At 34.6% G+C, this 72,089-nt stretch overlaps 2 protein-coding genes across 2 annotated transcripts in view; both read right to left on the bottom strand.

The window, feature by feature from the left end:
* Positions 1-13,318: 13,318 nt before the first annotated feature.
* LOC129228723 (4-hydroxybutyrate coenzyme A transferase-like) lies at positions 13,319-47,149 on the bottom strand. Its single transcript, XM_054863408.1, has 8 exons — positions 46,870-47,149; positions 21,686-21,838; positions 20,747-20,986; positions 19,479-19,667; positions 17,394-17,609; positions 16,524-16,661; positions 15,561-15,689; positions 13,319-13,988 (listed from the first exon to the last, which is right to left on the bottom strand). Exons 1-8 carry the CDS (start codon positions 47,045-47,047, stop codon positions 13,804-13,806), a joined length of 1,428 nt encoding a protein of 475 aa, XP_054719383.1. The 5' UTR covers positions 47,048-47,149; the 3' UTR covers positions 13,319-13,803.
* A 22,604-nt stretch (positions 47,150-69,753) lies between these two features.
* Positions 69,754-72,089, bottom strand: part of LOC129228401 (acetylcholinesterase-1-like) — an 11,389-nt gene continuing 9,053 nt past the window's right edge. The window contains exon 5 of the mRNA XM_054863079.1: positions 69,754-72,089. This exon is cut by the window's right edge and continues 2,360 nt beyond it. The gene's annotated coding sequence lies outside the window, so the exon portion shown is untranslated.

The raw sequence follows: 72,089 nt of genomic DNA, 5'->3' as shown, positions 1-72,089 counted from the left end.
ATAATTGATCTAGATTTCAATGTTGCTCTTATGTAGCCATCTCTTGATTTAAATCCACACACTTTGAGTGAAGCCTCCGTCACTAGCTTCACACATCTTTCGACAGCTTGCGTATGGCAGGGGAATAGTTTTATATCCCAGTCGGGTATAGTGCCTGTTGCAATAAGATTTTCAAAGTCTTTGTTAGGAACTTTTCGAAGAAAAGGTGAAAAAGATAGCTTTGTTGTGTTCCAATTAATAATCTCCGTGTAATCTTCTGCTTCCAAATTTAGAGAAGGAATGATAGTTTCTAATGCTTTTGCCTTTAGAAACAGACTCCCTCGCTTTTAAGACGTTTTTAAACGCTAGTTCTCTTATGTGCCTCCTTTCCATGGGCGGATTTATGGGGGGGGGGGCAGAGGGGGGAAATGCCCCCCAGTTTTGGGATTACTTTATGTAGTAACAACACATCTTCAAAAAAAAATTTTAAAAATCATTATTTTTTTCTTTTTTGACTAGTTTAGAAGGTCATGGGTGGATTTATAGGAGGGGGCAATGCCCCCCAGTTTTGGGAGGACTTAAAATAGTAACAACACATCTTCTAAAATCTTAAAACAAAAAAAATCATTACTTTTTTCTTTTTTGAATAGTTCAATGAAAATGAAGAATAGCGAATGTCCTTTTCTAATGGGAGAAAAGAAAAAAAAAACGAACATTAAATACAAATAGTACAGCTGTCACTGGGGTGCTGAATATACGCCTATATTCACTATTTTGGATTGAAAACCATTTGGGCAAGTATATAAATAAAAATATAGGCTAAACGAGCTATGAATTCAGCTGCAACACTTATAATAATTGACCATTATTTTTAAATTAGAACCTAATACAATGGAACCCTCCACCTCCCCCATAACCGTAAAAACTGACGAATTTTGGTAAAAATTACAAAAATCTGTAGGTAAGAGTGAATTACATATATGACCTGATTTGCCTATAAGATAAACAAGCTATAGCTTCGGGCTACTGCTTTGAAGTGAGTCTGTAACATGCAAAAAAATTGCATGATTTGTTCCTTAAGAAATGGAAAGTGCTTGAAAAAACTAATTTCATTTTCAAGTGCTTGAAAACCTTGAATATTTGGAAACTTGTGGCTACAAACCTTAAATTTTAAAATTTCTAACAAATGTTAGGGGGAGGAATGCCAAAATATGTCAAATTCAGCTCCTTGCTACATCCTGCATCAAAAGTAAAAATCATGGTTCTTACGTTTAACATACGACTTGAAATAAATTTTTATGACTCACATGTTTCATATCTTGCTATTTATTTAATCCCGAATGCAGTATTTTGGAAATTCTTTTGTATTGATTGCATTTATCTTGCTCCTACTGCATATTGTTAATCTCTTTAGCCCAGAAAAAAATGATACACTACCTCTATTCCTTTTCCTTTTTTACACTGCTTATTATAAAAAAAAAAGGTAGCTGTAATGAGAGAATTCTATAGTTTATTTTTTCTTTTAAACTTAAAATTAGCTGTTTTATTTATTATTATTATTACAAAGTTTGAATAACACTGTACACCTATATAATCTAGTACTCAATTTCAGAGACTGGAAAGTGCAAATGAGGTGCATTAAATTATTAAAGGTTCTAAAATCCTTGAAAAGAATTGGCACAGTATAGCCTATAAGGGCTCTTGTGCCAAAACACCCAATCTAACCAACCAAACCTTGAAAATAATAAGACAAGTCTTTGAAACTCCTAAGCAAAGTGTGCTTCTATTTTTTTTCTTATCAAGTGTATAAATTATGACTTGTTCTAATAAGTAGTATCTCGTGTTACATATTTTTTAAATCTGTACAGCATTTCTTTTAAAGTATTAACTTATATTACAAAGCAAATTTAAATCATAAAACTTTTTTTAAAATTTGTCTATTTTTTTTCCCGTGATTTTTGTCTATCCAATTAACTTTTATAAGGCTTCAAAATTCAGAATTTTATATACATTTTACAAAATTTCCTCCAGGAGAGAAACCCCAGACCCCTAAAATTGGAGATATTCTATATCCCACTTAAAAGGGAGCCCTGTATCACTCTCTTGATATCAGTCACCTCTCTTCAAAAAGGACAGCATGAAAACACACATTAATAAAAACAACACACACAAAAAAAGTAAAGCATGGTCTTATGCATCACAGGAAAACAGACCAAAACATGGGGAGGGGGGGGGCAATTTAAAATTTTGCTCAAAAACCTGCCCCCCCCCCTAGAAACTCAGTCCTAAATCCACCTTATGCCTTTCATCAAACACCATTGCCATTAATAAGTTTTCGGGATGCGCAAAGAAAGAGTTTCTTTCAATGACAGGGTAAGCAACTTGTTTTAGATTGTCAGGTAAGTATCGACAGGTTTGAATTGTTCTCTTGTAAACATGAATAGCACCGTCTGTGAAATTTTTGCGGTTTTTTATTTCAAACCAGACCGGCATGTAACATCTCAAAATAAAAGTCACTATGTCTTTTAACTCACCTGATGGGATCGATACCCTTACGTACAGTCTAAGGACTCTATTTGGACAAGTCAGCCATCTGGAATGTGAGAGTGAGCTGGGGTCATGATTTGACAAATCATTTGAGCAATTACTATCCTTTACTGCCTGTAAAAGATATCTTTGATCCTTGCTCAAGCACTTTCTGTTTACATCTGGAATTGTACAGTCAATCGCTTGAAAATCTATTACTGGCAGTTTTTCGCAACCTTTGAGTTGTTCACCTATTGGTCCAGAAAATGAATTTGAGCCAGTTGTTCCACCATCCAAACACCGAAAAAGATGGCGAAAAGGCAACTCAATGAAATGTAATAAACAAATAGCCCATTGCAATGGTCGTCCAATATATTTTTCAAATTGACGAATCGCGCCACTTTTCCACCCAGTATTGATTTTAGTACCTACGATGGCTAAATCATCCAGTGAAATTCTTTGTTCATTTAGATGTGAAACAATGCTATTCACTATGTCTTTGGCTGATCCAGAGTTTGGAGACACGTGTCCAATATAAACGGATTCAGGTTCTTTGATAATAGATTAATGCTCTTCTTTCACTGTTCGCCGAAATTGCTTTGATTCAATCTTATCTACATATAAAGTATCTTTTCTTCCGTCAAAATAAATACCCCGAACGGAGTCTTGTTTAATGCCACTTTGTAGATCTTTTCTATTTTGGCTCTTTTCTCTCCTAATTTTTTGTCTATCAACAACTTTGGAAGTATCTGTTTCAGTCACTAAGCCAATGTCTTGAAGCACACTGGATGCTATGGCAGCAGTTGCAGGATCAGCATAGGCGGATTTAGGACTGAGTTCCTGGGGGGGGGGGGGGCAGGATTTTTTTTTTTTTAGCAACATTTTTATTGCCCCCCACTCTCATGTTTTTGTCTGTTTTACTTTTTTGTGTGTCGTTTTCATTAATGCGTGTTTTCATGCTGTCCTTTTTGAATTGACCTAAAGAGAGGGAGCTGGTATCAAGAGAGTGTCGCAGGGCTCCAATTTTAGGGGGCCGGGGGTTTCTCCCCCGGAGGAAATTTTGTAAAATGGATATAAAATTCTGCATTTTGAAGCCTTATAAAGGTTAATTGTATAGACATAGAAATTGATAACCAGATTATAGTTAGACAGTATTGTTCAAATTTTGTAAGAAACAGCCATTTTAAGTTTGAAAGAAAAAATAAACTATAGATTTCTCATTACAGCAACTTTTTTTTAATTATAAGTAGTGCAGAAAACGAAAAGGAATAGAGGTAGTTTATATATTTTTTCCTGGCTAAAAAGATTAACAATATGCAGTAGAAGTAATTGGAGCCCACTTTGCTTAGGATTTTCAAAGTCTTATCTAATTATTTTCAAGGACTCTAGAATAAATAAAATTATTTAACGTACTTCATTTGTACTTTCCAGTCTCTGATATTTTAATACTTGAGTGTAAAGTTTTACAGTCCTGTTCTAACTTTGTGAGAAATAGCTATTTTAAATTTAAAAGAAAAAAAAACTATAGATTTCTCATTACAACAACTTCTATTCAGTTGCAAGTGGGACAGAAAACAAAGAGGAATAGAAGTAGAGTGTAATTTTATTTTTGGGCTAAACAGATTGACAATATGCATAAGTAAGATAAAAGCAAGCAACACCAAAAGAATTTCCAAAATTTTGCATTTGGGATTGAATAAATAGCAAGATATGAAACATGTGAGTCACAAAATTTCTTTTCAAATAATATGTTACAAACGTGAGAACCATGATTTTTACATTTTTGATACAGGATGTGGCAAGGAGCTGAATTTGACATATTTTGGCATTCCTCCCCCTCTACCATTTGTTTGAAATTTTAAAATTTAAGGTTTGTAGCTGCACTTTTCCAAATATTCAAAGTTTTCAAGCACTTAAAACTAAAATTAGTTTTTTCAAGCAATTTCCATTTTTTTAAGGAACAAATCATGAATTTTTTGGGGGGGAATTAGGGACCCACTTCAAAGCAGGGGCCCTAAGCAATAGCTTGCTTACTTTATAGGCAAATTCGGCCCTGCTTGTAATTCACTCTTACCTACAAATTTTTGCTTGAGTTGTTTATAATTTTTACGAAAATTCATCAGTTTTTACGGTTAAAGGATTTTTACGATTTTACCAATCTTTTTTAGGTTTTTATAGACTTTTATAAAATTTCAGTAAATTTTTCCAAAACTTTTGATGACTCAATTATTTAGATTCCAATAATGACAAGGTCTGACTCAATTAGACTTAGATGATTATGACTTACCTTACTTTTTAAACAGTATTTATAAAGTAAGTAAAATTGTACTTAGTAAAATTGTACTCTCCCTCTAAGTAAAAGATTCATTTAATCAGAACACTCAGATAACTGAAATTTATTCAGTTTGCGGTAGTATTTATTTTCTCTCTCTCTCTCTGTAAGAGAGAAGGAAAAAAACTTTTTTGTTTTTTAGAATTTCTCAAAAGGGAAAATTAATCTTCTAAGAAAATAAATATTATGCATAAATGTACTTGAAATGTGGACACAAATCATAACGAGTAGATTGTTCTGTTAGCGCTAATGGGGGGGGGGAGTTTTTTCCCCTTTGCTTTAGGTTCTAATTTGTTAAAATAATCGTCAATTATTATAAGTGTTGCAGCTTAATGTATAGCTTGTTTGGCCTATATTTTCATTCATATACTTGCCCAAAAGCTTTTTCAGTCCAAAATAGTGAATTTTGACACATTTTCAACACCCCAGTGACAGCTGTACTATTTTTATTTAATGTTCGTCCCCCCCCCCCCCCTTTTCTTTTCTCTCATCAGAAAAGGACATTCGCTTTTCTCTTCCTTTTCATTGAACTATTCAAAAAAGAAAAAGTCATGATTTTTTGTTTCAAGATTTTGGAAGATGTGTTGTTACTATATAAAGTCCTCCCAAAACTGGGGGGCATTGTCCCTATGCCACCCTCTAAATCCACCCATTCCCTTCTGAACTATTCAAAAAAAGAAAAAAAAAATATTTCTTTTTTTAATATTAGGAAGATGTGTTGTTACTACATAAAGTCCTCCCAAAACTGGGGGGGGGGGGCATTGCCCCCCATAAATCCGCCCATGAGGATCAGATACGTTGTAACGATCGCTACTTAGTGCCGTAGTTTTCAGCTTAATCCTCATCTGCCACCAGGTTTTCTTCTCGGGGTCGGTTGACTTGTAATCATTATCAGTTTCTCTCTTGACTGAACAACTTGGTTGTTCTTCATTTGAAAGATCAGATTCATCTTTCATGACTGAAACGCACTCAGTAACTTTTCATTTTAAGGCATAGGCTTTTCTTTGAAGTCTTTTTTTCAACCTTTTTGTTTCCTTTTGGTCCAAAGTTCCAATTTTTCCTATGCCATGTTTCCTCTGAAGATAGAGAAAGATTTGTTCAGAGATCGGTATCTTTTTAGATTTTTCACACGTACATTTCATGTAAATTGGACATTCACAGATGTCTGGGGTCTTTTTACAAGTGCAAATAACATTCATTACACACTTACACGCAGAGACGTCAAAGAGTTTCCTTGCTTCACTTTTAAATTTATCAATCCTTTCTTTAAACTTTGGTTTATCCTTGTCTCGGTTGTAAGATCTCATGAAATTGAGATATTTTTTGTAGAAGATATCAATGAGCTGAGCAATTCTTTTCAGGGAAACTGTAGGAATCGAGGCCTTATCAAAGATACATTTAACTTTTTGCGCCACTATGTCCTTAATAACAATGGAAAATCTCACTTTTGTGTTATTGACTTTTCTAGCTAACTCAAATCTCTCTTGAAAGCAACTTTGAAGTACATTTTCATAAGTAGGGAGCTTATTTGTTGGCAAATCTCTCGGTGGCCAAATATAGCGCACTCAAAGGGCTTTCTCGTAATTCTTTTCTGCAAAGATGGATTCATGTTTGAAATACGTTTAGCAGAGCAAATCGACTTCACACGCACATTAGAAACATTGAGAAATACTGATGCCAGCACGACTGCTTTATTCATTTAAGTAAGATACCTATAGCCAACTAAAGAGCTACACAAGCCAACTAAAAAGCTCATAAATTCAAGATCGTGAGGTGCTAATGGGGCATATTAGATGCATACACTGTACTGAGCGGCATAAACAAATATGTCTCCCCGGATTAAAGGGCCATGTGAACAACTTCACAGGCAGGCTAATACTAAAATGTCACTTTTGTTTTATAAACAAACGTTCTTCTATTAGTATTTCATACCGAACTTATGAGGATCGTTCAACTAAAAAATAAAAGAAAAAAAAACTGAAAAAGGGCTTAAAGTTTACATTTTTTTCAAACATGTAGGTTCGTTGCGCGATCAGAAGATATTGTTTATTTCAAAAAGAAATATTTTTTTTTGTTTTGAAGTTTTTACTAAATGTAACTTCTCCGTTCTGTAGCCTAAAAAAGTACATTGAACCAAAAATGTTAAACATTCGGAAAAAAAACCTGAAATTCTCAACTTTTTCGATTTTTTAGGCTTGTTTCTGGATCAGAAGGCATTATTCAATTTCGATTTTTTTTTTTTTTATTCCTGAAGGCTTTACCAATCGTAACTTTTCCGTCTTAGAGCCTTAAAGAAACATTAAAACAAAATTTTTGTAAAATCACTAAGAAAACACGAAATATTCCATTTTTTCAAATATTCCGGCTCATTTCGGGATTGGAAGATATTATCAGATTTTTAAAATTTTTGTTTTGTAAGTCTTCACCAATCACAACTTTTCCGCACTATTACGATTTGAAATTAAAAACTTTGTTCTTTTTGTGCCACCCTACTGTACACTGCTCGACATTGAAAATTCAACACCAAGGAGTGTTCAGAAATTAATACAAATTTTAGAGTAGACGTACATCACTGAGTAATGTAAATGATGTGAAATGCGCAGCTCTCCGACGTAAGATATAAGGGAAGGAACTTGCAGAATAGCAATATTCGTGCCGTTATTTCTGACTTGAGAATCATTGAAGAAATTTTGTTTTTGTCTTGGAGGATACGGGTAACACGAGAGAATGCCAGGCCGATGTCAACGAAGCCACTTCCAGCAAATAGACAATTTTACAAGGGGTATGGTGATTAGACCGATAAGGGGAGGTTGGTCCGTACGTCAAATCGCAGCTGATATCCACATGGATGCGAGCACGGACAGCCAGAGTGACGTCAGAACACGTAGATGGACGCATCCACCAGCCAGCTGCAGCAGACCCACAAGTCACTTGCTCCTCGATTCTGCAGCAGGTGCAAAATACCCTGAATGTTCCCGTGTCAACCAAAACCATTTCCCGTCGCTTGGTCGCACGTGGTCTGCAATCACGTCGTCACTAAGAAGACTGCCATTGACCCCACAACATAGACAGCAACATTTAGTATGGTACTGGACTAGAGCGACGTGGATCACAGAATGGAGAAATGTCGTGTTCTCAGATGAATCCCACTCCCGTTTATCCAGTGATAGTCGCTGCATATGTATGTGGCGTCGACGTGGAGACAAATCTAATCCGGCAGTAACGGTGGAACTTCCCACCGCACGACAATGTGGCATAATGGTTTGGGGCACATTTGTGTACAATTCCATATCACCTCTAGTTCATATTCAGGGCACTATGACGGCCCAACGATACTTGGATAATGTGCTGCAGCCGGTGGCAATCCCTTACCTTCTAGGGCTACCTAAATCAATTTTTCAGCAGGATAAGGCCCGACCACACAGTGCTTTCATCTGCCAACATGTTCTCCAAGGCACACAGATGCTTCCTTGGCCACGATACTCTCCTGGGGGCTTATTACCAGCTCTTCGGAAGGGAGTGAGATCGGGAAAAACAGGCGATTTCCCGACGCGTGCACTGTTGGCTAATTACGAGGTATACGGAATCGGGAAAAAAGAACTCGTTTTCGGGTTTTTTACTCATTCGCTTCAGGTGGTGAGATCGTGGTGAGATACAGTGAGATGGAACTTTTTCAATATGGCGCACATGTTAGTGTTAGCACGATTTTGTATTTTGCCATTGTAATCAATTAAAAATGTTTTGCATCAAACTGGAGAGTTTTACGTGTTGAACCCTTTAAAAAAGCTACTTTTTTATACACATAAAATGAAACACAGCGCTCTGAAATAGTTTATAGAACTAACATTATTAACGTAACTAAATCGATGGATTCCCCAGGTCGAACTACATACATTTTTGCTTTTTATGTTACCCTACCGTAAAAGTAACTTAAAGATAAAAAAAAGAAAGAAAGAAAAAGATTTGAAACATTTAAAACCCTTGAACTAAAACAACTAATTCCTGTAGCCAAAAATCAACAACGTTATTCGAATATATATGCTCTCAGTTTTAAGCTTCAAGAAGACATAAAAACATAGCAATAAAAATGGAAATAACTTTCTACATTTACATAATATCAATTGACGTGCAAATTGAATGATTTAGTAAACTTAAACAGCTCATTTAATGTGTACACAGCCTGGATAGCTGGAGCAGCATCGGATCAAAGGGTTTAGACTGTATTTGGGCGACAAGCTTGTACTCCCGTGTGGCGCAGTTGTATACGCACGCGCATTGCACTAGCGAGATCGTCGGTTCAAATCCCACCATCAGCATGTTTTTTAAAAACTCGAGCATTTTTTTTTAAATTCTTTTATATTAATGCTTTTACAGTTTTTTTTTTCTTTTTCTTTTTATCAACAATCAGATCATAAAATGTTTTCTTCTGAATTGAGAATTTGTTTTTTTAATGCGATTTGTTCTCAAATAGATAATCTTTGAAAATAATTATAAGTTTTGCACTAAATTTATTTTTTAACGTAATGATTTTTAACTAGATGAGGAAAGATGTTGGTGCAATCCGGTTCTGTGATTTTTCTTCTTCATACGATATTAAAAACAAATGTGCTTGAATTATATAACGCCTAACAGAGAGCACAAACATGATATCGACCAAAACATGTTTCTTTTTCCATCTTCTTTTCGTTTCTTTCCTTCTTTTTCCTCTCTTTTTTTCTTTTTTGTTTTTGAAAAATTGATTTTGTTTTAAGAAAACTACTTTAACTTGAAGGATGCTTCTCTCCTTACCGAATGGAAAACAAAGGAATAAATAAATAACTTGAATTAGTCTTGATTTAGAGACAGTCAAATTGTATTTTTCGTAATCAAATGTGAAATAGGATAGGAATACAAAAATAAAAATAAAATAAAAACCTTTCGAAGCATAATAAAAATACGAACAAATGTTTTGGTCTATAAAATAAAAGTAATTAATAACGCATAACATTTCTAAAGTAAATAAAATAACTTTCATTAGAATAAGGACAAAAACCATCGAAAAACAAATAAGAAAATAACGTTTGCAAAAGACAAAAATAACAATAAAATAAGTCTATTTACATGAGAAATACTCACAAATGATTTCATTTAAACTCTTTAAACTGTGTACATCAACAAAATGCTCGAAATAATGTTGACAGAAAAAAAAATCAAAACAAAAATATGCGAAAAAAAATTATCGTGTCAAAAAATTAAATAAATAAAACGAATAAAAGAATTTATAAGCTACGAAAAGATTTATCGCCTGTAAAAAAAGGTTAAATTAATGAATGGGGTCCCAAAATTTGCTATTACGTTCAGCAACACGACGGACCGATAGTTGATTTTCGCAATGACATTAAATCACCGTGACTAGCTATCTGCCAGTCACAAGGACAATAATTTGAATATATTAAGCCCTAGCAAAGGAAAATCAGCAAGCAATCTTGATTTTTCAAAAAAAAAAAAAAAAATCAGTGTATGCAAGAGGGGAGGGAAAATTCATCAAAATTACTGGCTATTCCATCAAGCAGAAACAGAATACTGCAAAAGATATTACATTTTAGTCTAGATATCAATGTGCTTTTGACATTTTTTTAAAACTATTGTGCGCTAAACTTAAAATGAAATGAATTTAAAGTCATAAATGAATTTAAAGTTTCGTAATCATTGAATTACGAAACAAAGCCGTAACTTTCACATGAAGTAAATTAAATCATGATAGATATTTTACTAAGTAAATCCCCATACATTAATGCTACTTCATAAACATGTATCCTAAGTTCATTTTTAATCATACTTATATCTGGGAATGCAAGTTGAATAATACAGGAAGGTTATTTACTGAAGATCTGTGATGCGACTCTGAAAAAAATGCGATACTTCATTTTTTTTTTCTTTTTGTTTAATTTGTTGGCTTTGTAAAAAAAATTTCGGACATGGAGCTCACAAGATTAAGCTCTACACTCTAGTTTTAGGTCGCAAAATAAGTGAAAAAATTGTAAAACAAACCCCCTAGACAAAAAAATATGGGTTTTGATGATTTTTGAAATATTTTAGGGGAAATACCACTGTGAGTCCCTTGACTTAGTCTAAATGTTCATACTTTGGAACCTTGCATCTCTCTAGACCTTCAGAAGAGTATCAATGGCTAATTTTATGCTTCCTTTCCCTCCAAATAAAAATAATGGCTATTAAACTGTCGAAACGGAAAAAATGGGAGGGGGGAGCACTATTCTAAAAAAATGGGACACGTAGGGAGAAAACGGTGGTCATATTTTAATTCCGGGGCTCATTTTACATTAGAATCAGCAAGAATTATGTCAGAAGCATTTTCATTTTCTTTCTTTTTTTTTTTTTTTTGCTACACCATGTAATTTGTCTAATTTGGATAATCTCTGACAGTTAGAACAAAGAAAGCTAGTAGCGAATTTAATTTAATAGCAAAAGTTTTATGTTTATATCTGTTTGAAAGAAAAAAGTACCATGGATTGCATACACCTTCAAATATTGAAAATTTTAAACGCTTTCTGATAAAATATATCAATTGATACATTTAAAATTTTAAAAAATCAATTTCTCCATTTTAATTAAAAAATTTGTTTTTTCTCCCACCGCCGCAAAATTTCCGGAAATTTTGCATCTCTAATTATTTGTGAAATTTCATTAGTTATAAAAAAAAATGTTTAACGTATGGTGAAAAAAAAACAAAAAACAAAGTCACTATTAAAATTCACAAAATCCACATGAAACAAGAACGCATAGAAACAACACCATTTCAAATTTTCACGCTGCAACCTCTTATTGGTTCATCTTACACCACGCCTACAAAACGACGTCATGTTTTTTTCCCGAACGGTAAGTCTTTCCCACTGTGAGTATGCTTCTCACTTGCAGTTCGTAATACGCCTAACGACTTCGTTCGGAATGAGAAAGGTGAGATTTCTAGCTTCCCGAAGTCGAAGCCGAAGAGCTCGTAATAAGCCCCCTGACCTGTCACCAATCTAACATGTGTGGGATGTGATTGGACGCCATTTGCAGACTATGTCCATGCCTCGTTCAGAAGACGAACTGTGGCAAATGGTTGAAAGGAAATGAAGAGCCATCCCTTTGGATACCATCCGCACCCTTATTGACACTATGCCTAGAAGTGTTTCTTCGTGTATCGCTGTCTGCGGTGGTCCTACATCCTACTGAGCCGACGCAGTTTTCGCTCTGTATTTTGCCTATCATTTTGAAATTAAGATAATTTATTATTCATTACTGTCTGTCTTTTTTTTTCCAAATTTCATGACTTTCTGACCACTCCTTCTTGGTGTTGCATTTTCAATGTTGAGCAGTATATTTGGGCTGCATGAAACTTTTCCCTCCAATAATTCTTAATGGGTCACTTAAGCATTTGTAAATTAATTACAATATCATTTAAGTCAAGTCATGGATTTATGTTTAATGTTTAGAGTCGATATAGAAATAATTTATGTGCAGGAAAGAGAAATGGCGCTTCTTTTCTTCCCAAAACGGTTATAGAAAAACAGGGAAACTATGTTAAGGTGAGAAATATCGAAATACAGTTGTTTAATTACAACATTTGCTACTTTAAGAATAAAAGCAGCAATTCCAATTAGTAAAAAACAAGAAACATAGTAAAAATGATGCAATTTTTATTACCATTTTTTTCCTAAACATGTCTGTACTCCACATGGCACAAACTCATACAAAATATATAGAGCAGTCATTTATACACGGGCCCAGCCCAGGTTCGACTAGAGCAACACATTCGGCGACTCTAAAAATTCATTTTTCTAGAAGACAACTTTGATGTTTATTTTTTAAAAGTCTATGGTGCTGGATTTCATTCTGACAGTATTGAAGAACAGGCATATTTTAGCGCGTGTGGTTTCTAAATAGAAAATTTGTTTCAGACAACACATGGAAGAACAACTTTACATATTAAAGTTACGAACAACAGGAGGTCACTACAAATATTTAAAAGCGAATAATTCATGCCTCAGTCTGATGCAATTACCTTTTTAATAAAATGTGGGCATCTCTTGAAAAGTTACTGTAAAAATTTCATCATGCTATTTTATTTTCCAACAATTTGAGTATGTCAATGCTTTTTTTTTTTTTTTTTTTTCATTTAAGAGTGTGAATTCATTTATTACAATATCACTGCATAGTTCAATTTCTCAAAGTAATCAATTTTTGTTTTCCTCAAATAATTCATAATTACAATTTTTTGGTTTTGCTATGTAAAAAAGCAACCAGTTCCTTTGATATTAATACAGCATATTTTTTAAATATCACTGAAGTTACTTTTGTGTTTATAGTCTTATCTACACAAACAGGAACTGAAATCTTTCTCTAAATCAAGCAACATTTAACATTAAATTTGCTCGGAGCGATTATATTTTAATCCTTTTACATGATATTCATGATAGGATGATAATTTTCCACAATGCCTTTCTTTTTTTGAACTTAAGGTATACATTTATCAATATGGTAAGACATTAACTACTATCTTTTTTTCTTAGCATTAAGTACATAACATATTTGTAAAATGTTCACAAATATTACCAACTTTAGTTTTAAATATTTTTTTCTAGAATACTTATAAAATTGGATATCCTTCAATTCTCTTGCAAAACATGAGACATTAACATAACTTCATAAATACAACAAAAAAATAAATACTTTCAACAAACAAACTCCTACCACAGATCAGCTTAACATTAGGACAACATTTAGATCGATTGCATAAAACAGCATATTAGCCTCCAAAGTTACAAATTGTTTGCAGTTAAAAAATGTAGGTAAAACATCAAAGGAATTAAAATAAATCCCTCTTTTGAACTGGATAAAATGGTTATAATGCCTGTTGATCAATACTACAGCAGAGGATATGATTTGTGTTACCTAGGGGAGAAACAAATAATCACTCAACTGCCTCAAGGTGAGGGCATGCACTTGAGGCGTTCATAGGCAGCTTTTTCCAATGCTTCTCTGTGTTTGGGGTGTGCTATCTGAATCAGGTGGTAGGCCCTCTGGCGGATGTTCTTTCCAAAAAGATCTGCAATGCCGTATTCAGTCACTAAATAGTGAATGTGGTTACGGGATGTCACAACACCGCCACCTGTAGAACAGAAAAATGAAACTCATAATGAAAGTGCAACATTTATGCTTCATGAAATAGTCTTAACTTTATGGAAGTGTAATGCAAGCAGGGTTCGCTGATATATATCGGTCAATATATATCATGATATATATCAAGATATATATCACAATATATATCATGATATATATCACAATATATATCTGATATTTATTTTGAAAACATCATGATATTTTCGATATTTATTTTTAAACTATGGTATTTTCAAAAAAAAGTATGTTAATCATAGTAATATTGTTCATTTATTATTAAAAATAACCAAAAAGTTATTTACTGTATTTTTATAATCTATAATACATCGCTAATACAACAAAGTAATACAATATTCCTTTTTTACTTGTGTTTTATATGGATAAAATTATTAGTAATTTAACAATTTTAATTCATATTAAAATTGCTTGATTAAATTTTAAACATTGCTCAGAAAAAAGGAAATGTCCTGTGATTGTCACCGACTAATGCATATTATTTATTTCTGAATCATATAAATGTGTAAACATTAGCTAACAGAAGAAAAATGAGTAAAACAGCTACTGCTAAATTAACTCTGTTAAAATTGATAGAACTGAAAACTTGTAAACTGAAATATTAGATATAAATAATAAAAGAAAAAATTTTAAGTCTACATATTGTAATTATAATATAAGAAAATAAAAGAGTGATTTTAGGATGCATTTACCATTTTGAAGACTTTAGTTTGTGCTAATTGAAAATATCGGACAGATATCGAAATATCATGATATTTTTGAACCCTGAATGCAAGTATAGCAGATTCTTTTCAAACAATTAGTTAATGGCAAAACTCCTCGATTTTTTTCTTTTCTCACTATTACTTAAATTAAATAATCCCCACATTTTCTTATTCTTTTTGCTGGGTTTTTTTTATATGTTTAATTCATAATCAACTATAATTGTTCTAAGACATATGTTTAGAGAGAATTGCCCACTATTGAGGAGGGAAATATCATTTCTTGGCTGAATATTCTAGTGAAAATTAAAATCAACTGCAAGTAATCTTCCTAAAAATAACATTTCTCTTTAGTGTTGGTCTTCTTCTGCTCCCCCCCCCCCCCCCAGTTTGAAACTTCCTCTCTCGAAAGTTTTCTAAAGACTTTTCTGTGTGCATGGATATTGAAAATAGATTTACTTGAACAACAATCTTAACTTCTCTTTCAGTTCTAAATATACTTATTATTTACAATGAAAATTAAAAATGTTCTCACAGTTAAACAAGAAAACTGTCAAGTTTTCACAATGTCTAAGGAAAATGCTGTACAGGAACACCATCCCGAAATGAGATCACAATATTTTGAATAATAGAAGAATACTCCAGCTCCAGCTGTTAATTTGAAACACGCAATTGTGTATTTTATTGATGAAATATAGAAAGAGAATAAGACAGGCATTTGAATAAAGACAAGAATTTATAGTATCTCTTGCTGCTAGAATTTGCAAGATATAAATGTATAATATTCATGAAAGTAACATGTCAACAACACAGTAAAGAACTTCTGAAGAAATGCAAAATAATACCTTGTTTGATGAATGGCACAATTTTTGATTCTCCTTTGCCAGTACAGGACGGCATAGCCAGGATTGGTTTACCTTTGCCATCTTTTCCCATAGCTGCTCCACGTAAAAAGTCAATTTGACCACCAACACCTGAAAAAAAGTGAAAATAGAATCAAAAACGGTGTAGGAAGAGTTGATTAAAGAAACGCTCAAAATATTTGGTACGACTTAAAGTATAGAGGTAATTCTCAAAAATTCTTAGTATCATATTGATGGCTAAAGTGTTATATTTTGTAACTCAATATTAAAGAGTATAAGTTACGAGGTATCATACCTTAGCCATCGATATCCTCATATATACATTAGCGAATGATCAAGTAACACTCCTAAAGTTATCAACAATGAAACTCGCTCCACAGCATGTGAATTTGATAATATTTTTTCGCAATGCTTGACATGCAGGGAAATGCTTTATTTTGACAAGGCTGAACTGGATCCGGGTAACTTGGCGCTATTTACTGGAGTTTAGGGTTAATCCATTGGAATGAGGGTTAAAATTTCAACTATCAAAATATCACCAAACAGTCAATTGCTTCGTTTAAATGCAGAAGCAATTTTTACCCATTGTACCTTGATGGGCAATTTTCTAATGTAAAGATAATAATTCAATTACAACATTAAAAAATATATTGAAGTTATTTTAGAAATTGTTCTTTTTTTGAACCAATTTTGTTTTTCATAACTATTTCTTCAACAGCAGTGGGAAAATAGACAGTATTAATGAGAAGCTGTGTCAGCCTAGTCTGAAACTAGGAGCATGGCTTGGAATTGGAGCAGTATAAGTTTTATGAGCGGAAGAGGGGCCTAGCTTGGCTCTTGCTAGCCTTGGAAAGAAAATTAGATGTAGACCATATACAAGATGGATGGACAACTTCAAGTTGAACTAATTTTTGATCTAAAATATGGAAATACGCGGGAGTTTACCGGAATAAATTCGTGTCCCAATAGAATCTGAACAGACTTGACCGGTGAGGTCCACTTCAATGCAGGAGTTTATTGCAGTCATCTTGGGATTCACAGCAATGTAATCAGAGTGGTTGACATAATCCACATTCAGCATAACTAGAAAATTAAAAATACAAATAAAAAGTGTCTTAAAAATAGCAGTTTAGCCAAGGCTGTCATAAATAACGATTGAAGTAACATTTAAGTAACTAATATTTGCATCTACGATGAATATAGTTTATTCTTAAATTAAGGTAAATTTGTGAACCAAAGGATCAAAAGAAAATTATTTTACCTATTGTCTTTTGTTAATAGTATTGATACAATTTAATACTTTTCAATGTTTTTTCTGGTAAAATAAGAAATTAAACAATTATAATTGAAAATGCAATGGATCCAGAAGAATAAATACATCCCTATTCCATTTATTGGTTAAAAAGGGAAGGTAAAGAATTTTTCAAAGAATAACAAGGTTTTTATTATTTTAGTGATCTCAAGTTTAGAATTACGTTTTATTTCCTTTATTTTTTTTTCAGGGGGCAAAGGAAAAGAGTGATATAATGAGGTGTGACATAACAAGGGACTACTGTATTTTTCTTGAAGTAAAATAAAATAGAGCTGCTGAAGAAATCCTCAAACAATAGATGTTTGAAGATATCCATTCTTTAAAAGATATGTTTTAACATTCCGAGTAATCAATATAGCAAAAGTGAAAATGAATTTGAAAGTAACAGATACAATTTAAAAGTAAAGTGACTAAAAATGAAAGTGAACATAACATTTCCCATGAATCAATGAGTAAAATACATGAGAATTTTGCCTTCCTTATAGATAAAACTGCAAACTCACCGACAAAAGGATTGTTATCCATGAAGTCGAACAACTTGCGAGTTCCAATTGTAAAACTGCCAACAATTTTCCCTTGATAGACAGCCTTGTATTTATTGTTGATGCAACCGGTGTTCACCAAATCAACAACGCCATCACTGAACATTTCTGAGTGGATTCCCAAATCTTTGTGGTTTTTCAAACTCGCCAACACAGCATCGGGGATCGAGCCAATTCCTGCAGAAAGATACATATTTCAAATACTAAAAAAACAAAGCAATATTCATTAAAACATTTTCTAACATTCACACTAATTTGATGTGGTTTTTCTAAAGATCTTTTGAAGGTTATTTCTAAATTGTGCTAGAATGAAAGCAAAGCTGAGAATATATGCTTTTGTTATCAAGCTTTTTATGTTTATGTAGAAACAACAACATAAATTCAAAATTGACCTACAGTCAAATCTCACATTTGCCGACCTAAAATCTGTAATTGTTTTAAATACGCACAGAATTTGAGATGTAAAAAAATTTACAATTAAATGATAAACAGCACTAAAAGTGAAAATAAGACTTAAAAATAAGAAATCAATTTTATTTTTGGCTTTTCAAATATTTTCAATAGGCTTTACAATATCTTTTGTTCTTTAAGTGTTAAGTAATATTTTTTAAACTAGATTATTATTTTGTAATGTACCATTGACAAAATGGCTGAACAAATCAATGACCTGAAATCTGCAAAATTTGAAAATCCACCAACTGCTTGGTCCTAAGTTGCATGGATTTGAGAGAGTTGACTTTACATCACACTGCATTTTCTATCTTTCACAGAAGTCAAGTTAAAGATTTTAAAAAAATAAAAAGCAAAAGATAAACTAATTTGGTTACAAATTTAATGATTCGCCTCTCCTTGACATTTTTAAAATAAAAATGATGATTGTCAGTGATCAGAATATTCCACATAGAATCAGCTACAATCTATGAAAAAAAAAATCTAACTTTTATCGTTTGCATGTCCGATGCTAACTTTTCTCCAAGTACTGTTGGCCCCGCTTAATCGGATATCGTGGATTCTAAGAAATATTACTCGATTAAGTGGGGTATTTGATAAATGGAGAAATTTTCTTTACCTTTCTAAATTGACAACATTTGTCTTGAAATGTAATAATTATAAATCAATGGCTATACAAAGGAAATAACTAACGTTATTCGTAAAAAGTTTCTGATAGAAGCTAAGTAAACAACAAAATAGTTTACTAATTTATTCATATATTATAGTGTGTATGAAAATTATAAAAAAGTAACTTTCAACTTGAGTTATGAAATGTTTGTCTTGGCACCTTATTTCCTCAGTACTATATTTTTTGAAAAAAATTCTGGAATTGTGTATTGCTTGCTCTAAGGTCTTTGGGAACACTTTTCCGAGTACTTTTCTCCCTTCTTGTCTGCCTATTTTACATTTAATATTTTTCAATTTTTTGCCTTCTGAAGTGTGTATATTTCTTTGTGTTATTTAATTATCGACTGCGCTGTTTATTGTTTTTTGTAATGGCAACAACAAAAGATTAGAAAATCAGATAGAATGGAGGAAATGTTTTGATGAAAAATAGAATTTTTTACAAGCCAGTTGAAGGCAAAAAATATTGTTTTCTATTTTTACGTCGACAATTGTGCTTACTTAACTTATTTGTAATTTATTCAAAAAATTTTGAACAAAAATATTTGCGAAAGCTAAAAATATTATTCGATTATCCGGGGAAATTATTCGACTAAGCGGGGATCTTTAACATTGTATCTATGGGGAAATATTCAGTTAAGAGAGGTTTTATTCGTATAAGCGAGATATACGTTTATCCGTCATCCAATTAAGTGAGGCTGACAGTATCAGGCTTCAAAAATACAGAATAGGCTAAAAAAGGGCAACCTCACCTATCACAGATCTCAAAGAATAAACTTGCATTTATGTCAACATGCAAAAACAAAGTAAAAATCTTTTTAAACCATGCAACAATAGCTGGTTGAGTTTTATGAAGTCACCAATAGATTTCTTTTTACAGCAATGTTAATTTGCAATTATTCAAATCTAATAGAAAGTTAATATCCTCACCCATTTGTAAGGTAGCCCCATTTTCAACCAGGTTGTCTGCAATGAGTCGGCCGATGTTGAGTTCAACCTCAGTGAGGACATCTGGTTTGTGTTCAGGCAGCTCCATTTTTCCATCAACCAGAACATCAAAGTGAGACATATGGATCGTAGCGTCTCCAAATGTCCTCGGCAGTCTCGGATTTACCTGCCCTACAAAAAAATAGGACAAAAAAATTTCTAACTTATAGAATTACACAAAAAAAAAAAAAATATTAATAATACAGAATATATAAATAATATTTTATGAAAAAATGAGCTCTAAAATATTGTACAATAATGACAGTAAAATTTCAAACACTCGCATTTTTAGCTTAACTAACGAACTAATAAGTTGAAATGCTATTATTTACCATCCAAGAGACGAAAAAAGCATATCTTTAAGCTCAGTACTGGAACAATGACACTAAACCATCACATATTCTGGAGAAAGTTACAGACTACATCTTAATTCAGAAAAAAGAAAAATATGTATGATTTTAAATTGAGAAAATATCTGACATTTCAATGAATGCAGATTAGTTTCATATTTTTCAGATGCTAATATGTTAGTAGAATACTAAGGAAGGTTTAAAACTAAAAGTATTCTGAATAAAGTATAACTACTAATACATTGTCATCAATGGTGCTGAACCTTTTTTTACCCAAGGGCCGCATCTCATATAAAGATGAATCTCGAGGGCCAGAACACATAACATTTAAATGTATTTGATCTTTTTTCCTAGATAACATGGGAAAAAATGGGTAAATTAAGAACCAAAAATTGCTGTTGTCATTTCTACATGCTTATATTATCACTACAAAGGTTTCACCTGTCTTTTAGACAACAACATTTACAAAAATACATCAATCTTTCTTAATACCAAAATAAGATGATCAGTCACTTTGAAAGTTTCCAGAACTAGTTTTTGATTTGTATTATTAGAACAGAACAACAGGCCACATGGATCAGCTTTGTGGGCCGCATGTGTTCTGTAAACCATAGGTTGGGCACAACTGTTGTACATTGTAAGATATTGACTGAGTTATAGAATAAAATGAATTAAAATTTTTGTCATAAAAATTTAAATTGTTTTTAAACACTAATTTTTATTAATATTAAACTCATTTTGCGACCATTTCCTGTTAAACATGTGTTTTCCATACTGAGGCAATTCATGAAACTCGACCCCCCAAATAAAATACTGAAATGCCGCCCTTGTTTGCAACATAAATAACTAAAGTAAAATTACCAATAACATATTTTGCATGTTGTAGTGCAGCTCTCGTACAATCTACGCTGGTGCCCAGGCTGCAGTAACCATGACTATCAGCTGGAGTGATCTGAACCATGGCAACATCCACAGGCACAATCTTCCGATGGAAAAGGAGGGGAATCTCACTCAGAAACACTGGCACGAAATCGCCTCTCCCGGAGTTGATGGCATCTCGGCTGTTAGCACCCACAAAGAAGGAATTGCTGCGGAAGATCCCTGCAAGTGACGATCAGTCCAGTCAAAATTCCTATTTCCAGCAACTTAAAAACCACACACATAATTTATTCATTTATCAAAAGTAAATTTCAAGCAAATTTTAAGGTGGCTTGCTTTATCAGATATGAAAAACACTTATGATTACGAAAAAGAATTTCTGGAGTTCTTATGGTCAGCAAACCAGGTTCCTTGAAAAACTGGGTGGGTTTAGCCTTTAAAAAAACACACCAGCAAAATTGGATTAGTTTTTCAAATTATTTTTTTTAAATATTTATTATATATTTTGCACTTAGATGGTCAAAAATTCAAACCTTATAACAACTTTTAGGAAAACAGTGTTTTTAAAAGAGTAACTTGGTTGTGTACATGATTTTACGTTAATACGTTAGGGATACTAGGGATTTTACATTAGGGATGCTAGGAAAACAGACTTAACAAATACAATGACTTTCACATTGAAAAGTAACCTTTTACTTTGTTACATTAATGATGTATTAATACATCATAAAAATATAGTACATAACTTTTTGGTTACTCTTAATAATAAATGAACAGTATTACTACAATTAATATATTCTTTTTATTAAAAATACTATAGTTGAAAAAATAAATATCGACAGTATGATATTTTCAAAATAAATATCGAATATATTTCGCGATATATATTGGCGAACCTTTCTACAGGTACTTCAGACTTACCTGCCATGTCTGGATGGTTGTATTCAGCTGCACCTTCTGTGTGAATATGACACACTGTGACATTCTTCAGGCCTGATTTCTTCCCATGCTCAGCCAGGGCAGGCACCAGAGCTCTCGGAGTAGCTGCGGCCCCTTGGACGAATACAGTGTTGCCTGCAAAAAAACCACAAGAATTTCAAAAACTATTCAAAATGACAAGCAGTTGAATCACTTGTTGAAACATACAGTCATTTAGGGTAAACTTCGAGAAATGTCAGTTAACTTTATGCCTCTTCAATTTTTTTCATACAGCTTCTATCCGGACTAACTAGAACCAAAGGCAATCTCGATAATCAGGGTAGTAGTATGGGTAATAAGCAATACGAATCCTTAAATAAAAGTAAAATTACCATTCATTACGACAAAAAAAAAAAAAAAAACATTTTGTAACAAAATTAAGTTTACAAGACATTAAAAATTATTTTTTATAAAATTTCTTAACAAAATATTGCTCCACAGCAGAGGCTGATTATAACTTTTAAGGACACTGGGCATGAATGCTTTTAGTGCCCCCCCCCCCCCCCTCCGTTTGTACAATATCCAGTGAATACATTGGATTCACTGATTCTTCCTTCACTTATCTTCTTTCTGAAGTCATTATCTGTTGGTCCATGAAAATTGCTATACTGGTAATGTTTTAATATGTTTTTCCCCAAAACAAATCTAAATCAAATTTCCTCTACAAGACCTATAAAAACGTTTTCTGTGTCCCCCCCCCCCCCCACACACAAGAAAAATTTGTTGTTTACTGCTTGAAATAGTTTTGGCATTCTTTCTATACCTTCTTACTGTCTTTATTCTCATATCATAAGAACTCTATTTAAAAAAATAATATTTGCAAACGCAAACCAAGAAGCAAATTTCCAAAAATTGTTGGTATAAAATGTGCTATGAATGAAATTGTATCTAAAAACAGAAATCAAGTAATGATTATAAATCTCTTCCGTAAGTCCATTGGGAAAATGTAAATCTTTAAATGATTTGCTTAGATTTTTATTACAGCCCCTGATTTCCTTTCTTGTCAAGTGGTGCTTTTTTTTTTATCCTAGCACGACAAGGTACGTAAAATCGGGACACTGTATTGAAGTAATAAAATATTTTTATTTTCAATTATGTTTGCATCTTGCTATGGAGAGATATGAAATTACTCCAATTTTTAAAAAACTTAGGAGGACACATATTTCATGCACCCCAAGCTTTGGTGCCCTGGGTCCTTTTCAAAAAGCGCCCTTTTAATTAAATCATAGTACCATTTTAACTTAAAGCTCCCTACCTATTTTTTGGTCTGGGATGAAAGAAGTGTGGTGGGAGGAAAAAAGTGACACTATGTGACGAGTGAGGAGGAAGACTTTTTATTTTTAAGAAGCAGTGAAACTAAATTCCTGGCATTACTCAATTAATTAGTGATTATTAAATCTTATGATGGCAAAAAAAAAAAAAAATTCTATCAAATTTGATCGATTGTTTCATTTGCTGATCACACATAAGATAAGGTAATATTTTTTCTTTACCTTACGCCAAAGTCCCTTATTGTTACTGCTCAGGTGGATTCACAGCAATTTAACAACAGTAAAAACATTTTTTTTAGTTTATATTTCCTGTTTTAAATGTGCCATTTCGACTAGCACATTTCATAAAAAGCAAGCAAGTAGTTTCTGTAAGGACAGAAAAACTCTCCCCCCTCCATTTCTGCTTTCAAATTTCATCTGAATTTTCAAAAATCCCAATTTCTAAACTAAAAATCAAATACTCAGAAAATTAATAAAGGCTTAAAACCACAACTAAATCTATTGAATATAAATGAAGAACACATTACCTTTCCAAAAATTGAGAATTTGCTACACTGCTTCAATTAACTTCAATCAGTGCCAAAAGGGGGGGGGGGGTGCAACTCCTTTGTTTGGGTAAAAAATACAGCGCCGAGAGTTTCAGATTTTTTTTCATCCATTGCAGAAAAGAATACTGTTATTAAAGCACTTATTTTCGCAAGCCCTTCCGTTGCCGCGAAAATTTAAGCTTCGCGAAATACTTCATTATTCAACTTTCGGTTCAGTTCAGATAAAATTGACGAAATTCTCAGTTCGCAAAATCACCGATATCATCATTTTCGCGAAAATAAGTGATATTACAGTATTTAACTTTTGAAATAAAAATTGTAAAAAAGTCATCTCTGATTTTTTTTTTCTTTTTAATAAAATCATTTTACACTTTTAATGCACTTTACTTTGATGTAATTTATCTCTAACTTCAACTTGCATCAATATTAAGTCTCTACAGGAAATTTCGTTTTTGTCTTTGTTAACTTCTTTTTCTGTTTCTAGAAACAAAAAACGAAAATTTGAATCTCTGAAATCGTCTCGATTTTTCACACAGTGCTAAAAATATTTTTAATCTCATCTTGGCCAAAGGTGGCAAACCCACTCAAGGACGATAGAGTACGTCCCCCTCCTCCCTCCACCAAATATGATCAAAAACTCTTGAAAAAGTAACCCTCTAAAAACTTAAAATGGTTAAGGGATTTGAATTCCGTTTTTGCTTTCTTAATTGTTCAAAACATGCCTATGATATAACCAAGAAAATGTTGTACGTGAAAAACTTTTTAATAAAGTGTTGGAAGTAAATTCGATGATTTGTTCTGATTCTTATACATGCCGTAACAACACCAAGGAAACGGCATTTACCAATTGGATGCAAAACAGTTCGGGATATTGCTGAGACTGCCTATCAAAAATTAATTCATTTGTATGCATCGGGAATGCAGCTTCATGTTAATTTTGCATTGTGCTAATTAAGTATCCAGTATTTTTTAGAAAAGTCCTATATACAAATCCGATTTTACTGAGGTCGTGTTTTTTTTTTTAATTTTCAAGGACCTCAATTCAGGGGCTTTCAGAAATTCAGCAAAATCTCAGTTTCTCCCATTTTTTAATAACTTATGCAACAAAATAATTACTCAACTTTGTAAATTAAACTGCTATAAACAAAAAAACATTAGCCTGTATAAAATTAAGGATTTGGAAATGATACAAATAAATTTCACATCAGAAAACTTTATGACTTGTTCTACAAGAGAAATGAAGTTTTGAAATTGCCACACACACACCTAACCTCCCACAATTTGAAATGAATTATTCACGTATCTTAAACCCAAGGAATATCTGCTTCCCCGCTCACATTACCCAAAGGAAAATGAAACAGAACACGTTTGCTGCAAATTGCACAGTACATTTGAAATCGCTTTGTACGAGATCGGTTTATGTTAGTTAATCAATGAGACAAATCAAAAAAAAAAAAAAAAAAACGTGGCAAGACCACAAGAATAATCAAATCACTTTTGTAAAAGGAGCGTTAGTCAATGTTTGGCGTAGGCTGACTTTCGCCCTTTCAACAAAAGCCGATTCAATTGTTGGATTTAAATAAAAATCAAGTTTTATCTCAACGAGATTTGAGAAATAGACTACAGCGTCCATATAATGTTAAGACAATTTCATGAATAAATTTTTGCCCCTTTTTGTCAAGTGACAAACACGTGCAGTACAAAGTACATTTACCATCTCATCAGTTAAAGAAAACACGAATGATGAAAACGCAATTTTTATTTCCAAAAACAAGGAAGCAACAATAGCGAAACATTCGATAACAAATGGAATTCAATCTGGTTCATTATCACGTTCCGAACATTCCCAATGAATGCTAGGAAGGAAAAAGCTCCTTCCAGCGATCGAAGGTCGACGTCGACTGTTCACCCTTGCAGCCTTGATTCGCTCCCACAACGATAACAGGCGGTCACTTATTTTTAGACGTTTATTTTGAACGTAAACGCATTCTGCAACATGAGGATGGGTGAGCAAACGGTGATAAGTGAAATGATCCGTGAGCCACATTAAATCGCAAAAGAAATTTACAATTTCGGAAAAGGAATAAAGAATTCGGTAATGATGTAATTTGGACTAAGTTCGAATCCATTGCTTTCTATAAACCAGGAGTTAAGGCAGGCCAGTCATTTCAAAATTTTCCGGGGGAGGAGGGGGGGGGGCAAAATTGAATTCAATGCATTTTAGATTAAGATCATCAAAATACATGCATAAATGCAAAATGCCATAATGTTTTCAAAATCCACGATCCCCCCATGAAAACATCCATTGGTTTGAAAACATCCCCCTCCCTGATTGTCCTATGACGGGCCTGAGATAAGGAGAAGTCAGGTGTACTTTGTGAAGTGCTTTTTCAGGTTCCAAAAGGGGGTTTCAATAATTGGTGTCACTTGTTTTCAACATTTCCTCCCCTTCCCTTTTGTCACAAAATTTCACGCATCACCCTAAGTTATTTTTCTTAAACATATTCTAATAAAAATGCGTGATTTCACTTACTGTGAACCCCTCTCTCCTTTTTGTCACACACAACACTGTCAATTTCAGTCACAATCCCCCTCCCTCTCCTCTTAAAGCGTAACATTGTAGACAGACCTCAAGATGAACATTTGACTTTCAGAGCTAAAGTGGTTTTGAAAGTCAGAATATTAAGGCCGAATTCCGGAAAGCTAACTGGTTACAGAGTCCCCTCCCCCCCCCCCACCACACCTTTTTTTTTAAACTAAATTAATTAAATTGCTTTTACTATGAAATAAACGTTTAAGTTGAAAGATTTAACGAATTTTTCGAGACGAAATCTTGAGGGGGGGGGGGAGGAATTTGCAGTTTCAAAAAAGTGATATTTTTTCTTTTTTGTTTCCTCTTATAATTATAAACATTTCAAAAATATATTCCCAAAATTTCAAGTCGTTTCGAGAAAAATTCTCGAAGTTATCAAGTACTCCGTCTCCGCTCCTTCAAACGGTTGTTCCGACAGGTGCTTCTAAAACTTTAAACGCGTTTTTCTCAAAACCACTTTTTTAAAGTCGGTGTTCACTCGTATTTTAAAACTAATTGACCGATCCATTTTAAATTTTGTACACACATTCTGCATATAAAAAAACCTGCACCCTGCGTTGAGTTTGAGGGTTTTTTTTTTTTTTTTAAATGCATTTTTAACTAACAAATTAGCGGAATTTTTCGTGAAAAATAGCGCTTTTAACTTCAATTGCCGCCAAAAATTTGAAAGTCAAACAAAAAAAGATCTGAGAACTTAAGGGGGAGGATTAATTAATACCTTGACTAAATTCAAATGAAATTTGGTTTCAGATAAATGTCAGCTGAGATACAGTAAGCACCGCAAATCATCTTTCTCCAAAGGTGCTCTGGAAAAACTGTCACTGGTTTGTTGTGTGGATATTTTTTGATCAAAAATTTATAGAATATTCTCAAAACCATACATAATAATGAACAAAAGATTTTAATAAATTTAATCAATGCATTTTCTTTTAAAAAAAAATCGAAAAAAAGAATTTTTTGACGCTGAAAACCCTACACCCCGGCCTGCCTCCCTTAAAAAGGTTTACCTTAAAGTAGGAACACGAAAAATGCAAATAAATAAGGTGGGGGAGGAGAGAAGAGGAGAGAGAAAACATTCTTTTTTACCACGTTACTAAATAATGTAAATTTACATCTCTCCGGGATTTTAAACGTTGATTAAATTTGATATTAGTGTCATTTTATTAGTGGAATAAAAGACAGCGATTGTTAAGAATTTGGATACATTTGAAAGGAATAACAAACAAGACATCGAATACGAACTAAAACGTGACAATACATGAGATGAAATAATCAAAAAGTAAAGCTTAAAATTCGAATTTCACACATACACACACATTTTCCGTCTTCCATTCTATTCACATCTACAACGAGCTGATGTGTGCATCACATGACTTCATTTTACCCCAATTTAATGATAATAGTGCCTTGGAGTAAGCAAAGAACTTTAAATATTTTTACCCCAAGTTTATTGGAACTGAAGCAAAAAAAAATATATATTAATTTGAATATTTGGCATCTTGAATTCAAATTATGTTTTTCGCAATCACGAGCGTGTGGGTGTATGTATGCGCGTGTGTGTTTGTGTAGGCGCATGTGTGTGGGTGCGTGTGTGGGTGAGTGTATGTATGCATGTGAGTGAGTGTTGTGAATGCAGTGCTGTGCGTGTACGCGCGAGTGCGTGTAGGCGTTCGTGTGTGTGTGTGTGTAGGCGTTCGTATTGTTGTGTGTGTGTAGGCGTTCGTATGGTTGTGTGTATGTAGGCATGTGCGTTTGTGTATGTGTGCAGGCATGAGTGTGTGTACGTGTAGGTGTGTGTATGTATGCGTGTGTGTGTAGGATATGGACGCAACCTGGACACGGTTTTCGCAAGAGGAGCAGCATCGTTAGGAGCCGCTCGACGGTGATGCTGCAGAGGGTGCTGGTGGGAAAATAAAATCAGCGTAACGCCAAAAACAGTCAAATGAGAACAATAAGCAATCGTGATTTCTCAAAAAAAAAAAACCGTTTCATACAGATTAATTTTCCCCAATATTGAATATTTTAATGTGATTCAATGGTTAGCTCTCTAAATATCACCAATAGTGGTCAAAATGAAAAAAGATTTTTAAAAATAAAAAATTTGTCGCCAAGTTGGCGAAAAAGTTTTGCGACCAAAAGCTTGGCGATTTTTTGCCACGTGTTTTTCGAATTATAACACCACTTGAGTTTGCATTGAAATTAATGATTTCCCCCCAAAAAGGTGTTAAAGAGACACGGGAGGTGCACAACTAGATCCCACTAGGAATCTACGCACCAAATTTCAATTTTCTAGAACATACCGTTTTTGAGTTATGCGAGATGCTTACGCACATACATACGTACATCACGAGAAAACTCGTTGTAATGAATTCGGGGATCGTCAAAATGGATATTTCGGGTGTCTATATGTTCTTAGGTATATATCCACGTGTGGTCGGGTTGAAAAAACTCAATATTCAATTGGGGGCGAGCAAAATGGAAATTAAGGCCAATATTTGGGTGAAAATGTTTTCGCGAATACAATACTTCCTTTATTTTGTAAAATGTAACAAAGAGGATAAACATCTTTAAAACTTTCTAGCCGTTCCTGCTACACCTACATAGACAAAATTGTGTGTATGTGTTTGCATAACAGCGTTCATTATTTTGGATGCATGTGTATTGGTCGGATCGTCGGCACTCAAAACGATTATTGTCTGGATTCGAATACTATTAAGAGACACGATTCGACCTTGAAGGTACAGTGAGACGACATTGAGGTACGGCAGACGCTTTCCAACGTCATGTTAGCAAAACAGAAATGAAGAATCATCGGAAATGCCCCCCCCCCCCCCCCCGTTCAGATTTCTCCCTCTCGCATTCAATGTTAAGCACATCTCAGCAGTTTCTTCCTCCTACACAGATTCTTGGCGCAAGACTTCCTCTACCTCCTTCCCCAATTTCGGTTAATTAGAACACTATTATTTTATAATTAACTAGCCCTAAAAAAAATTACCTCAATCGAGATGAAAAACAGCTTTTTTCCCCACTTGGTATAATTTCTGAGCAAGCAAAAAAAAAGGGGGAGGATCAGGGGCGGACTGGGTCCTCCAAGAGGGTGCCAGCCTTGACTCCCAAAGAGCGCAAAAAAAAAAAAAAAAAAAAAAAAACGAAGACGCAAATTAAGTAAAATAAAATAACAATAAATAAATAAATAAAAAGTTTAAGAGCCGAAAAAAAAAAGGCGCACTCGAGGACGCAAATAAAGTGAAATAAAGTTAAATAACAAAGAAGTTCAAGGGTGCCAAAAAAAAAATGCAGGCGCTGGTTCGAGGGTAAAAAAATAATAAAGCAGAAAACAAACTCTAAATAAAAATAAAGTGAAAAAAAAAAGGTTCAAGGGTGCGGGGGGAGGAGGGAAACAGAAGGCTCACAGGTTTGCGAGGGCATAAAAAAAAAAGGAAGGAGCTCAGGTTTGAAAACGCGGGAGCAAAAGAATCAAGGGCACTCAGGTTCCAGGGCGCAAAAAAAAAAAAAAAAAATAACACGAAAGAAAAAGAAAAACACAGTCGCGCTGTTTGAAACGCAAAAAAGGGGGGGGGGGGAAACCAAGGCACACAGTGGGCGCACAGGCCCGTGAGCCGATAAGCCGGCGGTCTAGTCCGCCCCTGGGGGCATTTAGTAGAATTCAACGGATCCAAGTCCTGAAGGGGGAGAGAGAATATTTTTTTTTTCACGAAAAGGTTAAACGTGACGACACTGACAAAAAGAAAAAAAAATTAAACCAAAATATCTTGAACATGATGAACTCTTTCAGAAACTTATTGTAAAAAAAATCTTCTGCTTAAGGGCGGTCACATTCCCCGAATTTGAACAAGGTTAATTACCTAGCTGTAACAAGACTCTCAATTCGAAAAGTATCCGAAATTATTTCTTCTTGCTCCGGAGGGGAAACTAAGAACGCTGTCTGTGAGCAAGTTTTGCGTTCAATTGACAGATTAAAAAATTTTGAGATACTTGACCCTTTTATTTTTATAACTCGTTAGCAGTTTCAAAACTCCCGTGGAAAAACATATTCGTCGATTTTAAGCTATACATAAATAAGTAGAAATTAAATGTGCAACAAGCTTTTGTAAAACATAAGCATAAGAATTGTGTCTATACAGTTTGTAGTACGTTCTAACAGGGTTCGTGCTTTTTTTATTAATCGAATTTTTTTAATTTAAAATGGATTTTTTTTTAAATCTTCAAAAATTTCTAGTTACTTACTTTAATTTAACATACAATTGATGAAACCATTTAGCTTACTTTTAAAACTAAGATAAGTTCTGTAACTATTCAATACATTTTTAAGATTTATAATTACGTTATGTTACTTAGATAAGAAGCAGGGTTTGTAATTTTTTTTAATTAAAAAAGTCGATTTTTTTTTATTTAGATCGGATTTTTTTTTAAATTTAAATCAATTTTTTTCAATTTTCAAAAGTTTGTAGATATTAACTACTTTTACATTCATAATATACTTCATACAATAGATGAAAAAGCAACTTTTTAGCGAGTTTCATTTCATGGTAGTAGCTATTTTAAAATAATAGATATAAGTAGAACAGCTTTAATACAAATGATTCAAATTAAGTGCAACCAGGGCGTCGACAGGATTTATGAGCCCCTATGCAACTTTTTTCAGGGCCCCTAACGTTTTATTTGAATCTCCATTTTTTTCGCTCTGCTTTAACATAAATATCCTAAGTATTGTCCTTGGGGCTATGTCTAATAAAAAGGTTTTTTTTTTTTTTTGTACTGAAAGTTTTTTTCCTCAATTAAAATTGCTTTGCTGTGTTTCCTCTTAATCCAAACACAGTAATGTCATTAAAAAGAGATTCTTGTACACAGGGCCGGATTTCGACTTAATGGGGCTCTAATCTATTTTAAGTATGGGGGACCCTTTTTGTAGCTCGGACAACGTTATATTAGTAGCAAAACAGGATATTTTTTAAGTTTTTTCCCCAACTGTGTTTCTTTTCCTCTAGCACATATAGCGATATAGCCATGAGTGTTTAAAAAAATGTTTTGTTATAATGTCTATCTTTTTCCTTTTTTTTTTTTTCACCTTGGACGAAGAGGGTTTTCAGGAGAGTTACACAGGAACCTCCTTTGAGTTGATGGTAGAATACTTCAAACTTGAGGGGGTCCGGGAGTTTCTCCCCCGTAAATGTTTTTAAAAAATGCATTTAAAAAAATTCTTTATTTGGTCTTATAAGAGATAATTCCAACTACAAAAACATCAGCAAAGATAGGAGAACAACAAATAGAAATTTTTTAAACTTATGCACTCTTTTGCAAATTAAAGCATACAAAAGAAAAATTGCCCTTGGTTCAACAAGTCGTTGATATTTATCGACAGAGAGGAAGAGCGAGAGAGAAGAAACGATATGACGCACAGTCTATCACTTGCTCACATCGACTTTCGGTTATACATATTTTATTTTTCGACCCAATAGTTTTGATTATCCCTTCTACCCTCCGACAAACACAGGGGTAGAAGTGACCGACTTGTCACATATGGGACATTTTCCACAAAAAATATAGGACAAATATAGGACACATTATATGAATAATTATGCTATGAAAAAAGAAATAACATATCATATATTATTTAGTTATTCTTATCAATGTTTTTGTTTCAAAAGAAGAAAAAAAACTCAAACAAAATTATAACTTACATCTCAAATGACTTTCCTGTAGTTGAAAGAATAATTTTTGAAAAAGTGTACTTTATAGACTAAATAACTGAACAAAATTTGAACAAAGCCGATTTTTATTTTTCTTCCTCCTATTATTTGAGTTTATATCTAAACTGAACCTTTTACCACTTCTATTAAGAACAAACAGAGCTTGAGGAGGATCCTCCTGACGTTTTTCAGAGTTTTCTTTACGCTTGAATGTTTTAGCATGCTGCCTCAAATGGTTGCAAAATGACAAACAGTTGCAAAAATGGCAAAAAGTGGTAAAATCATCTTTTCCTTTAGTGCACATGCACCAAAAGTACAATTAATGTCCTCCTGGTTCAACCACTCCACACGAAATTGTGTTAAGCGATGCGATTTCGCATTAATAATTCCACTTAATACAACAAACTACTTTTTAACTTCATAAGGTACTAACATTCGATGATCCCAAAATTTTACAAAAAGAAAAGATTGCAAAGAGAATATTAGAAAATTCCAATTAGAAAATGCACTGAACACAAAAATATACCAACGATTTGATTTGAATGGTAACACACATCGGGGTATATAGCTATTCTCAGCGGAGAAGATTTTACCTCTAATAATCCACAACCTTTTTCCATATTTTATTTCCAGGACAATACACATGAAAGATGTACATTATATAGGAACAAAAGAACACTCATGGCTACAGATGGGAATCGAACCTGCGCCTCTCTGCTTACAAAGCAAGTTGGCGAAACCACACGGCCACCGAGGCCCCTATGCCAACAAAAACGATAACCCCCATGATGGAAAACAAAACAAACGGCTGTTGCCCCCCAAACCCAAAATTCTAAAAACAACTTCAGACTTAGTTCTCGAAACTCCACCAACTATAGAGTGATGTCACATTGCTGTAGCCAATGAGAGAAGATGCCTGTTGCAGGATTTAGTCAATTGCGTTTTTTAATTTGAAATTCGTTTGGGCACGTACTTTCAGCGAAAAATCCGATGTCAGAAAGTTTATTTACTGTTCTTTTTAAAAGATATATATAGGGTAAAAAAAGGGAATATAGAAAATATAAGACATTTTTGAAAAATATAGGAAATATAGAACAATTTTGATGCTTTTTTAGAAAATATAGGAAATATACGATATATAGGACTACTTCGACCCCTGCAAACACAGCCCTGAATCAATTGAAAAATTATCTAGATTAAACAATGCATAAAATTCTTTAAAAGAAATAGTGGAAATATTTAAAAAATAGGTATTGATGAGAGAGCAACACCCTAACCATTCAGAAAGTTCATCTAAAGCAATAGTTTGTTTAGCAATTCAACACTGATTCTAATTAATACAGTGACACAGGGGAGCCCATTCCGCCCAAGAGAAAGGGCACCCCTCCCCAAAAAATATTTGATGGTCCTGACCCCCCTAGATGGGCACCCTTGGTGACCTAACAGTGCCCCTTTCAGACATTTGATGAGAAGTGCTTCGTCCAAAATGTTTCCCCAAATCAGGCAACCGTTTTTACTCTTGAAACAACGCCAGAATTAGTTTCATTTTGTATCACTGAACTTAAAACTCAAAGAAATACATATTTTAAAATATTTCATCAAACTGAGTCATTTGCCAATGTTTTAAGTTTTGAACGCTAAAAATGCAAGCGCTTTCTTTTTTTTTTACCCTTTGTCCATTTCATTAAAGTTCTGGTAATCTTTCAGAAATAAGCGGGTTTTTTTAAAGCCTTGCAGTTTAAGCAAAAAAAAATCCTATTTATTTTTGGTTGTAAGAGTCGATAGAAGGCTCTAAAGATAAGGACAAAAAAAAAAGCTTGAATTCTGAAATTTTGAATTCAAATTATGTTTTTCGCAATCACGAGTTGCGACAGGGCCCCACTCATTGGGGGCTATTGTTTCTACAAACAGCTCCTGTCCCCCCCCCCCCAAGTCTACCCCTCCTCCTGGGCAGTTGTGTGTGTGTATGTGTAGGCGCGCGTGAGTGCATGCGCAGGCTTGTGTGTGTGCGTAGATCTGTGTGTATGCACGTAGGCGAGTGTGTATGTGTGTAAAGGTTTGTGTGTGTGTACATGAGCGCGCGTGTGTGTAGGACATGGATGCCATCAACCAGGAGAAACGGGTTCCAGGAGGCAGTGCTCAGAGCCGCGCCTGCAGAGTTCGGTGGTGCTGGTGTCCATGGTCCAAGCTGAAAAAGGAACCAAACGCCAAAGACGGTGAAATAAAAGCAATAAGCAATCGTGATTGCTCAAAAAAATCTCATTTCGAACTTGCAGGATTGAAAACTTGTAATCTCTAGGAGAAAGAGTTTCTTCAAAATAAAAAACTTTTAAAAAAAAGAAAGAAAAAAAGTGGTGGGAAGGATTTTTTCTTAGGCCCGCTACGCGGGCCCCCCAATCTCTCACGGCCCCTGTCCAATGCATAGGCTTGCCCCCCCTTCTGGACGGCCCTGAGTGCAACATCCTCCCCCCTCCCAACTACAACCACAAATCCTTCAGCTATAATCCTAGGTAACAATGGTACTACTATTTCCTAGAATTATAACTTTCATCCTTTTTAGAAGAACAATTTCTTAAAATTTGGCAGTTTTCTATGTTTATTAATGTAGAGTCAACACAAGTTCTAAAATGGATTCAAATGTTCAATTAGGATGAAGAAGGCAAAAAATCTTGAAAATAAAGCAATCTGAATTAACGAATCCATTCAGTTTACTCTTAAAATTAGGATAAGTTCTCTAAATATTCAATAAATATTTAAGATTTATATATATGTTAGAATATTTTTGTAAGATATGATTTTTTTTCATGTTTTGCTTAAAGATAAGGTTTTCATCCTCATGTACGTTTTTAGTCTTAAAATAATATGTTGAACAATTACTTTTCTTAACCTTATTAGTCATGGTGTATAAGAGAAGCTGCAAATTTTTATTTGTTTTGAACTTATTTTGGGGTAAAAGCAATATTGCAAGAGTATGGAAATCTGTTACACACAGAGAAAGAGAGATCTATACAGTTTGGCCAGTTGAAGTGAAGATTACATACTGCAGTATACTTAAATTTGGAGCAACACATTTTAAAAATGCAAAATCCATTTATAAAAATTAATGAACTAATTTTAATCAATGATTGTGTTTAAAAAAATCACTTAATTCAAATTAATTCATTTAAATCAATGATTTTTTTTAATCACTTGATTTAAACCATGAAACCATGATTTAAATCAAGCTAATTTAAATCAACAAACCCTGGAAGAAAGTAAAAAAGTGCATCACTAAAAATCATACATTAAACAACATATTAATAGGCACAACACAAAATAAAATAGAGTCTTAATATCCAGATTAAGCAACAAGTCAAGGTTTTCAGGACACAAAAAACACTTCTCAACTTCATAACATAAATTCACAAGAACCGGTTTAACCTTGTTTAGATTAGAAATATAGTCGAGAGAGGTAGGGGTACGTTAGTCCGCGTTTTTACTTATTTTTCATCTCATCAAAAAATTTAATGTGCAGCTCAATTTTAAGCAATAAATTTCACTAAATGCTTCTCAATACCACATATTTTTTTTGGAAATGTTGAATTGATAAACTATTTTTAGATTAATTGTTTTTAAAGTGGATCAATGTGCCCCACCAATGGGGTACGTTGGACCGCAACTCCAACAACATTTGTTATAATTTTAGTGATAAATACTACCAAATGTTGTAACTACCTTATTCTCTTTTGTGTGTACAGTGAAAAACATAAAGTTTAAAGATCAATATAACACATTTAAATTGATTTTAATTAATAAATCATTTTTAATTAATACAGCGAAACCTGTGTAAGTTGACCACTTGAGGTGCAGTACTTTGGTGGGCAACTTATAAAGGTTTTTTTTTTTGTTTTTTTTTTTTTTTTTTTTTGTCATTTCTTGCATTTTTTGACTGATTGACACTTACTCTTTCTGTTCAACTCACTTTCATTGTTCAGCATTACTTTGAAACAATAATTTAAAATGTTATTCAAATATTTTTAGAGATTATTTTCCCAGAATGAGGTATAATGGTGAATATAGGTGTCATGTAAATTTAAAATTTCAGTAAATTGATCAAAAAAAGCTTATTGTTCATGAAAAGTTACTCATTTGATATTAATAGTTCCTAAAAACTCATAGCTTCTCAAAAATTAAATTTTTCTCATATACATTTATAACCCCATGATGATCTACTTTTCAACAAAATAACTCTTTATTGAAGTTGGCGCACTTATTAGTTTTGGAAATTCCATATGTGTCCCAGCTAATTTTCTCTGGATTTCTCCCTTTTGAATTAATTTTAATATTTCATATTTTTTATCAATCTAACTTCAACTAACTTTCTTTTTGAAGCCATTTTATGTACATCTATAACACAAAGAGCAACAAGCTGGACTCTCATAGTTCAAAAAAGCAGTTGAAAATGAAAATGTCCTATCTTTTAATCCCTTGCACCAGAAATACTGCAATGCAAGTAACTTTACTCTTTAGCACAATTCCATTGTTGCCACAAAATACTGCAACTGGAAAAAAATACTTTGTACTTTTCTATTGACACATGTTTTCATTGAACAGAGAGTACAAAAGGCAATCTCAAATAGATCAACAAAAGAAAAACAAGTTTGGGGAATAAAAGGGTTCTTAGTAGTTTTCCCATGTGGTTAAACTCAAAAGGAGGTTTTGTTTTGCTACTGTTTCATTTAGTTAGTGAAATGCTGGTCTGGTATCAAAAATATTCTTGGAAAGATATAAAAAAAGTAATAAAATAAAATAATTTGTTAAATAAAATTTAAAAAAATAAACCAAGTGGTCAACTTACAAAGGGTTTTATACAATACTCTATACTACACTTGACAGGTGGTCAAGATAGACGTGGTCAAGTTACAGAGGTTTTCCTTCATTATATAAGATAGGACTAATTCCGTTCCTGACAAAAGTGGTCAACATAGACAGGTGGTCAATGTTTACAGGTTTAACTGTAACAGCAATAAGCATTCACCATTAGTATACAATTATTTTTTTAAAAATCAAAAGACAATTCAATTATTGAATATTCATTAAACAATTAATACAGATTAAAGTCAACTAAAGATATGTTAAATGATATCTGGGAACAAAAAAGTGCTACTTCCAGAGCTTTGGAAGCAGCATTTTTATTGGACTGGGTCTTGGAAGATAAGTCATATGTTACTTTACGTAAAGTTACATCAATATTTGCTAGGGGAGCAAAGCATTTTCTCTTTATTGCATTGCATAAAACAACTCCAAAAAGAAAAGAATTCTGTTATACTAATACCATATACAGTAAAACCTGTAAAGTTGACCACCTGTCTATGTTGACCGCTTTTGTCAGGAACGGAATTTATCCTATCTTATATAATGAGGGAAAACCTCTGCAACTTGACCCCCTCTCTATCTTGACCACCTGTCTATCTTGACCACTGATGTACACCAAATTTGGTTTGGAGTATTGTAAAAAACCCTTTGTAAGTTGACCACTTGGTTTATTTTTTAAAACTTAATGTAGCAAATTATTTTCTTTTATATTATTATTTATTTTATAGTTTTCCAAGAATATTTTCGATGCCAGACCAGCATTTTACCAACTAAATAAAACAGCAGCATAACTAAACCTCTTTGTGAGTTTAACAACAAATGGAAAACACTACTAAGAACACTTTTATTCTCCAAACTTGTTTTTCTTTTCTTCTATTTGAGATTGTCTTTTGTACTCTGCGCAATGAAAACATGTGTCAGTAGAAAAGTACAAAGTATTTTTTTCCAGTTGCAATATTTTGTGGCAACACTGGAATTGTGCTAAAGAGTAAAGTTACTTGCATTACAGTATTTCTGGTGCAAGGGATTAAGAGATAGGACATTTTCAACTGCCTTTTCGAACTATGAAAGTCCATCTTGTTGTTCTTTGTGTTATAGTTTTACATAAAATGTCTTCAAAAAGAAGGTTTGTTGAACTTGAGATTGATAAAAAGTATGAAATATTAAAATTAATTGAAATGGGAGAAATCCAAAGAAAATTAGCTGACACATATGGAAATTCTAAAACTAGTGTCTAATAAATGCGCCAAACTTCAATAAGGAATTATTTTGTTGAACAATAGATCATCATGGTTAAAAATGTATATGAGAAAAAAAATAAAGCGAAAAATTTGTTATTTTTGAATAGCTATGAATTTTTAGGAACTATTACTATCAAACAAGTAGCTTTTTATAAACAATAAGATAGAAGAATTTTTTTTTTTTTTTTTGATCAATTTACTGAAATTTTAAAATTGCATGACACATTATACGTCATTCTGGGAAAATTATCTCTAAAAATATTTGAATAACATTTTACATTTTTGTTTCAAAGTAATGTTAAACAATGAAAGTGAGTTGAACAGAAAGAGTAAGTATCAATTAGTCAAAAAATGAAAACATGGTGCGAGAAATGACAAAAAAAAAAACATTATCCCCTTTATAAATTGACCACCAAAGTACTGAACCGCAAGTGGTCAACTTACACAGGTTTCACTGTATTTCAAAGAAAAAGTACAATAAAATTGGCAGCTTTAAGTTAACATATCTTTGTGCTCTAAAGTCAAATACAAAAAATGAAATTAGATATTCTTAAGAAAGGTACCTATAACTTTTTGTTAGTTTTTTAAATTATTTGTTTTATTTCGTTTCTATGTAGAATTGTTGTTTAGCAAAAAATTTTGTTTAATACAAGAACTTTATTATAGCATCAATTGCATATTTTATTCTTAGAAAAAAATTGTCCGTAAAAATTTAGAAGTACGAGTATATTTGAAAATATAAATAGTAAAAAAGTGCAGAGATGCGAAATAAATCTTGTGTTGAAAGTAATCTTACATAATTAAAAACTGAGCGTATGTATCTATGTACCTATGTATGTTTGTCCGAGTTACTTCTCCTGAGCGCCGGTGACTTGGCCACTGAACCAGGTATCGATAGATTTGTAATTTTCCCGTCTTTATGTTTGGCTATTTAACATAATCCTCCGATAATAATCATCGGAGATATCAATTAAAAACTATTAATTATAATACTTAGATTTCAACATAAAATCCCTAATTTTCGAAGACTTTCCTCTATTTAGCAGACCTATGTAGATCAATTCAAACGTAAAAAAAATTTAAATTAAATATCTTTTTTAAAAAAACAAAGACGCACAAGCAGGAGTGTGGAAGAACAAGCAGGCTGAAATGCGCTCACTCTGTACCAGGATCGACCCCCCCCCCCCTCCCGACTTACAAAAAAAAGGAAGTTGCACAAGCATGAAAAAAAGGCATACAGGTTCGAGGGTACATTGGAGTTAGGGCGCTAACTTTGGCTCAGGATCTCCTCCCCCCTATCTTTGAATTACCTATCACATCCTGGGTGCCATGAATTTAAAGGTAATTATTATAACTTTTAACTGTGGACTCCTTCAGTAAACTTTTACTGATTGCTTTACACACTTTGAACCAGGGTTGGCATGTTTTTGCCGGGAGCGGAAAAAACCATGGAAAAAACCACGGTTTTTACCGCCCGGCAAAAATAGGTTTTTGCCAGTTTTGCCAAAGTGGCAAAAATAGATTTTGTGTTAACAACTTATGGACAGTTTTTATCCCCTTTTATATAAAAGTAAAAGCATGAAAAGATTTTGATAAAATTTTAATTTAATTATTTTTATAGTTAAAAAAAATTAAGGTTTAACTTACTTTTAAAGTTATGGAGCATTTTTACTTTTCAATTTTTAAACATTAACGTAAAATTTCAGTTTGTAACATCTAAGACAAATAATTAACTTGCAATAAAAAGGTAATTAGCTTATTTATTATAGCATTTTTTACAGAATACTAAATATCTATATAAAGTATACTTAATCAAGATGTAACTATAAAATAAAAGAAATAAAACTAATTAAAAAGCAAAATACACATTTCTTTAGATTGAAATATCACTTAAATCATCATTAGATACCATCTTCATAATCACTTTCTTCCTCATACCAAAGAATTTGTGAGTTATCACACCAAACAACATATTGGCATTGAACCCACAGGGGTAACTTCTTACTGATAATTGATAAAAGGCTTTGCCATTTTCGGTAGAGTGAGCTAGTATTACTAAAAAGTAGAGTGAATGCACATGCACATATTGATCAGCTTTTTCTTTCTTCTTTTTAAATTCTTCTCTTGGCTATCCATTTTCCCAGTAAGTGAGAAAAAATGCATTATATCTTTAATGAGGAAAAGTTAATATTTTTCTATATTCCGTTATTAATTAAATAGCTTAAAAATTTTAGTGGGATCAAAAAAAGTGATTAATTAAATATATGTATATAATATATATATATAATTAGAATTCAATTTTTTTATTAATTTACTAAGCTTAAGTAAACATTCTTTGTTTTAGCATTGAAGGAATTGGCTCATTCTGGAAAAATAGTTTTAGCAAACATTAAAAATCTTAAGTTTTGCAATCCCAACATTTGATTTTTATTTATTTTTCACCTTATAAATTAGAAGTAACATGGAGAGACATAACTAAAATATTAAAGTGCATTATTTATATTATATTGTCAGTATTTCTTGATTAACAATATAATGCTACTTTATTTGCAATTAGGTTTTTGCCATTTTTTCCATTTTTGCCGGTTTTTTCCATTTTTGCCATGGATTTTTCCACTGTCCCGGCAAAAATACCTTTTTGCCGGCAAAAAACCCAACCCTGCTTTGAACGTAAGAGACAAAAAAAAAAACGGGCCACATGTCCGAAGGTGGTAGAACGCACAGCAGGGTTGGCCGAATTGGACCCAATGGGTTTTTTTTGAAAAAACCCATTTTTTAGCCCACTTTTGGGTTTTTTTAAATTTTCTGAGAAGTTTTTAAAAAAAATGATTAATTTAAATACTTTTACAATTTAAACTTATTTTTTATTTGTTCTTTACCACAGATAATGGACATAAAAAATGAATTTTGAACTTTAATAGTATTTCTTAACTTTTGACGATATTTAAAAAATACTTCAAATATTTTAAATAAATATATTTAACTTTTCTTTAACTGGTCAATAAATAACTCAAATTATCTTGACTAAGTCCTGTCACGTCTGATTTTCTCAATATTTGTAGATTGTATAGAGGATATTACTCTAGCTAAAAGGCTTTCATGTGAATTATTTCTTGCAAACCAACACGTCACAAATCTCAAATAAACAAGGTATATTTTTTAGAAATTAACAGGTTTCTCAAACGGTCAGACAGAAAACAGAATAGGATGTACGGTATTTTCATTATCTTACGAAAAAGTTTAATATTTCTTACTCTGTACACAGAAATAGAAAAACAGGCAACATAATGTTCAAAGAAATGTCTTGATAAGCTGGAATTCAGTAAAAAGGGATTTAAACTACACTGCTCAAAAAAATTAGGGGAGCACATGGTTTTAACAAAATTGAGAAAAATATTATTCCGGAAACTAATTTTCAATAACGCTTCCATGTTTAGAGAATAAAACGTAAACTTCGGAAGCAAAACAACGTTTCTGTCGTCGAAAAGCAGAAAAAGGATACAAGTGCAGAAATCGCGATAAAAAGATGCCCATTTTTTCAATGTCTGAATGGTAAAATTCAACCGTTCATTTTTTTTTTTATTGGAAAATGCCACCACACCGTAATTTACTGGATTCCATGACTTGACTTTTTATCAGGGGACTGGAATCAGGGCAAACACAAATAACTGTAGCAGACGATGTTGGAAAGGCATATTTTCATGTTCGCTTCACTGTTGTAGAGGAGTAAAGTTCCCAGTCAAATGTTTTCTGCTTTTTTGCTGTATAACATCTTAATACACGTGTATACTCCTTTTTATGCCTTTGCAAGGCTACCATTGCAAGTTTACCTCATAACGGTTTCTTCACTTTTGTGTGATTGCTCCTCTAATTGTTTTGAGCAGTGTACTTGAGGTTCTACAGCAGTTTTGTATAACAAAATGAAATACAATAAAGTAAAATGCAAAAAAAATGTAGTAATTAAAAACGAACAATAGATTTTATCACTCGAGAAGTAACTTTGCCTTAACTGCTAGTAATCATAAAAAGTAAAAATTCTGAAACCTCACCATTCTTGGGTTTTGTCGTCTTTTATAATTTTCTTCAGAAAACCCTGAATTTTAACTAGTTTTCCAACTTTTTTTACCCCAAGACAATTTTTGCGCTTTGTCCATATACTTACGCTACTATATGCTACAAGTACCCCACATTTTCCCTGGAAAAAGACAAAAAAAACCACATTTCTTCTAAAAAACCCAGCTTTAGTTGGGGGGTTTTTTGGGTTTTATTTAAAAAAACCCAAAAAACTCTGGGTCCATGGGCTTTTTAAAAAAAATCCGGGTTTTTGACAACCTTGATGAACAGTCCAGAGGACGTTCACTTTTGCTCAGGATCTAAAATATCCCCCTCCCCTCCCGCCTTACCTATAACATCCCGAGTGCTATGATCTTATGTTATTGAAAACTGATCGTATGTATCTGTCTAAGTTATTCCTCCCGAACGCCAGTGAACTGACCATCGAATCTGGTTTCGACAGATCCTTAATTTTCCCCGCCTTTATGTTTGGCTATTTAACATAATCCCCCCCCCCCCCCTCTGTAGATTTCAACATAAAATCCTTATTTTTCGAAGGCTTTCCTCCATTTAAATTATTATTCAGTGCTTCAACTTAACTTTCCGTAACAATACTTTTATTAAAATTTATAGCGTGAAGAAAATCATTGAGAAGACAGATCTGTTGCCATTTTTTTTCTCGAATAAGAACAAATAAAATTCTGGCTTTTGTTTTGAGGCTTTTCCTGTAATTGGGGGATTTAAAATATTTCCGTTTTGCTTATTTTTTTGCAATCTGCTGCAAAATTTTACTTTTTTTTTTTTTTTTTTTTCCAAGCTTGATCGTTGAACATGCCTCTCTTGACCCAACTTTTATTTTTGAGGAAGAATGCAAAGCAGGGTGAGGCAGCTAGTTAAGTATAATTTTCGTTAAATAATTATAAAACATATCTTTGCTTTTTTTTGCCCTACATTTTTATTGTTATTATTTCGAAAGATGTGTAACATGAAATGAATGTTTCATATACAAACACAGAGAATATTGTTATAATTATTGAGATTTAAGAGTAAAACAATTTTTGCATTATGTGAGGTAGGTTGGTCTAAAGCCCTGGATCATAGCTTAAGTAGTGACAGGTTCGCCATCTTGGGGCTGAATGCCGCTTTCTTTGTATGACTGGTTATAATGAAGTAGTGTGTTTTGCTTCTTGATTGTGGTGTTTCTTGATTATGGATTAACAGAGTTAAGAGACCACAATCAAGAGGCAAAACATGCTACTTCACCATAGCATGCATAAGAAGAAAGTATTGTTTGGCCCGTGTTCTTGGCTTGAATAGGTGATGCCCCTATTTCTGACAAAAAGTGAAAAAAGTTATCAATTATTATGAACTAATAGAACTTAATTTAAGAAAAAAAGCTCCATTTTTTTCCGCAATCTTGATGAAAACCATTGAAAAAAATAAAGTTATATAGTTTTCTGAAAATTACTCACCAGGGAACTACAGGGCTTAGGTAATACCTAATGAAAATGGTAGCACCCGAAAGAGTATATTGAGACTTTTTTTGACCCATAAATTGTGTGCTCTCCTCCCCTGGTTTTCGAGATACATGGTCCTAAAATTCGTCGAAATTTTAATGAAAAGCGACTAATTTAAAGACTTGGCAAGAAATAGAAAACACCACGTGTATTCATCCAGTGCATTTTGCAAGGCATCTCACTCCCATACTCCGTAATCTGGAAAGTGAGTGAAAGATGTTTGTCATTAATCTTTTACTTGTGTATGTTAAATTCAAGAATCACCATCAAGTCTATAAAGTAGAAGGCTTTATCATTTCATTCGGGATATACGTTTCAGAATTTTAAGTATTTTAAGCGTGTTTTACTCAACATATTTAAGTGTTAATTCTTACTAATAAGTGTTTCTTAATAATCAAAGAGAATTAAAAAGAATCAGTACAAAAAAGCAGGCTAACTTGAGCTCATATAGAAAAAAATTGGATAATCTTTGAATGTTGAAATAAAATGGTCTATGCATTATTTTATTAGTTCTTACTTTTTTAAAAAAGTTGTTATCAATGCATCAAGTTTTATTTTCTGACCACTGTTAGAAAATATTGAATTTTTCATTTAAAATTTAAAAAATAAATAAATAAATTCAAAAGAAAATGCATAGAAAATATCAAAAATATGAACTTCAAAATTATGGGTATTACAGGGGTCTGGCCAGAGGATATTTGGGTCCGTTAACGGACCCTTCACAAAAATAAGATCAAACAAAACGGACCTTTCACAAAATCCCGATCAAACAAAACGGACCTTTCACAAAATCCCGATCAAACAAAACGGACCCTTCACAAAATTCTGATAAACACGATCGGATCTGTCACAAATTGTTTATTGAAAGAGCAAATCTGAAAGCAAAATAACGCATATTTCTGTGTATAAACCGATAATTTTTGGAACCTTTTTTAAAGTCAAAATAGAGGGATCAGCTTATACAAAATCGGCTAATTTTGAAAAAAAAAAAGAAAAGAAAAGAAAAAATCGGCACTCTTGCGATGCTCCGATGCTCCTGCAAGCGATAAATAATTGCTACTGCCAAATAAATATAATGGTTGTTTGTTTTAGCTAATTAACAGCGGTGTTGTTGTAAACTTTTCTGAAAAGGCATTGGTAAGCACTTTTCTCCGCTCATAATTTAATAAACAATTATATATCTGCAAAATGAACTTAGAACTGCAAAGGGATAGTAAGGGTGAGGAAAAAATATGATCGCTTCAGATAGGGTTACCAACTTCAAAACTATCACCACTAAGCGTCTGGCGTTGAACCTTTAATAATGAGATTAGAAAATATTCTCATCATTTTGTCGGCTTGTCAATATTTGCGTTTTTACGGTGCGGTGCGATGTTCACTTGTTATTTTGGGAGAAAATTATATGGGTTTTGATTTTTCGATGCTAACAAGGATGATTAATTTTAAGCAAACTCTTTTAATTACCGTTTTTTTTCTTTAGATGTCTCCATTTTGAAAAATGCAATCTTTTAACATCCGATATGAGAATCATATTTTGTTCTTTTTTCAAGCTAACTTCGCTTTATTTGGATTCAAATAAATGAAAAGTCTCTTTTTTATTTCTGTTAGAACTCTCATTTCAAGTTTTTAAAGCAAAATTCCATTTTCTGTTATGAGTCAAAAATTAAAATGCTGAATAGATGGTTTATTTTATTTTATTATTATTTTTTTGGGGGGTCAACTGTGTTCACAGATATTAATGATATGTTATCATAGGACTCTAAAATGCAATTTTAAAATAATTTTATCGAAAATATTTCTTTTACAAGCCGTTTTTATACTTTTGATGCCTTCACTTTGAGAATTGCGATCTCTTTGCATCGGCTATGGGAATCCGATTTTTCGAAATTTTGATGATTATTACGCTTTGTTAAGAGGTAAACAATTGAAATATCTTCTTATTTTTGTTAAAATCACGGAATTTATAAGTTAGAAACGAAATTTCGTGCTTTTTAAGAGTGTCTTGGGTCAAAAGGTTGAATGCTGAACCCTATTCTGAATTTTGTTTTATTTATTTATATTTTTGTTACAATTATTTTAAATACTGTACAGAAATATATCTAGTATAATTTAACATAATGCAGAATGGTAGATAAATATTGATACTTGAAAGTGCGATGCCCCCCCCCCCCCCCCACCAAATATCAGAAAAAAAAATCCAGAATGATTTTCTCGTCATAGAAGAAGAAAACACTCAACTTTAAGTTTAATTGATGCAGTTTGTGCCATCTCTAAATTCTAAAATTTCGTTTTAACAAAAAATTTTTTTTTTGCGAAATTTTTTGATTTTTCACAAAATTAATTCATTTTTCACAAAATTATTGGTTTTTTCACAAAAAACGGACCCTGTGAAAAATCCTGGACAGACCCCTGTATTAGAAATTACATCATATATAAAGGGAAATAGTTATTTTTATCCTTAAAAAATACTTGACTTCGTTGACATTCGTTACAACAATCCTTGTCGTTCGAAGAAAATTGGTCACTGCAGCTTAAAGTAACATGCTGCATCCGTTGCTAGGAAGTCTCTTCCCAGGAAGCTACGACTGCGTAAACACTGAAGATGACCGAAGCAGACGTGTTCGAAATGTTTGAGGAAACAACACACAGACCACCACCTGGAATTTCACAACATTATTGACACCGGCCGTGAAAGCCTTAATTCTTGCATTGAAACTCTCTTAATTTAGTGATTTTACTTAAAATTTCAGCAGACTTTACGACCTCATATTTCGATAAGGGGTCACAAGGGCAGGTAATTTACTGTCCTTAATCATATCTTTCAATGCTGTATCAAATGCTACCAATTTGGTTTTTTTTTTTTTTTTCCAAATTTCCTTGGGTTTCCTGGTCAGGACTACTGAAATAATACTTTCTGGAATAAAATTTGTTCAATAGAACTGTACCATGTGATTTCACTATAGGATTTGTAGGATCAAAGGTGCTATTTGTTGGTTATAACGTAAAATAAAAAATATTAATAGTACTAAAATAATTGAGGCCGGTCCAACGTTCCCCACGGTCCAACATACCCTATCTCCCCTACTGAGAATGGAGTATTAATCTCAGAAAGAAAATTCGAGCAGTGAGATAAATCTTCTGGAGACATACTTATTTCAAGTAAACGGATTTATTCTGTCCTTTTTGGGTTTAAAATTTCAACTTTCAAGCTTAACTAAACTAATCATCAATATGGCGATGCAGTCACCTCTAAATACGTCCTTACTGTAAACATCGCAGTAAAATTATGCAATTTTCCGTTTTTCTTAAACAATGAAAAAAAAACAAAGTCGTACTTACCACTTTTGACAACTTTCACAGCTTCTTCCGCTGACATCCATTTGGGCTGTTTATTTCCTAGAGGTTGAGAAGGTTCCCTCAATCCCTCAGAGAAAGTCCGTACGTTATTGGATACAGTGTGACGATTGCGAAGAAACTTAAGCACTTGACGAGAGGGCATATAGTAACGAGAAGCCATATTGCAATCAGCAAAATGTTTTTTTTAAAAATGAACTGGGCTTTAATCACACCTACAAATATCAGCAAACAAAATCGGTACAGACCGTGGCCGATAACGTGTTGCCGAAAAGAGGGAATTAAAAAACGAAACAAAAAAAAATCAGGAATTAGGAGTTTAATAACCCAGAGTGGCTCAACTCATGACTCGGTGAAACCACCAATCACGTGGTATAGGGATTGAAAGACTTTACTCAGATAAAGTAAAATTATTTTTTAAAAGCAGGTATATAACAATAATGATGATGATGAAAGAAAATCAAATGGTATTTCTCTTTCATGAATTCGCAACTCCAGCGCTCGAATACGCTACCTTGCGGTGATTTATAAAATTAAAGAAAAAGGTAAAACATTGCGTTCCACGTGTGTCTTTTGTTAAACATAGGCAGTTTGTTATGAGTATTTATTAACGCATTCGATGTGTCTTAGATTGCTTTCCGAAAGCAGGAATTGTTTCGTCCCGTGATGGTATTCTCGAGCTTCTCAAAATAATGTTATTTTTCATTATTTCCCTCTAAAAAGTGAGATGATTGTCGTAAATGGCGAAAGCGTAAACACAAGAAAACTCTGGATCAACAAACTTCTCCTTAGCATAAAGTTCTCGTCTATTCGATGCATTTTTTTTTTTTTTTTTGAAAGAGGATACCGTTATGCCAGGTAAATTTGTTTTTTATTGTTTTGTGTGAATTTGTAAGAATATATGGGTTTCTTTTTAATCTTAAGCTCGAAAGAAAGTTTTGATAACATTAGCAAAAGAATTAGGGCTTTCATCTCCGCCTAGTTTAAAAATAATTAATTCAACTAACCTAATTAATGCAGCATTTAGTCAGGGTTGATCCTAAGCAGGTGTGCAGAGTGTGCACCGCACAAGGGCGGCCAAAGCAAGGGGCGGCCGCAGGCCACATCATATAGTTCTTTAAATCAAGCAAAATTCCTCAAGAATTTCTCAAAAGATAACTTATAATAAGTCAAATAAATGTGCTGTTGACTAATGATGTTCAATTATCAAAGTAAGTGCCGATTTCCCGACAGTATAGCCTAGTTTAAGAAAAAAAAAATAATAATAATTTGAATTTTGACATCTTGAATTCAAATTATGTTTTTCGCAATCACGAGCGTGTGTATGTAGGCGTGTGTGTTTGTGTGTGGGGGGTATGTGTGTTTGTGTGTAGGGGGTATGTGTATGTGGTGTAGGCATGTGTGTTTGTGTGTGGGGGCATGTGTGTTTGTATGTGGGGGGTATGTGTGTTTGTGTGTGGGGCATGTGTGTTTGTGTGTGGGAGGCATGTGTGTTTGTGTGTGGGGCATGTGTGTTTGTGTGTGGGGTATGTGTGTTTGTGTGTATGGAGTATGTGTACGTGTTTGTGTGTGGGGGTATGTGTATGTGTGTGTAGGCATATGTGTTTGTGTTTGTGTCTGTGTGCAGGCATGAATGTGTGGGTAGTTGTGTGTATGTGTGTGTATGTTTTTGTGTGTGTGTATGTGTGTAGGTATGTGTGTATGTGTTTGTGTATGTGTGTGTGTGTGTGTGTGTGTGTGTGCAGTTGTGTGTGTGTGTGTGTGTGTGTGCAGTTGTGTATGTATGCGCGTGTGTGTAGGACATGGATGCAACCTGGAGAAGGTTTTCGCTATAGGAGCAACATCGTGAGGAGTCGGTCGACGTTGATGGTGCGGACGGTGGCGGTGGGAAAATAAAATGATAGGACGTCAAAAACAGTCAAGTGAGAACAATAAGCAATCGTGATTGCTCAATAAATTGGAACATTGTGTAGTGTGCTTATCGAAATGGGAAGATTGGGCGCCGAGCGTTTTGAGCGCCGGGAACTTTGGGCGCCGAGCGTTTTGGGCGCCGAGCATTTTGGGCGCCGGGAACCTTTGGGCGCCGAGCACTTTGGGCGCCAGGAACTTTGGGCGCCGAGCATTTTGGGAGCCGGGAACTTTGGGCACCGGCAAGCGAATTTTGAAACCATCTCAATTACAGTGCATTGGCGAAATTCGGAAGTTGCCAAAATGGTTAGCGAGGATTTCGCAGATTTTTTTTTTTTTGACAGAGGATACCGTTATGCCAGGTAAATTTGTTTTTTATTGTTTTGTGTGAATTTGTAAGAATATATGGGTTTCTTTTTAATCTTAAGCTCGAAAGAAAGATTTGATAACATTAGCAAAAGAATTAGGGCTTTCATCTCCGCCTAGTTTAAAAATAATTAATTCAACTAACCTAATTAATGCAGCATTTAGTCAGGGTTGATCCTAAGCAGGTGTGCAGAGTGTGCACCGCACAAGGGCGGCCAAAGCAAGGGGCGGCCGCAGGCCACATCATATAGTTCTTTAAATCAAGCAAAATTCCTCAAGAATTTTTCAAAAGATAACTTATAATAAGTCAAATAAATGTGCTGTTGACTAATGATGTTCAATTATCAAAGTAAGTGCCGATTTCCCGACAGTATAGCCTAGTTTAAGAAAAATAAATTGGAACATTGTGTAGTGTGCTTATCGAAATTGGGCGCCGAGCGTTTTGAGCGCCGGGAACTTTGGGCGCCGAGCGTTTTGGGCGCCGAGCATTTTGGGCGCCGGGAACCTTTGGGCGCCGAGCACTTTGGGCGCCAGGAACTTTGGGCGCCGAGCACTTTGGGCGCCGGGAACTTTGGGCGCCGAGCATTTTGGGAGCCGGGAACTTTGGGCACCGGCAAGCGAATTTTGAAACCATCTCAATTACAGTGCATTGGTGAAATTCGGAAGCTGCCAAAATGGTTAGCGAGGATTTCGCAGTGCTGCTCTTTGGGGAGCGCAATGCTGCTTATGCTCTGCTCAAGCGCCTCTGCTTGCAACCTGTGTTTGAAATAGAGATGGGCAAAACGGATCCGAAAGGGGATTCGGATCGATCCGGATCGATCTCTTCTCGGATACGTATCCAAGAAACAGATCCGGATCTGAGTCCATAGCGCATGCGCAGTACGCGCGGATCCGGATCAGACACCTCTGGATCAGACACCTTGGATCAGACACCTTGATCAGACGCTTCCCAATCCATGGAGCATGCGCAGAGGGGTACCGATCCGGATACGTATTCAAGACGGATCCGATCCACAGAGAAGATAATCAGCGGGTCGGTTGTCACAAGTGCCGCTGATTATAAAAATCGTGGATAAACCTCAAGAAGGCTGAAATGAGGGACAATAAGGTAAAAATTGTCCTCCCACAAAAATATAGTTGCATTGATGCGTCAATAGTTTCTTCAAACTGAAAATTTATACAGTAAAGTAAAAAAGTTTAGTGTTTTTGCACAACGGAACTTGCATAAATAAAGAACAAGTGTATGTACTAGGTAGAAAGTATTGTCTGTCTTTCACAAGAAAAGCTCCCACCGTCAAGTCTGAGCCCGTCTACTGATATAGAATCAGACTTAGTTCATTTTCTATAAGGGTCAGCAGGAAGGCTTTCTGGGGCCATTTCGCCTCTCGTCTTCTCGCCTTTATGCAGTCATACGGGTTTTCCCTACATTAAGCTTCTCGTGGGAAAATGAGACGCTCCTCGTTACTAGGGCAGTAGACAGGCTCAGACATTTCGGCAGTGGCTTTTCTCGTGATGGTCGGACAGTACAATAAATAAATGAAACAAAAATAAATGAGTTACAATAATAAATGAGTTTATTTACAATCTTAGACAAATAATAGTCGCTGTTTCTGCTTCTTACTGCAAAAACACGTTCCTGTTTGTTAAATGACTCGCGGATGATAGAGAGTTTATTGTAGTTTAATTTTTCTGCGAAAAAATGTAATAAAGCAAGTTTTGGAATAGTATTAGAAAAATTTGAGTGGGTTTAAAACATTGAAAACCCACTCATTAGATATGATCCTGAACTAAACCCGCAGTGAGAATTTAGAAAGGAAAGGTTCCTCCAGGAAGGACGGTACATACCATTGCATTTTATAGAGAAAAAATTCAAAATCGATGTTTCCAAAAGCTGGAGGGGAGCAATGACAAGCCGCTGAATACACCCTTAAATAAACAAAATTAATTAATCATAATGCAGGGTCTTCCAAAAAGAATGATCCATGAAAAATATTGAACATCAACACTTCATATTAGTTTTAAACTATGTAGATAATGAACCACTTTTTTAAAACCAAATTAAAGAAGTTAAAGTGTCCACGTTTTCGTTTTAAAAACTAATGAAGCAAAATAAGGATCCTAAGATAATTTGATTTTTGCCACACTTTTTAATTAGTTTTTGAAAAGTTTTTAATGCACAGATATGTATTCAAAAAGTACTTTATTTCAGTGACTTTAATTACAGCATAACTTTTAAAGACAATTACATCGTTGTAGAAAAACATGTATGGAACAATCATATTCATCAGTAAGTTATCCAGGGCTAAGGTAGACATGCAATATACCGACAGCCTGGTTATGACATCCAGAGACTAAAGTTTCGTCATTGTTATGGACTCATCAGTCTGGAACAGTCAATAACTAAGCTGGAGGCAGATGTCACCTCATTGATGCTTAGAGTGCCAACAGACTGGTAGCTAAATTAAAATTAACACACCAGCGAGAGTCCCCAGCAATGGTGCAGTTCAACTCGTCAATTGAAAGCAAAGCATGGGTATAAAGCAGTTTACCACCTTTTACCCAGGGCTAAGGTAGAACTACAGGCAACATACGGAAATCATCTCATTCAAGCTGAATGAGTCTCGTATCTGCCTCTCAAGCTCGGTTCTTGAATATTTCAGACTGATGAGTCCATAACAAGGATGAAACTGCAGTCTCTGAATATCATGACTGGGATGTCAGTATATTGCATGTAGTTCTGCCCTAGCCCAGTCTTAAGTGCGGTAACTTTCTGCTTTATACCCATGCATTGCCTTCGATTGTTTAGTTGAAGCACACCACTGCTGTGAACCCTTGTGATTTACTCAATTAAATTTAGTTACCGGTTTGTTGGCACTTTTAGCTTCAATGAGATGACATCTGCCTTCAGCTTGGTGATTGACCATTCCAGACTGATGAGTCCATAACAAGGATGAAATTGCAGTCTCTGGATGTCATACATGCAGAATTGACAAATGTGTAAATAAAAATATTTTTCTTCAAATCTTGCTCATAATCATCATTAACTTTCAAATTGGAAGCAGAAATCAAACAAAATGTTAAGTTCCTGTCTTGAATCTTGAAAGATATGCGTGCCTTTCTTGTAGTTTCTCAATTTTTTTTGATGCCATATCACTTTGATCTGTTTGATTCTTATTTCACTGTTAATTAGCAATTGCAAAAAGTTTTTATTTCGAAGCAACTATCATTAAATGAAATACACTTACTAGCAGCAAGTTTACCAATAAGACAGGCAATTTAATTGATTTAATCTGCCATTACTAATAAGCCAGCTAGTGTCGAGAAAGCAGGTGGTAACCAAGGCTGAGGAATTTGAGGAAAAATGACTCCGACTCTTTGACTTTGGAAAGAATAAGGTTTTGTCAAAATGTCTTCTGTTGAAAGGCTCTTCATTCATAAGGGCATAAGGATTGGTAGGCGCCCCATGGAATCTCACAACCCTTTGCACTGAATCTTATTCAGCTCCCTATTCTGCACAAAGTAGAGTTGAGTTGCACAAAGAAGTTGAGAAGCCGATTGAATGTCATGGAGAAGCGTGCCATATCTTGCGCTCACTTAGGCTTCAGATCTCGCCCTTCCCCCAATTTTCCTTCCACTTCCACAGTGCCATGAATTTAAAATTAATTATAATGCAAGAATAATTAACTGCAAGCTCCTTCTGTAAACTTATATGGATTGCTTTGAACCTAAAAAAGAAAACATGGGTGGCTCACATGTTGTAGGGTTACTTTGGCTCAAGAGCCTCCCCCCCCCCTTTCCCCCGACTACCAATCACTTCTGAAGTGCTCCAAATTCACAGTTAATTACAATACAATATGAATAACAACCCCTTCTGCAAGTTTTCCGGATTGCTTCACACGCCATGAATGTAAGGGAAAAAAACAGAAACGAACAAGTTCAAAGGGTGCAAGAATGCACTAGCCGAGTGCACTCACTTTGGCTCCCCTCCCACCTCTAACTTAACTATCACAGGTGCTATGAATTCAAAGTCAATTATACAATATTTGCTGTAAACTCTTTTGAGTAGAGCTGCTCTATACACTTTGAACGTATAATTTTTTTAAATGAAGGTGCACAGGTCCATGGGCCAATAGGTCCATTAGCCCCTAATAGGGAACATTTTAATATAATTAAGATTTTGGTGCAATCTGCAGATTGTTATCAATTATCAGTTCATTCGGGCAAAATTAACAAGGCAAAAAAAAAAAAAAAAAAATTAGAGCTCTAAATATAATATTATCATTAGCACACAAATGAACTCACATCTATTAGACTGTTATGATTTAGTACAGTTAAGGAATGACACAAGCTCGGAGCATAAAACAATCGAAATGGAACAGCTTACAGTGTCCGGGGCCAATGACTTCTGATTGCGAGTAGTTGGTGGTAGCCAAACGTGTCATTTCAATTTTTTCTAGGAAATGGGGGGGGGGGGGGAGTGTGCAAAGGCTGACACTGGTCGCTCGAATTCTCACGAGCCCCAACAGAGCACAGGAGCAGTGACTCAATATCTTCCCACCCATCCTTTCCCCTTTTTATTTTTTTTTTATAAAACTAAAAACTGAGACAGATGAAGGTGAAATTTCAAATTAAATGAAAAGAATTATATTCTTTCCTGAGATAAAATGTATTTCTTAGATCATTAAATGGTAGTATTTTTTTTACAGATTTTCTCACGACATTTTTATCGTTAAAAAACTTTATGAACTAACCAAAATCTTCAACATTGTTCAGAGAAAATCAATAAATTAAAACATCAACAACATAAGAGAAGCACACTCAGATCGTATTTCAGTTACTCAAGCATATAAAAAAAAAACAATCAAAGAAACTCATTTTGAAACAGCATGTATTATCTATCATGTTAAAATCTGTTCTGCGTCTCTTTCATTGTGATTTTATTGCGAATGTTTACAGCAAGCAGAATTTTCCAAACATAACAACAATACAGACGTAAATTAAGATTCAGAAGAAACCCTACGAAAACGGAAATATTTACAAATTGTAATTACAATACAAAAAACAGTAAATCGTGAAATTAAAACGAACTAAGACTTTAAACAGCAATATTTCGCATTGCAATTTCTACCTCACAATTTAAAGGGGCGGCTCTGTTTACATTTTACTCGGAGTTACTTTAATGTATCTAGGTTACCATGCTGTTTAATAGAACGCGCTCGTTTTTATTTCTCGTTTCGCCAGTGTACTGTAATTGGTTTTGTTCGACGATCCTAACCGGTCGACCACTGAGTAACCAGTAGCTAACCGCTGCGCTTTATCATCAACCGGTTACCGTATTAATCTGTTGATTAGTTGATTGAAGCAAGTGATCATTAGATGTCACGTGATTAACTAACCGGTAGCTACCGTAACGTAAGCATTGAGAGCGTTTCAAAATTCGCCGCCGTGAACATTGGGCGCCGAGCATTTTGGGCCCCGGAAATACTGGGCACAATATGCTCGGCGCCCAAAGTTCCCGGCGGGCAAAAAGCTCGGCGCCCAAAGTTCCCGGCGCCCAAAATACTCGGCGCCCAAAGTTCCCGGCGCCCAATATGCGGTGCCCAATTTACGGCGCCCAATCTTCCTAGACCGTGTGCTTATGGCCACAATGAAAATGTAGTTCTACCAAGAATTGATAAATATCGAATTCAATGTCGTGAAAATGGCAGCAACAAACTACATGTTTTGCATTAATTTCTAACGTTTAGTAATGCTTCTTGAATTCTCATTTCTTTCTACGTGGGCGAGAATATCCACAAGACTTTAAAAATTAATTTAAAAAAGAATAAAACAAAAAGGTCATGCATACAAACAAAAATTACTAGGCTCTTTAGCATTTTCTACGCTACGGCGTGCGTTTGTTTTACCTTTTTCATCCGCCATTAGACGATGGCTGTAGTGCCCCCTATAGTTTGTTGGAGTTGCAAATAAGTTATATCATATCACTTATGAGGAGGGAATATATGAGAGAGTGATTGTAAGGATAGATATGGGTCCATAACTTAGCAGTTAGAGGAACATTCAATAATGATATTAAATACAAAATGTTTAATAATACATTTTAAGAAAGTCATATTATAGTTTCTATTTGAACATAAAATAAATTTATTGAAGAGGAAATAAACATTCATACTTCCAACACGCAAAAATTAATTTTAAAAGTTGAAATCTTGTGTAGGACAGTATGGAGGGAGTGACAAATCATTCATAAATATCTCTATCAATAAGGATTTTTTAATATCTAAATCATAAAAATACCAAAATAACTTCTAAACATCACATTATGCATTCCTGCTAAATTTATTTTTAAAAACAATGATAAACCAATGATATGTGTGTATTGGCTAGTGATGGGCATAATCGAGTTCTCATAATCGAATCACTCGATTATTCAAGATCATTCGAGAACTCGATTACCACGAGTTCTCGATTATCGTATCTCAAGTTCTCGATTACCACTTTTCGAGTTCTCGAGCGATGAACTCCTCGAGTTCTCGATTATCACTTTCCGAGTTCTCGAGCGATGGACTGCTCGAGTTCTCGAATGTCACTTTCCGAGTAATCGAGCGATCAACTGCTCGAGTTCTCGATTGTCACTTTCAGAGTGCTCGAGCGATCAACTGCTTGAGTTCTCGCTTTGAACTTCTCGAGATCTTGAGTTCTCGAGATGTTGAGTTTTCGAGATGTTGAGTTCTCGAGATGTCAATCACTCGAGCAATGTATTTTTCGACCGATTTGATAATCGAATGAACCTCTCAATAAAGTTGACTTCTAATAGGGGTGCCCACCTAGAAAGAGAGGGGGGAGGTCATGGCGTAGCCTGTGCCATTGACATTTTTAGGGGCGGTGTTTTAAGGGGTATTTTTCATTTTTTGGCGGGCTCTGCGATATTGAGGGGGGTGCGTCTCAGGGGGTACCCCTGCTTCTGAAGTGATTCAGTTGCAGGGGCGGATCCGTCATTTAGGGGGTCAGAGGGCTGGCTTTGAAAAGTTAATAATTTTACTTATGAATGGGCATGGTTTTTGTTGTTTTCCGAAAAAAATTGCATTGAACCCTTCCCCCAGAAAAATTTGGAGTGACTGACGAGCTGGTTCATACCGATTCTTGCCTACGCTCCTTATCTAGAACCTGTCACCGTGAACGGCAGGGGACCGAGGAGTAATAGCTAACAATAGAGACCGGGAAAGTGGGTTGACAACTGATGGGTTCTCTCTGGACATAGGGAAAAAGTTTTGCATGGATGGGGTAATTTCTGTGATAGGGATATTTGGAGGGGTTTTTTCTTTCCACTAGATTGGGACGAATCGAAATAAGTGGAATGTTATCGTTTGGCACAGCTGTTTTCAGCGCCTCGTGTGCTACATCGTTTTTTTTCCCCTTCTTTCTTAAATTTATTTTTAAACCTGAGAATTTGAAACATTTATTTTAAAAACAAAATTTATTTTATGTACAATTTTAACTTTATAAAGGAAACTTATCCTTTATATCAACCAAAAAAATTTGAAAACATGAATGCTTATAGTTCAATTTCTGCTAAAGCATTTGATAGATTTGAGACCTGATATTCAATTTGAAAATTGCTGTAATTATCCAATTAATGAAACAAATAAGAATGCGCTTTAATAAAAATAACAAATAATAAACATAAAACAGAGAGTAAAATTTGTAGTAATTCTGATTAAAAGAAAAACTACCTTGCGTCCATACAGCTTTCGTGCTTTTAGTTTTTTTAGATGTATTGATATTTTGTGCTTTTTACTGCTTGAAGTACAAAATATTGCATCGGAATTAACAATTGGATTAATGTTGAAAAGAACTGCAAGTATTCGGGGGCATTGTAGAAAATGATTGTTCATACCGTGATTATAGATAAAGCAAAGATAAGTTGTCACAATTAAATAGCGCTGCACTGCTTTCAATATGCTTTTGTGTTTTAAAATTGTACATATTTTTAGATATTTATTACTATTATTAAATATAAAATTTACTTGAAAGACGTTAGAAAGAAAGAAACACTTACCTTTGTGGCACTGGTAAAGTTGGTTCATCTATGCTCCTTTTCTTCAGCTGGTTATAAAAGACTTTTCTTGTTTTTTCATTTGTCTGTGGCTCATGGTTGTGGACATTTTTAATATTTTGTGCAGTTCCGTTCATTGTAATGATGCTTGCTTTGCAATTTAGTTTTGTACATTTCCAGAACAATTTTTGAGTTCCCTTCCGGTTTATTCGGAACATAAAGTCGTCATAAATTAATATTTTTCCTCCCCTGATGGAATCAATAAAATGAATGCTCATTTTAATAATGAATAATTACTAGACGAAAAGACCGAAGAAAAAAATGGCTGAATCTCAGCTGCTAACACGTTTTACATTTAAGAGGAGATCGTAGGGAAAAATTAGAAATCCCTACCCAACCCCTTCTCTAAAACCGGAAATCGTCCCCTCCATGTGATTGACGTTAATCCTCTCCGGAGGGCGTGATCCACTCGTCAAAAATGCTCTCGTTATCAGCGTAGGCGAAAATCGGTAGACACCGACGAGGTTCGCTGAGGTGCCCACAGGGGAGGTGGTTCATAGCGCAGACTGCGCCACTGAAATTCTTAATGGATGTCAGCCTTTTTTAGGGAATATCCTTCTTGAGGGGAGAGGGTGTTTTGAGGGGTATTTTTCTCTCTTTTTTTGAGGGGGGAAGGAGGTCTCTGCGATATTGAGGGGGGTGCCCTTGACCTCAGGGCGGGTGGGTACCCCTGCTTCTGAAGTGTTTCAGTTGCAGGGGCGTATCCGCGATTTAGGGGGTCAGAGGGATGGCTTTGAAAAGTTAATGATTTTGCTTATGAATGCGCATGGTTTTTGTTGTCTTCCGAAAAAATTTGCATTGAATCCTTCACCCAGAAAAATTTGGAGTGAGTGACGGGCTGCGCTGCAGTGCCCGTGGGTCATGGCACAGACAATGCCATTGAAATTCTTAGTGGACGTAAGTCTTTTTTAGGGAGTATCCGTCTTGAGGGGGGGGGGGGTCCTGATTTTAAAAGGTGTGCCAGCACACTTGAGGAATAGATACCCTTGCGATCTAAGTGGTGTTATTATCAAATAATTGTCTCTCGAATGTTTCATTCGAATAGTTATAATTGAATGTATGCTGTCGAATGCTTGATTATTAAAAGATCCTTTGGGATGCTTTGGTAGTCTAATGATATGTTTGGTGGAAGTGAAGGTTTGGGGCGCTAATAAGGTTCTAACTTGAGAGGCATTAAAATGAAAATTATATTTCAGGTAAAAAGCGGAATACTTAAGTTGAAAACCTGAGAGGACGTCTTCCCCCTTACGTCCACCTTCGACTATACCATTGGGTAATGATACAAGTGTAACAGGTGTTAACAAACGTTTTCGAGTCCAAATATACACATTACTGCAGACACGTGTTTCGGGGTTTCAAGGAACCCTTTTTTTTTTCAACGCAAAATAGTGAGATTGTGGATGTAGGGACATTACTGGATGTCTTTAGGGACCATTCATTAATTACGTAAGGGTCCTGAGGGGGAGGGGGTTGGAAAAATGTCTATATATTGGGGGGGGGGTTCAAACCCATTCTTTTGCAATATTTTCCAAGTCAATGTTTTACATTTGAAATTGCGCAGTCAAGTGATTTGACAGGGATTATATATTTCATTTGCGTCTGGAAAATAAGTAACGTATTAGGATAAGCTGTTTTTAATTTGTTTTACAAAGAATGAATAATGTTAAACATAATAAAAGAATCGCATTATGCATGGCATGTTTCATTTTTAATTAGTATCGCATCATATACAAAAAAAAATGTCGAAAAAACATTCAGTCTAAATTCCTACTTCCTAGTAAATATTTAATTACACAAAAAAGTTTAATTTAATAATGGTAAATTAAATTTCGATTCCAGTGATGTTAGATTCGTTATTTTATTATTTTAAAAAACGAAATGTAATCTTACGTAAGAATAGGGGGAGGGGTTTGAAAAATCTTCCGTACCCTTTCATGGGGGGGGGAGGGTCAAATATTGCCAAAATCATCCTTACGTAACTAATGAATGGTCCCTTACATGTAAAAGCTTACTATTTTGTTGAAAAAAGAGCATCTTAAAACTCCAAAACAATGTTTCTGCAATACTCTGTATATTTGGGATACAAAAAGTTTGTTATTTCAAGTTACTTCTCGGCACAAAGGTATTTATTTATTTCTTAAAAAAACAAGTTTTACTTCTGTAATTTCTAACTGTAATTCCTTCCTATGGGTGCAAATAAGTTTTGACACCAACTGTGGGATTGTAATTTTTAGGAGATTTTGTCTGTTTTGGGGGTATTGCTCTTGGGAAACAGCTTCATAGGTGTTGCGACTTCGCTCTTGGGATGGATAGATTTGGAATGATTTTAAAATCGAATGATTACTTTTCGCTTGCTTTATTCGAATGGGGTTATAGTTGAATGTTTGGCGTCGAATTTTCGATAATTGAGAGATTTCATAATAATCGAACGATATTTTTCGAACGAAAATTGTTAATTATCATATGATCGGATTTATGGAGGGGCATGCGTTGTGTGAATGGCGGATACAACGGGAGGGTCATGGGAATCCTGACCCCCTCCCTCCCACCCTAAACCTACAGTATCCGTACACATTGTGTTCAAACACTTCATGCATAAAATGTAAACGATGACAGTATCTTTTCATTTCATTAATTATTTTTCAAAGTAAATATTTGAACTACTACTTCGTTTCATTGCTCATGAAATTAATTTGCAACGTTTATCTCCAATTAGGTGCCTTATTCCTGATCGATTTGATGCTTTTTATTGACCCCCAAACACGTTCAGACATTTTTCGTATCAAAAACGGGAATTTCGTTCATGGGGGTGGGGGGGGGGGCTTTCTTCAACACGACCCCCCTCCCCCCATAATGGTTTTCTGTATCTGCCCCTGGTGTGATTCGGCGGTGAAATCTTGAAACAAAGGGTAGAGAAACGCTTTCCATACTGTTTTGAACTTGACAGTTATTAAGATTAAATATGTACAATTTTTATTAAAAAGTCAGTGATAATGATAATATGGGCGGGTCTTTGGATACACTAGCAGGTTTAAACTTGAGAGTTGTTAAACTTAAAAATATATTGAACTAGTATTGCACAAACTGTGTAATTGAGAATTTAAGGTGGTCTTAGCTCTTTTTCGGATCATTGTTTCTTAGGGGGAGGGGGAGGTGGAATTGTCATAAGAGGCGCGCCATTGCTCACAGGAACAGACGAATACCTCTGTCATTCTATAAAGTTTCAGAATCAAATAATTGCTTCTAAAAAGCTTTTTTTTTTCTCGGATGGGGTTACTCAGAGAGCACACTTCGTTGAGATAAAGGTTTTAAAACGGTTGTTAACGCTGTGACAACCATGTCAAAACGTTTGTGAAACGTTTTAACGCAATGTGTTTATAATGCAATGGTGCCCCCTCCCCTGGCGATGACAATCATCCCTCAAATGCGACGAAGAACCCCCAGAACGAGAGCCCCCTAAAATAAGACGAAAAGCCCTCTTATAAGTTACCCTCTCCTCTTCAAAACTTCAATGGCGCGGTCTGCGCCATGGATCCCCCCGCCCCCTCTCTCGTGGGAACCCTTGTATAATATTTTGCTTGTTATCGAATGTTCGGTTATCGAATGTCTCGGATAATTTGAAAATCCAATACGTAATCTGCTTTTCAGAAAAACTTGGTAATCAATTTGTCCTTTTTGAGGACCAGCGCACGGAAAATGAAGCGCAGCTACGAAACCTTAAATTCCGAAATGGACCGTCGCGAGTCAAAGCATTTTCAGCAGTTTTGCCTCAACACACTTTATAAAAAAAAAAAAAAAAAAAAAAAAAAAACTCATAAAATCAGCACATCAATTGACTCCAAATTTTTAAGTTGAGTAAATAATATACTGATCAACATTTAGGAAAATATAAGGAATATGACATAAACAGAAGCGAGTAAAACAAGAAAAACATTTAAATTCAACTACGCACGCAAAAATAAAGGCTACGCACACAAGAAGTCACAAATATCTTGCGTATGAAATTTAAAAAAAAAAACAATAATCTGTATAAAATATAATTTTTATTAAAAAATGGGTCAAAGAGTGGAAGCTAAAACTAATCCCACACGACAATCTTCAATATTTCTTTTTAATGCATTCAGAAACATTTCAACTTCACTCCCTGCACTTTTATTTACATATTTAAGTCAACGAATGAAAAATAAAAATAAAAAAGAGCGAATCAAGAAAGAAAAAAAAATTATGAACTTCAATGCACTTCAAGCCACACTTGTAACTTTCAATGCGCCGAAAATCCCAATCTTCTGGAAAACACAGACAGAAATATTTTACCCTCCCACCTCATGTATCAGTCAGATTAATATAATTCTACTAACAAGAACACACACAAAAAAAAAAAAAAAAAAAAAAAAAAAGCAAAAGCAATAAACAAGAATAAATGAGTCCTTTTGCGCAGAGCAACGATTCCCCTACTTGTTTACATTATTAACTTCATGTTTGAGAGATCAAAACCGTTCGAAATAATCACGTGATGTCTGTGAATCATTACTTTTAAATGCATAGCCGTTCGAATAAATCACTCAAAATGAATGTAAAAAATTAAAAATCGAGAAATTAACCCGTTACACAAATTGAGATGGAAGGGAGAGGGGGTGATAGCGTATCATTTCAATCACTCCGGGGAATCCCCTGAGGGCCACCAAGAGTCAAGGCCCCGTTGCCAGTTTTTTAGCCGCCACCCATAAACTTATAAAAGTTTATACTACTCCAAGCCGGGTCGTCCAAATGCCGGGCTCCTAGTTTCTGATAAGCTAACAGTAGTGTTGACAAGCAATGAATACAATAACTTCTAAAAGCCAGGAGGGTTCGCCCCTTATTATACCCCTAAATGATAGGCTTAATGGCACATTCCTATTTCGAGCGTACCCCTGCCAAAACAACTCGGGAATTCAACTGTTCCAAAAGTTAAGGGTATCCCCCCACCCCCTTTCGCTGGGCGATATGGCGCACCCTATCAAATGTTACGGGGCATCCGTCTAGAAAGAGCTCCCCCCCAATTCCCGAAATGAGATTTAAAAATTTCTCAAAAAATCACTTCTAAAAATTTCAGTTTCGCAGGCTGCGCTATGGACCCCCCCCCCCTCCCGAAAATGAGATTTAAAGAACCCTCTCAAAAACTAGACCTCAAAATTTTAGTGGCACTGGCTGCGCCATGCCCCCAGCCCTTCCGAAAATGAAATAAAAAACTCTGAAAAAACCGGCCAATGGCGCAAGCTGCACCATGCCCCCTCCCCCCTTTTTTAGTAAGCACCCCTGTAGCAGTAAACTCAATTCTGGAAAAAGCTCAGAAAATGAACTACTTGAGTACTCGATTCAAACGTCTCGAGATCTCGATTTGAAACATCTCGAGATCTCGATTTGAAACATCTCGAGATCTCGATTAAAAACATCTCGATATCTCGATTCAAAAGGTCTCGAGAAGTCAATCGCTCGAGTACTCGATTATAAAGATTTCGAGAAGTCAATCGCTCGAGTACTCGATTATAAAGATCTCGAGAAGTCAATCGCTCGAGTACTCGATTATAAAGATCTCGAGAAGTCAATCGCTCGAGTACTCGATTCCAAAGATCTCGAGAAGTCAATCGCTCGAGAACTCGATTCCAAAGATCTCGAGAAGTCAATCGCTCGAGAACTCGATTCCAAAGATCTCGAGAAGTCAATCGCTCGAGTACTCGATTTCAAAAGATCTCGATTATCAATCATTCGAGTGATCGACTTGAAAAGTTCTCGATTATCAATCACTCGATTATCAGAAGTACTCGATTCCCGAGATCTCGATTATCAAAAGATCTCGATTATGCCCATCACTAGTATTGGCTATTTGGCCTGCCAATGGTGCTGCCATCTGTTGTTGATTAGAAGACATATAAAGGTGTACTAAATATCCACACTGCCCCGACTACGTGCCCTGGCCCAATGGGAGGTCATGGGAGGTCACTGTGATCTCTCGAAAGTGTTCTTTAAATGGTAAATTTTGCTGACCATTCTGCAAATTTGTTGACAACATTGCAAGATTGATGCTCGTTTTCTTTCAATTTATTCTTTAAGAATGCCTTATGCTCCTTCTCATTAGATCTTTTTCTTTTTTTTTTTTAAATTACATCCGCCAACGTCTTCTCGGACATGAGGCGCCTTGCAGTCCAATACAACAATAATGTAGTAGTTGAGCGGGAAAGCTCTTTGAAGACAACATCTTTGAGCACGTCGAGAAGAATGGGGCAATCAAAAAGATGCTCCCCTGTCATTTGCATAGTTCCTTCACATAGTGGGCACAGTGGAGAATTGGCCAGTCCAATTTTAAAAAGATGGGCTTGTAAGTAGTCGTGATCAGTAATGACACGAAATGATAAAACTGCAAAGTAATGGCGAAGGCTTTAGCGAATTTAGCATGACCCAGGGTGCACCACGTGGAGGCCTGCAACTCTACACTCTAATCAGATCTTATGCATGCATGGTTGATATGTGTAAGTACGCTGTGTAGAGCTATGTTGTATCATTTTGTAAAATTCAGAACTTCATTCAGCAAATTGAGAATTTTTCCCATCCTAAAAAATTAGTTCGGGAACCTGTGTAAACTCATACATTTAAGTCATTGAGCTCAGTTCAATAATTAAAATTGAATTTATTAAAGAAAACACTGAATTTTTTCTGGAATTTAGGTCTTTTTTTTTTTTTTTTTTGTAATTAAAAAAAAAAGAACGAAGTTTGAAAATTGTAGATTATAAGTTTTGTGCATTGCTATTACTAATTTTTTACAACGTTCTCCCTTCAAAAAAAAAAAAAAAAAAAAAAAAAAATGGCGACTGCATAGATAGGTTGTGCGAAAAGAAAGAAAATTTTTATGTTTGAGTCGCTAATAAGATAAATAAAGATTTAAAAAGGGGGGGGGGGGGGAAACAGGAAAAAACTTCCCATTGCGCCACGAGCCTGAAAATCTGAAAAAGTAGAGAATTTCAGCTTCATTGCGATTTTTATTTTCCAAACTTTTGCTTCGTTGTTTTTTTAATGGTATGAGACGGAAAAATTGACTTCATAAAGGCTCGTTAAAGAATATTGCATAGATTGAAATCGGATTCTGTCTTCCAATCCCCTCAACCATTAAAATTCGAAACAAATTAAAAAAATCATCGTAGGCCTGGCTTAAGGGTGGTAATGGTAAGTTACTGCGTAATACCTAAGCCTTGCCTACAATATACGAGTTGAATGTCACCATGGCTGTAGACTCTCGCTTTGAGATAAATTTATTTTATCTACCAGTTTGTTGGCACTCTCAGCTTCAATGAGATGACATCTGCCTCCCCCTCAGTGATTCACTGTTCCTGACTGATGAGTCCATAAAAAGGACGAAAGTGAAGAATCTGGGTATGATGACCGGGCTGCCGGTATATTGTATATAGTTCGTCTGGTTCAGTCCAGGGGTGGGCACAGACAACCATTTTAGGGGGAAGGGTCATGCAGAAGAGTGACCCAATTTCCCCCCCCCCCCCCACTTACGAACTTTTGGGTCCGAAAAATTTCTATAACTGCCTGGGTGCTAAAAAAAGCACCAAATCGGCAAGGAACAAGGCACCTAATAGGGCATAAACGTTATTAATTTCATTCACAATGAAAAGAACTAGTATTTCAAATATTTATTTTAGAAAATAATTAATGAATTGAAAATATTACTGAAATTCATTTGCATTTTATTCATAAAGTGCTTGGACACAATGTGGACAGATAATATTGTCGACGGTTTAGGACGACGGAGGAGGGGGTCATGACCCACCCCTTGTATCTGCCCCTGCTTCAGTCACATGTGTCGCACTCATGGCGTGGTTCCTAGGAGTAATTATTTTAACTGGAGAATGTTCGGTACCTCACAGCAAGGGTGTCAAAGGACTTCCTCATCCCCATTATCAATTCCTCTGGCTTACGCGATACCCTGATTCGTCACAGATCGAGCATGTCTGGGATCGCTGGGGATGGTAAGTTGGAGAGTCTACAAGTTTGATCGAATTAATCACGCGGTTGCAGCAACTGGCACGAGATGACGTAAGATACCGTACGAGACTGTTGTGCCTCAACGCCCGTTTTGGGATTTTTTTTCATTATGAAATAATCAGTTTGCTTACTTTTTGCAATTTTATTTTTTACATTAATGTTCTCTTTACGTATGCTAAATTTCGTTTCACTATGACAACTCCGTAAGACCACGAAAGATATGAAATTTGGCAATTGGACAAGTTACGACACTTCCATCTGAATGAATCAGCAGTTGAGAAGAAAAAATAGCAAAGGGTTTTTGGTGCACGCGTTTTATGATGTCACTATTGTTGGGGCAAACCTAAGGCCTCTATATATTAGTTAATGCATCTGTTTAAGATCAGCCATTTTGGATTGGAACGCGTGTTTGAGTGGTTTTCTTTTCTGTCAAGTTATCGCCTTGGGTGATTTTTTTACCGTGAGCAATTAATAGCGGCACGTGAATTGTTTATTAAATAAAATATCATTTGTGGCCAATTTGACAAAACAAGAAACTTTGCTCTTGTAACCCTAGCTCCGCAATAATGAAAAATCCCATCCAAAATAGCTAAACTTAAGCTGATGCGACAGCATATTAATATAGCGGCTCTAGGCAAACCTAACCTGGCAGCATTGTGAAGGCTATGCAGATCCTGATCACAGCATTACAACACTGCCAGGTTAGGTTTGTCCCCACTATATGCCTTTATTAGTTTATTACATTTTCTTAGTTTAAAATGAGGGGAAACACAAATAGGTTTCTGTGGAAACAACAAAAGGAAAAAATGTTTTCATTTCGTCAGGAAATGTAAAAGCTAAATGGTAAGCTCAAAATTATGTTGTCAAACAATAAATCTATTTATTTTTGTAGTGAAAATGTACAACAAACATAGTTTAGATTTTTAAAAAAAATATTGCCGCGAGCAAACAATCATTTTTACAAAAACGCGTCTAAATAATTAAGAGGCAAAAGCGATTATATGTACCGAACAAATTTCCACCCCTGGAAACTAATAGATGCGTCCATTTTCGCCTATAAACCGGATGTTTGCCTTTCCATTTCATCGGTAGTCAGACTTAAGGTCCGTCGATTTTTTATTTATTTTTTTGATGCACAGTGTATTACAAAAAATAAGAAAAAAAGATATCGCTAGTCCATCATCGTTTGTCTAGAGCAGCGATTCCTAAAGCGTGTTCCGCGGAACCCTTGGATTCCGCCGAAGGATGAGAAGGGTTCCGCCACGAATTGCATAATTTTATTAATTTCGACAGTAATTTCAGAGAGAGTGAAACTTTCAGGGATAAAAAAATGCTGCTCTAAATTGAAGTAGTAGGCGTCATTGTGTCATCGTAATGCCAGCAATTTAATTTAAAAAAGAAAAAACCACCATCTATTTAAAGAAAGTTCTTGATGAAACTTCAGAAGTAAATTTTTTCAATTCTTGTTGCCATTAGTCAACACTATTGAGCAAGATTTATGAAGATATAAGTAATCATTACAAACCACTTTTTTTTCGTAGGAAATACGCTGGCTGTTCAAAACAAACTTTTGAAAAATTGTATGAACTTACAAATGAACTGACAATTTTTCAGCTGGAGAGAATGATAATATCTTTAGCAGTTTTCAATGTTTTGCATGCCGTCGGTTGGTATAATCAGTCTATCTGTTGCCTATATTTTTGGTAAACTAAACTAAGTCTCTATTTTCATTCAAGGAGAAAGTTTCCTCTTTTGTTGTGAGAGACAAAATAACACAGGAAAGCTGAGTTTCTGTATTCTCTGCCTAAGAGAAAGCATCTCTGTTCTGAAAAAAAAATTATCTCTAAGAAGAAGTTATGGCGACACTTAAACATTACCCTTTATCTTTTATATTAACCAGGTTGGCGCAATTTTTATTCTTGGAGGAATTTTAAATGTATAAATTATCGCAACTAAGTTGCATAGATTAAGTGTCTTGACCACAGTTCTAGTTCTGATAATGTACAGGGACTGAATCATGCATTAGTCCCTGTACAAGAGAACATTAGTTACATAAACCACAAAAGCACTCGATGCACCTCCCTTTTTTGAGCAATCATTCGATGCTAAAGTCAACTCAAAACTGATCTACAAATGTTTCTGTTGAGGTTTCCTCGTACTTCAGCTTTTTTTTTTAATTGTTTCATTATTTTTCGAGAAAAAAGCTTTTTTTTTTTTTTTTTTTTTTTGTTCTGAAACCACTTGGTAATGAATGTCGGCAAAATTTTATCAGCTCCTCTCCGATTGTGATGCATATGAGCTGCAATTTTTACGTGAATCCTTGTATTATTGTTTCAAATACAGCAGTCAGAATAATAGCGGAAATCATTCTGATGAGCCACCCTCCCTCTGAAGAGATTGGTGTCGAAAGTAATAAATACCAGTTCACGTAGGGGTGCACATTTCGTTCTTCCTTGTATTGCGTTTTGAATTAGAATGCCCATTAGGGTGGTTCAAAAATACATGTAAAAAAAAAAGTTTCTCCTAGATACCAGAACACCCCTCAATATTTTTAGACTTGTGAATAGCCATATAGTGGAAGAATTTTAGCTTCCTATTTCAACTGAAAGAGGGTGCTCAACCCCCTCCCTCAAACTTCATTAGTATGGAGAGGAGGGGTTAAAAATACTTTGAAATGAAAAAAAACAACGCTACACATATTATAATATACACGAGTATTATGCTTATACATTGGAATAAAATAATTATTTACAAAAAAAAAAAAAAAAAAAAAAAACAGCTGAGGAAATTAAATGTTCCTAAATTTGAGACATTTTCTATGCTACGGCTAATGTTAAATTGAGGGGTAAGAAGAATTTGAGTAAGAAGTTAAAACTTTTACAGCATAATACTATTAGTAAGTCTTAAAAAAAAATAGAGGGTGTCCTGGACTCTAGCTGAAAAAAGGTTTTTTTGAACCACCCTAATGCCTATACAATAAATCGGTCAAATATAGCAAAAGCCAACAGATGGACGGATAATTTTCAAAAACGTTCAAAATGAGTTCAACGTTCAGCACACCTTAAAACTCGATAACCTATCAAAATACGAAAAATTTTCACGTGATTAAGTTTCATCTATGTAAAAGAAAGCATTCGAATGATTTTTTCTCAATATTATCTGACTCCCAGACCGTTAAAATTTTATTTTTAAGTCATTAACAATGATGGGGTTCCATTTGGTAAAAGCAAAGCACTTAGGGTTTCGTGATCTAAAAAGTTTAGGAACCGCTGGCCTAGAGATTCAATATCTTTTTTGCATGGAAACGGTGGCAGGGAAGGACATAAGGGAAGCTGTGTCTTGCTTACTTCCTCGTGAGATTGTATAGTAGGCAAAAATAATCAGGTGCCAGGTCAAACCTGCGTAGATGCTAATACCAAAAAAAAAAAAAAATGACAAAAAGAAAAAGTTGCGGAAACTACAGACTTATCTCTAGACCAATTACGTCTATATCATATCATAGACATGCCATATCATGATTTGTTGATTTAAAGTCAAGCATATGAAAGAGTTGGGTAACGAAAAAAAAAAATTGTGTGTTAGTCTGTGTCCTCGAAGCTGGGAGGGGGGAGTGATTAAAAAAAATTCCAACTGGGGAAGTGAGGTGATCTGTTGAAATACAATAAACATCTCATTGAATTTTAACTTTAAAGTTATCATTGAATTGTGTTGAAAAGGAACCACCTTCTCTGTTTCAAATAGAGGGTGCTGGTAAGTAGAGGAAGAAATAAATACAAATACAAATACAGAAGTGACGACCAGCAACAGGCTCTGGGCCCAGCTAGACTGGTCCTAGTCAATTTACAATCCCCAGTGAAGATCAATGACCCTCTTGGCTCATTACCACCTCTTCCGGTAAGCTGTTACAAGGTTCCACTACTCTGCTATGATAATAAATTTTCCTAATATCCATGTTAGCCTGAGATTTGAATAGCTTAAAGCAATGACCCCATGTCCTGTTTTCAGTGCTATATTTCAGCCCCGTAACATCTTTCATTTTAATAAATTTAAACAACTGAATCATGTCCCCTCGGTCTCTTCTTTGCTCAAGACTACATTTTTAGCCTTCTAAGCCTGGAATCATAGACTAAATGAGAAAGTCCATTTATTAGCCTTGTAACCCACCTTTGAACCCTTTCCAATACATTAATATCTTTCTTAAGATAAGGAGACCAAAACTGAACAGCATACTTTAAAGTAAAGAGAGTGGCGGGTAAAACGCTGGAGTCGAAAATTAAATTGGAAAAAGAATCTTTCTATTTTTTTATTTAGTCTGGTAATTGTAATGTTTGTTGTAATGTGAGTGCCCAATAAATACACGTTTAATTGAAAATGGTATGGGATTCACTTATTACAGCCGAAACATAAAATGTGTTCCAAAATTAAGATAAAAGAAACCAACAGCACAATCCGCAAAAATACAACATTTATTCTAGCTTTATATGAAACATACAATTTGACACATTTACAGTACACATTCAACAAAATAACAATATGACGCTAGAAAGGTAAACTTACATTTCACAGAAATGACACTAAGAATTTGCGATGGCTTTTAACAAAAATAATACTTTGAATGAAACTAAGTTAAATTGTGAGAGAAATAAAATCAACAAGATGTACCTACATGAAAATAGGAATTGGCTTTTATTAGGCACTGATCAGTTCTTAAAACGAAATTTACACTCAGCTGACAAACTGCTTGTCTGCAAACCTCCAACTTTTGAAATAATAAAGTTTTTGTTCATTGCACCTCTTCATTGGTTATAAAATAGCTTTGGTAACAAGATGCTCGATCTTGGACAAGATATTAATAATTGGATTGAAAGAGGTAGAAATCTTGGCACAACGACAATGATCGTTATCGCCCAAGCAACCGACTTTCCTTACCCTTATTACAAATGGAATCGTTTAAGCGTCAGTTGATCGAAAGTTAACTTATCAGAGTCAGATTATAATGTCTTTGTAGTTTGGCAGAAAAATGTAAACTATGCTTTTGTTTGCATTTTAGGATAACTCGTGGGGGATTGAATATATAACCCTTATGAAGTACCGTCAAATAAGCTTCATGTCTAGAAAGTTCTTCATACACACTTAGCAGCAAATTTGTTGATAATGAGAACAACAACAAAGCATAATGAAACCAACTTACATATTTTCTGTTGTATTTTCATCTGAGATAAACTGTTCAACTTTGCAAAGAAATCAAGGGAAAAAACTTCGCGAGTTCAAGTTGTACTAAAAAAGTTATTTTCTATTCTAATGAGGTTTGCTGTTTCTGGCTACGATGTCGGTAGACATATCTCAGAATTCTTCAAATGACAAAGACGGCCCATTTTTAATTTTTTTTAAAGAATGTTAATTTTAATCTTTCTTGTACCATAGACCAATAAGTAGTAAGTTACCGCCCTTTAGCCAGGGCTAAGCAGAACTACATGCAATATACCGATAAACTATTTACGTCATATAGAGACTACAAACTTTTCTTTAACGTAACTTAGCGCCCAAGTTTTGCCTTCAACTGACGAGTTGAACTGCACCAATGCACTCTCGTTGGTGTGCTAAATTTATTTTAGTTTGTTGCCATTATCAGCTTCAATGATATGACATGTGCTTCCAGGTACTGTATATTCTAGATTGATGAATCCAAAACAAGGCCAAAACTTCAGTCTCTTGGGTGGCATAACTGGGATGTCGGTATATTGCACATAGCCTAAGAATTATTCTATGCCTTGGACAAGCTATCAGTCTGAGATTTGGTGACATTGCTTCTGATTGGTTCATCCTCTTTGGTATTGCTGCATGCTGAAATATTTTTGCTGTCATGAAGTCTGCTGTTAAGGCGAATTTTAGCAAGGCAAAACATTTGCATATAAGAAAATGATAAATGGATTTTGCTTTTAAGGTTGTAAAATAGTTATACTAATGATATCAGTCTTGAAAGCCTTAGTTCTTTTGAATTATACCGATCTTCTAGATAGTATAACACTTTTTTCGGGATGAAATGATGTAAAAATTAAATAATTTGAAGCTCATACAAAGTTTACTAACATTTATCTGCAGAACTATGTCTACCATCCGCAAACTGTTGATTAGAATGGGGCGAACCGCTGAAGATGAGGCGAGGACAATATGCAGATGATTTCAAATACTAAGCAGGGTAACGGCAACAGTAACATACATGCTTAAGACATCACTCTCAGGTTAACTCAATTTTCTGAGCATTTTAATGTATTTAGACTTTTAAAACTATTTTTCTCTCATGCAACTATATCTCATTTAGCGTTTGGCTGCTTCTGGATCCTTTGAGTTAGTTAATTCTATTTTTATTTGCTCAATTTCGTAAAAAGGTCCGACCCCCCAGTAACAGACACCAAAATTCTGATGAAACCCAGCAACAGATAGGATGAGTAATGGACAGAATTCCCCTTTTCTCTTCAAAATTTGCAAAAAATTTTTTTTTAAACATCTAAAACCTTATTCAGTAAGTTACCGCCCTATTGCCAGGGCTAAGGCAGAAATACGTGAAAACAGTTCAGTTAAGGCCTCAGTTGGCACTCTAGGCTTCCTTAAGAGGTTTTCCACCTCCAGCTCAGTCACTCCTATGCCGGGCTGATGACTGCTAATAAGCACGAAACTGCAGTCCTCGGCTGGAATTCACTGAGCTGGGGGTGTATTTCACGTATCTAAAACCTTATTAAATTCAAATGAACACGGAACACCGGCAGACCTCGTGGTGGCTTGTTCATAA

This window comes from Uloborus diversus, chromosome 8 (assembly GCF_026930045.1).
Source record: "Uloborus diversus isolate 005 chromosome 8, Udiv.v.3.1, whole genome shotgun sequence".
In the NCBI taxonomy this organism is placed as follows: Eukaryota; Metazoa; Arthropoda; class Arachnida; order Araneae; family Uloboridae; genus Uloborus; species Uloborus diversus.
This window is presented reverse-complemented; position numbering and strand designations above follow the sequence as displayed.

Excerpts from the sequence above, each read along its gene's own strand:
- LOC129228723 (XM_054863408.1), bottom strand. The coding sequence starts at position 47,047 with ATGGCTTCTCGTTACTATATGCCCTCTCGTCAAGTGCTTAAGTTTCTT. Across the intron at positions 17,610-19,478 it reads TGGGGCTACCTTACAAATGG|GAATTGGCTCGATCCCCGAT; the intron begins GTGAGGATATTA and ends ATCTTTCTGCAG. Across the intron at positions 13,989-15,560 it reads TGTGCCATTCATCAAACAAG|GTGGCGGTGTTGTGACATCC; the intron begins GTATTATTTTGC and ends TCTGTTCTACAG.